A 53,235-nucleotide genomic window follows, 5' to 3' on the forward strand; every position below is an offset into this window, starting at 1 on the left:
GAGTTCGAGTGACGAAAGGGTGGGGGCGACGACGAGCTAAGATGTTCCGAGGTTTGGCTGGACACCCTAATGAGATGATGGAGATAAAGAGCGATCAGAGCGCTTGCTTTGGGGCACTTTTTTAGGTTCGCTAGCCGTGCAGACCAGATTAGAAGCTACGGCTTCTTTGTCTGCTCTTAGCCCAATTAGTGGTGCAAACTCTTCACTGCCTTCCTCAATATAGCTTTGGTTTGTTGTCGCGGACTTTTCTTTCTTTCGGCGTTCGTTGTTTGCTTTATTCTTTAAATTCTCAGGCCTAATATGCATGAGGTTGTGTCCTGAAGATAAGCGAAAAATAGCTGAGGATAATAATTATTGTGTGTATATGTGGGAATAAGAAAAGGCGAGGGGTTTAGTCAGCGCAAGAACAGTCACTGTGATGTGGTAAAGGGTTATAGAATACGTCACTGAGTTCTGCCTCTGCTTAAAGCCTCGGTATCGCCTTTACGGACATTCATGGACATTTTACGGACATTTGCCAACGCTATGATGAAATGAAGAACAGTTCTTCGAACAGTTCCTGCGATGCAAAGCTTTTGAAGCAGCGCGTGAGGAACTGTGGAACTGCTACCGCACGAACCGGCTGCCGGCCGACAGCGCCGGGACGCTCCTCGAGCAGTCCGGCCTAGCCTGCCGGCTGGTCTACGCGACGTAATAGTCCCTGTGGGCGGGGCCGGGTGACAAACTCTTTCGAGAGCACTTTCACAAGCGAACTGGGATGCATTACGTCCTTCTGTGTACATATGTAAATAGACACTACACACATCTGTGTGCAAATCTAAATAGTCCCCCTTATCATCTCCCCATCTCCCTGTCCTATACTCCGCCCTCATTCACTGATGGCCGCCGTTCAGGTGTCGGTCGCTCGAGCTGGACAGCGACAGCGCGGCCATCATTACTCATTTTCTTCTTCTGCTCAAATAAACAACCACTTCTACTACTCTGCGCGTGCTGTTATGCGGGGAAGCTTCTTTATTGTGTGGACTACTTAAGTACGGAATACTCGTGCTGCTCCACGCCTGAGTCTCTGATATTCAATCTCTCTTACGTACATCCACGCTAAGCTATTTTATGACATTCACTTGGAAGAAACTAACCCCAGTCAGCATTTATATGCTTCTTTCACGCAGTGTTTTGTTATAGCTGTGTACATCGTTCATAATGGAACGAAGGGTCTTGAAGAGGCGTATAGTTCCGCGAAAATAGTAAGGAGTGACGCTCTTCCGTGGGACCCTGCAAAGACATCTTTACGTCCTCGCGCCGGCCCACGCCACATAAAAGAAAAAAAAAACACATGTCGGAAATGCTCGCGAAAAACATAGCGCAAGCGTTCTTCAATTCGCGACATCGTTCCAAGGGCGCGCAAACCTCCGCACGAGTGGAAGGAAGCACACGGCGACAGCTCGTGGGAGTCGAGGAACGGATTCGTATGCGGCTGCTGCGCCGCTGAAGCTCGTCCTGCATGGATCAGATTTCAATAACGTGTGACGCCGAGGAAACGCTCTCGCCTTTTCCGTTTGAAGGGGGCAAATGCCTGGCATTCCGTCTACGCGGGGAAGTGGGTAAAAAAAAGGGAAAAAAAAAGAATGCGGGAAAGGAAGACGGCGGTTTCTTAAATTGCGCGCACGTGATGCGACACCGCAGTAGTTTGTTTTTGAAGGGGTGCGGCGGAGGGAGGGCGGACACAGTACGCCCACCCTTTGTGTATCGCGGTGCGTGCAAACTGTCTACAACGCCCCTGTTCGTTTTATAGTCGATGCACTGATCGTGTATACGGGCCTGCTAGCGGGAAAGAGACGCACCCGGAGAAACTGCCGTTACTTCTTTTTTTCCTCCGCTGTCGAGCCCATATCTCGGGCGACAGACACGCTGAGCGGTCGGCGGGGCGCCGAGTGGGACGGAGGGCTCCCTTGCCTCGAATCATTACACAACGTCCTCGACTGCCCCTCCACGTTCGAAATCATTTATTCGCCTCTGTGGTTTGATTCGCAACGAGAGCCGATGGCTTTAGTGCGGCCCGCTACCACCCTTCTCCCGTTTTCAGGCGATGTTTTTGTTGGCGTCGGAGCTATTTATTTTCCCGTTCGGCTCTTTGGAAACGGCTAAACGCGACCCTTTCAACAACGTTATCGTTTTCGAGCAGCTCGCACTAATGTGTATCTCTCTCTTTCTTCATTGTTTCTCTAGAGGGAAAGAAAACCTCAAAAACTGGACTTTTCTCTCATATTTTTTCCCTCCGCGCGCGATTCTACGTTGTGCAGTTTGTGCGCATATAGAAAAAGGCTGAGCCGGCACGTCAGGCGGCCCATTTGTAGCACGCGCATCGAATTCCTTTCTTATTCCGAAATTGGTGCGCGGCTTTGGAATCGCGTGGAAATTTCCATGAATTAAAGATCAAGTAGCAAAAAGTGCCGCCGTGCTTGTCAGTGTTATATACTGCGGAATTTGAGCCGCGCGGAAGCCGAATGGTTCTGAAAAATTAATTCCTTTTTCTCGTCTTTCGTGGCTGCAATATTAAACGCTCGGTTCATGCACGAGAAATTCAATGAAGGCTTCGCAAAAAAAAAAAAAAAACGCGTTTGATCTTGGCACGTGCTCTTCGCGTCTTCTTACTTTTGGCGAAAGTTTAAAGACAGTTTGAATCGGAAGTGATCGTCTGTCACGGATAACAAAGCGTGCGCAAGGCGGAAAGGCGTATTTCTACGATTTAATTTTCGCTTAGAAAAGTTTTGTTAGCAAGAGGTTGGGATGTACTTCGAGCTCTTCCGTAGCCCATAAGACATTGTTTTCTGTAGATATCCACTGGTGCTTAAAAGCGTAAGCTGAAATTGAGCATGCACGAGGTCGGAGGTCCTGACCTCCAAGGCTATCGGTGCAACATCTTTCGGGGCTGTAAAATAGATTAAAACTCACATAGAAAAATGCGCCGTTAGCCAGCGCCCTATCGAAAATAGTGTGGTAGAAAGTCTGACCCGCATGCAATGAATGGCGCTGTTTCCGATATCGCTCCCAGTGGAAAAGCCATTTAAGAGGTATAAATGGATTGGAAAAGTGACGAATATCATAAAACTGGCAGAGTCCTCGGTTCTCCGGACTCAATTACCGCGAAAAGCAGTCGTGACGCGTTATCTCCCGGTTGTTTTCATTTTCCGGTCCGCTTCCCCGCGCTCTTTACCGAAGCATTCGCTTCTGCGCTTTTTCCTTTCGGGATTTTGCCATTTAGGCATCAGATAAAACTTGCTTGTGTCAGCGTACGCGATTGTCGCAGTCGGCTATTGAGTTAATTGCTCAATGCAAAAATGTCAGACTTCCCACGGATCGGAAAACCCCGACTGTGAACATGTTACATTGTTTTTATTTGGGTTCAGCTCATAGAAACGCCCAACTGTTTGCTTTCTTCAAGGAGAGGGATGTTGTGTTCCAGGCACGTAGCCAGGATTTTTTTTTCGGGGGGGGGAGGGGGCGCCCAAGGCCTACTTGTTCGAAAGAAAGTATTTCCATGGCAAAAATAAAACAAAAGTTGCCCGGGAATATAGAAGGCCGGACGAATTTCGGGGGGGGGGGGGGGGGGCGGGCCCCCCGGCCCCCCCCCCCCCCCCGAGTGGCGGGTGCCCAGGTGGAGGATGCCCAGGTGGAGTGGCGAATGCCCAGGTGGAGTGGCGAATGCCCAGGTGGAGGGTGACTGATAGGGAACGCGATTGTTCTGGGAGCTGACCCTGGCGTCCATGAGACGCTCCAGCCGTTTTCGCACGCATACTTTATGTCGAGGCGGAAATGCGGAAATGCCGCGAGCGCAGTATGTTGTGGCATGTAAATCATGCTGCACATGAAATGCATGTCATGATTGTCATGTTACCACCTGTCATTTATGCTCGTCATACAGTCACGTCACGCAATACTAGTTTTGGCGTATGACAAGCTACCGAAACGGCCGCGAGCAGCGTAGCATGTAAATCATGCCCTACACGACCTGCATGTCATAATTGTCATGTTACCACCTGTCATTTATGTTCGTCATACAGTCATGTCATGCAATACCAATTTTCGTTTATATCAAGCTAGCGAAACGGCCGCGAGCGCACCATGAACATGGTATGTAAATCATGCGCTACACCACATGCATGTCATGATTGTCATGTTACCACCTATCATGTATGTCCGTCGTACATTAACGCCATGCAATACCAATTTTGGCGTATATCAAGCCATAGACGTGCGCTGGGCTCCCCTTCAGGGGGGGGGGGGGGGGGGCGAAGGTTCGTCGCAACGCCCCCTCCCAATTATGTCACTGTGTGGCGCTTACATTGCGCCCCCCCTCTTGTCGCAGCGCCCCCCCCCCCTATTATGTCAATGTGTGGGGCTGACTTTGCGCCCCCCCGCCCTCTTAGGTGAATAGGGGGGCGGCCGCCCCCCCTGCTCCCCCCAGGCGCACGCCTATGTATCAAGCTAACGATACGGCCGCGAGCGCACGATGAGCATGACATGTAAATCATGCCCTACACGACATTCATGTCATGATTTTCATGTTACCGTCGGTCATTTATATTCTTCATACAGTCACGTCACCAAATACCAGTTTTGGGGTATACCAAGCTAGCCAACTGGCCGCGAGCGCCCCATAAACGTGCCATATAAATCATGCTGCACATGAAAGGCACGTCATGATTGTCATATTACCACCTGTCATACGTGCTCGTCGTACAGTCACATCATGCAATGCCCATTTTGGTGTTTATCAAGCTAGCGAAACGGCAGCGAGTGCACCACGCGCGTGGTATGTAAATCATTTTCTACATGACATGCATGTCGTAATTTTTATGTTACCACCCGTGATGTATATTCTTCATACAGTCACGTCACGCAATACCAAATTCGGTGCATGTCAAGATAGCGAAACGGCCACAAGCGCACCATGAGCGTGGCATGTATGTCATAGCGTTCATGACACGCATGTCATGATTTCATGTTGCCACCTGTCATTTATGCTCGCCATACGGAAATGCTTCGTCGTACCAATTTTGGTATATATCCGTATAATGAAACGGTCGCGAGCGCCCCGTGACCATGTCATGTAAATCAGGCTGTACATGACATGCGTGGATTTGCACCATAGGACCTGTCACTTATGTTTGTCAGACAATCTTGTCACGCCATACCACTTTTGGTATATATCAAGTTAACGAAACGGCCGCAACAGCACCAAGTCCGTGACATGTAAATTATGCCGTTCATGACATGCATGTCATGATTTTCATGTTATGACCTATCATTTATGTTCGTCATACAGTCATGTTGTGCCATACCAATTTTGGTATACGTCCCATTAAAGAAATGGCCAGGAGAGCACAAAGTCGTAGATAGATAGATAGATAGATAGATAGATAGATAGATAGATAGATAGATAGATAGATAGATAGATAGATAGATAGATAGATAGATAGATAGATAGATAGATAGATAGATACGCTTAAAGTCGCAGAAGTTCGCCAAGAAATAATTCGCATTTAAAATATCAGAACAGGCCCTGCAAGATTTTAGAGACGCTGAATACGGAAAACGAGCAGCACGTGCTTGGCAAGCTGAAACTGGCAATTCCAGACACGGAAACGCGTGCGAAGATAACGAGCTAAAGTGAAGCTGATCGAAGCAGGCGCTCCATGCTGAATTAGTAAGTGCGATGCGCAAAGCGGAAGGCGATCCTTTGGCTGGGTATTCAATTTCTTCGACATCCTTGAGCTAGCTCCCTATAGATCGTCTTGGGGGGGGGGGGGGGGGGGGGGCGAAAACGATCTTATAGATCGTTTTAATCCTGCCTTATACTGGCACCGCGAGTATAGGGCAGGATTAAAATAAGAAGGGCGTACGTCATCACTGTTACTAAATGTAGTGCTGTTGTTAAAACCTTGGCGGCTATGGTGGGCACTGGGCACTGGTACATAAGCTTTCCTTTGCCCCGGGAGTCACCCTACCACCGCCTGAATTATGTCGGCCATCTTTCTTGATATAGATACATTCACACTGCCTTTATTCGCCCTGAAGACATTTCTAAACAGAACAACAGTTGCGTTGTTTTGATGCGGGTAGAAGAACGGAAACTTTATTGTCAAATCAATGAGATTTGAGTCCGGCGTCTTTTTAGTGGGCCTGGGCACCCACCGCGGACGCGGTTCCGAGACCTTGTCTCGAAGCGGCTTCCTCGGCACGCTGGACGGCCCAGAGTTGTGCTGTCAGGTTCGAGCTGAGCAGTGCGGTCTTCCAGCGCGAGCGGAGGCTGGCGGTGGAAGAGACGGATGAATCGGCACTGTTCGATTTGTCTATTAAGCCCTGACACTCCCACAACATGTGGCTAAGCGTGGCAACCTCGCCACACGAGCTGCATCTGTTTGTAGTGTAAATATCTGGATACATGGCGTGCATGAGTCTGGGGTTTCTGTACGAATCTGTTTGTAATTGTCTGTAGTGTACCGCTTGCGTCCTGTTTAGCCTATCGTGAGGGGATGGATATACGCGTCTCTGTAACTGGTAGTGTGTCGTGATATCGTGAAACCTGGTCATACGATCCTCCCACGCCCAGACGTTTGCCGTACCCCGCCGGGGCTCTTGTTCCTCCGGTGATGCTCGGTGAGTGAGGCCTCGAGCAACACGGTGAGCCGCTTCGTTTGGGGTGCTCAGTCCGGTGTGTGCCGGTATCCACAGCAAGTGCCTTCGGTTATCGAAGTCGACCTCTCCTGGATGTACGGGATGTCGCTGTAGTATGTGGCACGCCTCTTGCGAGATGCGCCCGTTCGCAAAATTGCGAATCGCTGTTTGCGAGTCACTGATCACGTACGTGGCCTTGGTCTGTGTGAGGGCCAGTGCTACAGCCGCTTCCTCTGCCGCTTCGGCGTGTGCAGTGTTCACGGTCACGCTCGTGAGGTATTTGCCTCGATGGCTGGTAACTGCCGCCACGAAACTCTTCCTGTCTGGATAACGGGCTGCATCTGTGAAAACCGCTTCCTTGTCGTTGGAGTAGCTTTGGTTCATGCTTTGTGCCCTGACTTTACGCCGTCCCGTGTGGTGCTGGGGGTGCATGTTGCGAGGCAATGGCGGAACGTATATTCGCTCGCGTACTGGTCTTGGAATTTCGACCTTGATGCATTGCTGCGTGTGGTATGTTATGCCGAGTGTTTCGAGCACGTGTCGGCCCGGGCGGGTCTTGGATAGGCGCTCGAGCTGGGACATTTGTTGCGCCTCCACGAGTTCCTCGAGCGTGTTATGCAAGCCTAGTTCTAGGAGTTTGCTGGTGCTAACTCCAGGCGCAAGTCCCAACGCAAATTTGTACGTCTTGCGTATGAGGGCGTTAAGCTTGTCCTTTTCCGCAACCTTCCATTTGTGAAACGGTGCCGTGTACGTTATTTGAGAAATGACGAAGGCTTGTATGAGTCGTATGACGCTGCCTTCGCGCATGCCCGCGTGTTTATTCGCGATGCGTCGGATGAGTTGCATCGCGCTGGTGACTTTTGCCGTTATCCTGCGCAGTGCTTCGCCGTTGCCGCCGTTCTGCTCTATCATCATCCCCAGTACCCGGATCTTATTTACCGTCGGGATGGGTGAGCCGTTTGATGCTGTAAACTGAGCGCATTTTTCGAAACGAGCTTTATCACGGTCTACTCGTTTTCGTTTAAGAATCTGATTTGTCTTTTTATGATTGTGGCTCGTATGCGCGTTCTAAGGTATCCGCCACACCACGTGTTATTGTTGCTATGAAGACAAACGAGGCTGGTAGCATCGTTGTTAGCGCGAGCTTCGATCGCGACGTTCCATGCACAGGCTGTCTGCCAATATCTCCTTCGACGTGGTCTCAAAAAAGCTCGTGCATGACACGATATTTACGAACTTCTTACATTACTCACCAGAGGCCATGCGTAACGACGGGAATGACGCACGCGCCGTACACGTATCATTTGCTGACTACTGAGATGAAGCCACAGGCTGAATCTAATTTAGACGCATCCATATACTATAGTCGTGTGGTCAATAGTCTCGTCGTTTGTCGGGGCCTGTCACATCTTTGTGCAAGGGGTTCAGTAGTGGCGAAGAAATTATGTCCTTTCTCGAACACTGCTTCGTCACTAGGTAAACAAGCAAGCAATACAAAAGAATACAAACAAAAAATTAAAGAAACGAGCCTGAACGTTTGCAGTCAAATGAAGCGCATAGGGGCATTCGACCCTATATCAGTGTACGGTCACACTCCAGCAGTCTTTTGCATTGTTTCTTGTAATGTAAAATCCTTGTAAGCAGTTTATTTTAATTACACCGAGTACGTCGCTTTGGAGAACATGAAGTTCTCTTGCACCCGGGTATGATCGTCAGTCACAGCGGTAATAGGCCAATATGACATAACTTATATCCTTCCGCTAGTGACATTCAGCCTGGATACCCGCTCAAAGTTTCGTAGGACAAATTTTTTTTATTCGAATATAATAGAGGAGGTATTACATTCTGTAACTCGAAGTTTCGAAATATTCATACGCTTCTTGTTTGAGATGCGGTAATAGGTACGTAATTCGATCTTACCTGTATGGAATGCCTATCCATTGTAAGAAGATACAGATTGTGAATGCACAGCAATGTTCGATGAATGCGCATTTGCACGCAGACACAAGACCGAAGATACACGTCTGATGGTTCAAGTTAGGCATATCAGTGGTATTGGAAATGCATACGGGAGCCAACCTTGGATTAACTTGCAGGAAGAAGAAATGAAATGCCTAAACAGTTATCTCTAACATAGACCCACATGTGTGCATGATTGAGGCGTGGCACTGCCATTCCTGATCATGTGCAGCAGGGGCGTAGCCAAGGGGGGGATTGGGGGGGTTCAAACCCCCCCCGAAATTTTTCAGTTTTGCTTGCGTATGTAGGCACGCACACATACAAACGCACGCACGAACATACATAAAGTATGGTTGGACCCCCCCCGAAAAAAATTTCTGGCTACGCCCCTGATGTGCAGGTTAGTTTTATCTCTGCCTTCTTTCCCTCCACAGTGCGCCGCTTCAATATGTAGTCGGCATTCGTGTTTTATAGTTCCCCTGTGTCCGTGTTTGCATGCCTTAGCTTCTTTCACGGCGAATCCCTACCAAATATAGCGGAACTTCCCGTCGTTTTAAGATAAATGTTCAGTTTACTACCCTACACATTTAGTCATTGCCATCTGGCATCCAAAGGTATTGGTGAATGACACAGTCCAACCCACAGTCGGCAGAAAGCGCTTAGTGAGAAGATTAAGGGGCTCCAATTAGAGGCTCGATATTTTGTGACTGAAACCAAATAAAAGAAAGAGGTTATGAAAAGAAAGAAGGCTCCCCTCACGAATCATAATCTTTTTTTTTATATGTCGCAATCCACTGGCTGGATTTCGGCAGCGGTTGCTGCATTTAATTAATTCGGAGCTCCCAACAACGGCGTTCCTAATAAACAGACCGCGGTTTCGCCACATTAATGCACCGCAAGTTATCTTTCTTAAACCAAAGAATACCTATTACGCGTTGCTATTGTCCTTAGGAGAAATACGTTCCACATTGTTAATTTTGAGCGGGAAATTCCAGTCTACCACTTGGACGCAACGACAGCTGGTGGGAGGACAAACGAGTAGAACGCCAGCGACATCTGTCGGTCGTATCCGAAGGCACTAGTGGCGTTGGCGCGAAAGCAAGTTGAGCGCATCATTCGTTCGGACAAAAAGCCATCGCCTGGTCGAGCAGCGTAATAACAATAGACAAAGCTTTTGTCATTAATTTGTCACTCAAATTTACCAAGCTTCTGCGACCTCGCACACTTGAAGAAATGCACAGAAATTTGAGGCAGAGTAGTAAAAAGCACAAAGAGCACAGTGCACAGTGCATATGTTTCGAGAGAACGCGTTTCTGGGAAAGAGCCAATGATGGTGTGACGTGGCCAAACAGGGGCAAAAAACGATGCACTTGGAATACTCTTTTACTTTGTAAAACGCAGCAATGCAAGCACAGTGCGTTTTAGTACATTATTTCAAAGTCATATCGTTAGACGGTAACAACTGCTAACCTAACAAGTCCCAACTTCTTTCCAATACCGCGCGAGTTTCCGGTGTACTTCCCAAGCCTCTTCTATTAAATCGCGTTAATGGTCGTATTCCTACACAACGGCATCACCAAGCAGTATCTGCCCAATAACAGCACAATCCACGTTAAGTGAACAAGCGGATGCAGAATAACCATAAAAACCTGCCCTCATTCATGCATGTAAACGCGCACAACGTATAAACTTGCCTACAAGAACGTTTTTGAAGAAAATTTTGCAGGAGGAAATTCCTTAAGAGATTCCAACTACTTCAGTGCTTCTATAAGCGCACTAGTAACTTGATTTATATTCCAGTTTCGTACGTTATTGTCAACTCGCCGAATGTTTTCTCTTCGCCTTAGCCCCCACCCACCCCCCTCCCTCCCTTGATGTGCCGTCCGGTCCCAGCCATGTAGGCTTCATGCAACCCGGCCCTCTGCCTCAAAAGGTTGCTGACCCCTGTTCTACACGATAACGAACGCTAACAAGAAAATGAAAGAAGTTGCGCCTGTGACACCTCAGAATAACGTTGCAGGGAAGTGCGAAAAGCATAGCGAATGCTAGGCGTCATTGGGAACAAAGCGCGTACTACGCACTAGAACAGTGGTTCTCAAATGGGGGGCCACGAAATCTACCCTCGGAAAAAGAAAAAAAAAAAAACGCGTTGTTTGGAGGCACACCATGTCCCGTGACAGTGGCCCCTTCTGAATTTTGTTATGCTTCACCGCATAACACCTTTGCATTGCGGCGGAGCTGACTTGTGTTTTCATATGAGATTGCTGTAAAGCTTTTGTTGCAGTTTTCTACGACATGTGCGCACAAGCATACTTTTTCTAGGCTTGCATATTTAAAGAGCAAACATAGCTAGAAACAGGTTGAATGTGGCTGCGGACCGCACGACTTATTGACAAGCTATTGAGATCGAATTGGCGTGGCACTTTAGTTTGACCATCCTTTGCCAGGGAGAAATAAAAGGTACATATTTTAAAGGGACCGACAACTCGACAGTACGTGTGATTAGATCCTGGTAGAAATGAAAAGATCGGTAAATATAGTGACAGATTTTAGCATCCTTTGGCGTTGTGAGTAGGATTTATGTTTTTAATTCGTGCTTAAAAGTAACAAAAACCGGTATGTCGCGCTGCCTACACTCTAAGAAAAAAAAAGAGTATGCGTGACTCTTTTCGGAGAGTTCGGACTTGCCACGTATAGGACTCTCTTTAAATAGTCACGGTGACTCTCTTGGTGGGTCAGGGTCGGCTCGCTCTAGGAGAGTCCCCTGACCCTCTAGGAAGAGTGGAAAGACTCTCATCCGGAGGATCACGTTATCACTTATAGGGAGTCAGACGACTCTTGCCGGTAACACTCCTACGGGGGTCAAGTGACCCACACCGAAGCGTCAAACGACTCCACGAGTATTTTAAGCTACTTATTTGACCCTTGCTCTACTTTTGCGCGATTACTGTTGAAAATAGTGGAGTATTCATTTTAAGCATGTCCAATAATACTTGCCGTTCTGCCCAGCGACTGCAAAAAGAGAATAGTTCAGTTTTAGCATTATTTCAATAAAACTCGTCAAAACAACACATATTTTCCATCAAAGTTATATAGGAAGCGCGAAAAGATGGTATTTGATTTCCAATTAAGAAGTTTGGGTATTCCTCATTTACATGCTTCTATGAGTATAGCTAACTAAAATGTGTGACTGTGATGTGCACAGTGTCATATGGTGCTAAATGAACAGCAGAAATCGCCATCATGTTTCCATATTTATTCCTTGTGATTAAGAATGAATCAAAAAGTGGTGACGGCTTGAGGCATCAGACTTGTGGCTTGCTAGGTTGTCGCTCCTGTCCAGCGTGAGCACCATGAAAAACGGTATCTGAAAAGCAGAACGTGATATTATGATGAGAAAATGAAATTGCAGTAATGGTTGGCAAAACCTACAAAATAAGTGGTTCACATAGACACAATGAAGGAACGAAAACAAATTTTCACGTAAAAGGAAGCGGGAACCTCGTCTCGCAATAGGCACTGGCTATACACCAATGAAAGCACTTTTTTTTTCTGAGAAATCGCTTCAAAATTTGGTTTCAGAATAAACACGGTTTTGCGCCGGCTTACCCCGACACCCAAACACATCCTCAGGCAGTCAGGCGCACGCCGTGAGCGGTTACCGACCGCATGTTTTACCAACGTAACCCATACTCAGATAAACACATGCGAATACGAGGGCCCGAACGACACCCAGCGCGTGCGGACGCCGTCTACGTCGAGATCAGACATGTCATATGCTAGAATTAGCACACATAACTCCCACAATCACGTACACTCACTTGATTCCGTTATAGCATCATCGCAGATGTTGGCAAACCATGAAAACAGCAAACAGAAACGAAGGAAAAAAGTGCACGGCGACGGCCGCAACGGGCGCCGTCGAAAGTCTAGCATTTTCGCCTTACCGGCGAGGCGTGTCCAACTTGAATAACTACCGCATACGTTCTGGAAGCCACCGTACTATATCTGCACATCAAGCTACCGTGTTTAAGCCAACAAAAACCATTATATATAGTGCGTCTGAGCGTTCTGTACACAGACGTTTTTTTTTTTTTTCCACGTTACCACGCGCGGAAGCACGCAGCACACTCAAGGTCGATGGAAATGTTATTATGAAGTAGACTAAAGTGCATCTCAAAACGACATCTTGCACCTTCAGTAGTGCAGACACGACGTGCGATCAGCAAGAAATGACCCTTGATAATTGTTTGCATCGCTCACTTTATGGGAGTTTGTACAGCAACGCGCATAACGGTGGCAACTCGTTAACCGACAGCTTTAGTTGGGCATCCGCAACAGCCCCGCGGACACGGGCTGCTGTTGGAAATGGCTGGCAGATAACTTCCGCAGAGCTGCTGCAGATGCCCAGCTAAAGCTGTATAATTAGTGCCTACGAAAGCAGTACACTCACCGTTAACTAGTGCCCGTTGTCCGTATCCGCAGCTCCATGAATATTACGCCCTCCAAGCGTCACTTCGTGCACGGAGCCGGCGTCAACACCACCGAAGACGCGCATGAACATGAAACTGATGAAACTTCAAGACACGCAACCGACGCAACCCGCACTGTCAACGCAACCACGCAACGCATTCCAATAGACGAGGAGACTGAGACCAGGGTTGCCGTTGGGTAGATTCGAAAAGGAGCCAGAATTCAAGATAAAAGTAGCCAAAGTAGCCACATCTTTTACCTTTATCGCCAAACTTGTAGCCAAATGGCAGAAAAGCGGTATTATGAAAAGAGTTTTTGTTATTGAACAAGAAATACCATTTTGTGCCAGCAATAAAATAGCATACGAACACAGTTTTTTTCTCCTCATGCTTGGTCTTCAAGCCATAAGCAAGTTGCAAATAAATGAACAATTACCTGCATTTGCCAGAGACAGAGTAAGATTGGAACATTCCAGCCAACCATTCAGTAGGAATATTAATCATAAAAGCAGGTCGTGCTTGAAGTCTGCGACTTCAAGCACGACCAGCTTCAAGAAGTAATATCTGCTCGAAGATGACCTGTCCAGCTTCATTTTGTATCGGATCTCTGTTTTTGTCAAGGTCACACGAGAACACACGCTGTGCGCGTATGCCAACATGCGCGCAATTTCGTCAGTTTTGATCTTAGGGAAAAGGCTTACCTAAATTTCATCTTTAATTTGTAAGTTATATGTCCAATTTCTTCATTTTTATTTAAATTCATAAAAACACCGAATTCTTCGCCGATCCTCCATTGTGGGTGTGAGACACTGACTATACTCGCCGACAACTTTTCTTGGCATTGAAGCGAAGGCTACAGAGCCACAATGCACATATCCTACCGCTAATGAATGTAGTCCCACAATTGCGTCCGTATTTTCTGCGTGAGATATATAAAATGCTCCTTCATTTTCTACATGTAGCTTTTTGTGACGGAACGCAGCGCACACAAGCGAGATATCTGCATTTCTTTTACTTTACACGCTGTCACTTCGCGTTTTTGCGTGCATGAAAAAGTCGCGCCTTTCACCCGTACCTTAGACGCTAAGCAGCGTTTGCGTCAAAGTGCAACGCTAGCCATCACACTCAACGGCGTTACGAGACGCGCGCCAAACCGGACTACTTCGCGTAGCAGTACATCTGCAGACGCTCCGCCCCCGTAGCTTTCCCTTCAGTGCCAAGAAAAGTTGTCACAAGAACTTCATCATTCCGTCTCGGCAAGCGCACCGCGCGTTGCGTTCAGGTGCCTCGATGAGCACCAGACTCATGGCGGGGCTAGGACACGCGCATACACTGGCTGACGCGTCAGAAAAGCTTGGAAACAAAGGGTACTCGTCAGGCTTGCTCGGTATTTTATCTGCAGATAATGAGAAAAAATGGCTACTGAATGCGCTAAAATAGAGGTTCAAAGTAGCCAGAAAGTAGCCATGGCGCCAACCTGAAATTTTTGTCGCCAGACTGGGTCGTAAAGTAGCCAATTTGGCGCAAAGTAGCCACCAACGGCAACCCTGACTGAGACTGACGACTGCGAGAAAAGGCGGAAGCGGCGGCGCGCCACCCCGGCGCCAACCGCGTCTCCGTCGGCGAGCAACGCGCCACAACGGCGCCAAAGGGCAAGCGCGCGACATGTATGGCGTATACGGCGGCTCTTTCGTGACGGAAGCCAATCGAAACGCGCTTCAGGGGCGTCCAGTGACTCCTTCCGAACTGCTAACTCTTTTTCTCTGCCTGTACCTTCCAAAAGGGGTCACATGGACGCCCGAAGAGCGTCACGGTTCCATGACCCTCTTTTGACTCTTCTTTTTCTTAGAGTGTAGCGGAAGAGCCTTGAAGCAGGATTATGAAGTCCGTCACTTTGCTGTACGTAGTCTGATGCTGTCATGCGCGCCATAATTGGTCCTCAAAGTTAGATTATTATCTGTTCCCGCTCTGTTCTGTGTTGCCTACGAGGTAAAAGGAGTTGCACGGTGAGAAGCGGCGCTGCCTTCGCGGCTGCCAGTGGCCCATGTAGAGCCGCGGCGCATGCGCGCGGAGTGCCTGCATGTGCAGTAAACCGCCGCGCTCGAACACGAACAGCTGTCGCGCGCACTGTTTGCAGCATGTGTTGCCAAGTGGGTATAAGACTTGATATTCGCCGCAGATAGAAAAATTCTGATTAAAAATGTTTCGGGGCGTTTTCCACGTTACCATTCCGTGGCTAGACACTCTGACCAGTTAGCCTTCCAATGCGCTAAAGAAACCAGGTACCCTAAAAATTGGTTGTCAGTCCCTTTAAGTGGCATGTTGTGTTAATTTATGACCCCCCTCCCCCCTCCCCATTTTCTCTCACTGCATGAGGTCCATCATCACTTCCATCGGTCCATAACAGGTGTCCCCGAAACATCCATGGCTCAGAACCACTGCTCTAGAGAGAATCAAGAATAGACTTGTGCAAAAATGATGGTTGATAAGGTGCCGAAAATGTCTTAAAATACAAAACAGTTTTTTTTTTTGAACAAGGAAACTGCAGTAGAATTTTTCTACATAATGACAGAGAAGTTGTGCATGTAACTTTTCTGCAATTTCACAAACAGACTGAGCTAGAGATAACACACGAAAAACCGAAAGAGTTTGTCAAAAAAAAATTGCCATTTTTTTCTGTTATTTTCAAAAGATTCTTTATGTAACCGAGTTCAAGATGAATTCCAACCAACTGGCCCAACTTCCCGTCTTGCTTACAGTATGTATGTCTTGTATTCCGTTAAATACGGGTACTTATTTCCTTCGAAGCTGCAGAAGCTGTACAACAATGTTTCTAGCACGTAACAGGATAGCACTTAGCAATCATACATGTTGGGAAAAAGTTGATTCTAAAGCATTCTCGTAAAATGCCGAAATGGTTATGCGACGTCGTGACCTAGAGATAAATTCGATGGCATTGTGTAACGATGATGTTATAATGGAAATCATAGCCTTGCTCATAGGTGACGGACAGGTCAAACCAATTTTTGTAAGGGCCGTAGCTTGACGCTTTGTTCTAAGAGGGCTTTTATTCTACCCGGTGTTCTTCTTTCACACTTTTGCAGCGGATAAATCGTGGCAGCAACCTTTTAGGCGAATTGATTTGATGCACAACGTCTATATAGCCCTAACGTAATTTTTCTGTTGAATACTAGATAAAGTCTAACAATGCTCTGTATATATTACAAAGTGGCTGGGATATTTACAGAAACAATTTTTTACTGGGTAAAATGGGCAAATTACATTATTACAAAAACCGGGTATACATTTCTCCTAATCCACGAAATTCCATCTAGGTAAAGCAGAAAATACCTATAAATTGTATGTTATTTAACATACAATTATTACAGTGTAGAGCAGTTATCTACGTTTGTTCTTGACCTGCCACGGTGGTCTAATGGTTATGGAGCTTGACTGCTGACCCGAAGGTCGCGGGATCAAATCCCGGCCGCAGCGGCCGCATTTCGAAGGAGGCAAAATGCTAGAGGCCCGTGTGCTTAGATTTAGGTGCACGTTAGTGAGCCCCAGGTGGTCGAAATTTCCGTAGCCCTCCACTATTGCGTCTCTCGTAATCATACCGTAGTTTAAAACTTAAAACGCCGGCAATTAATTATTACGTTGTTTCTTACCAAGGGCCGCATTTCGTTTGTGGTGTCTTGACTTCACTCTTGAGTCCGTGTTTACACGTCCAGTCTTTTAATACGAATACGTACCACGGTGCAAGAAATAATTTAGATGAGCGAACGCCAGGACTACCCGCTGCGCGACTAGGTTCTGCTTCGCAAGCAACCCGAGAGTTGGCGCTACCAACTTCTACCCTGTTAAGTTCCTCTCTCTTTCAAATACAGGGACCTTACGACCCGGTAAAGCGACCCGGTAGGCTGCCTTCACGACCGCGCGCATCGAGGCACTCTACGACCCGTTCAAGCGGACGCAACGTCACCGTGTGCACAGCGGCCGGAGCCTGCGTCTACTGTTGCCGCTCTTCCAATTAACCAGTCCGCATATAGCGAATATGACGAATGAAACGGTGTCTGAAGTATTTAGTACAAGAAATACACCCTCTTATTACGGTTCAGTCAACTTATACGGTCGCTGAGGTGAAGCACATCCATTTGTCAAACGTTCACTACCGCGGCGATTACATTTCGAAACGAGCGGAATACTGGAATATCCCGCTTCTTTTGATTTCTCGCGCACCTAAGAATCCGAAGTAATCAAAATTAATTTCCGCACACATGATCTGTCCTTTGTAGCACGCGGTCTTTTCGTGGTATCGCACGCCTCCATGCCTGAAGCCTTTCTTCGTTGGCTGGCGGCGTGAAAAGCGCGCACTTATTTTTGCAGGATTTGTAGGCACTGTTGCAAAGGGGCACAAAGCACTTGCCTATTCTTCCGCAGCGCCAGAACACTTAGCCACTATGACATTTTCAAAAACGAGCTCGAAAAGCAACGGCAGGAAAAAAAAAAGTGCATGCACTGCACGGTTAACGTAGCACGGGGACTGTGAAAGCCAAACCCCATATGCGCGAAAATGCACTGCACAGCGACGAGCGACGCTATGAGCGACGAAAGGGGGCCGTTCGCGCGACGTGTCGCGTGGTCGATATCGCGCGATAACTTGGTTTTCCAGGTTTGGAAACCGTCGCCCACGTGCCGGAGGTGCCTTGCGGAATTTACCAGCAGCCGGATGGATCGGTGGATGCTATGAGCGTACCCTTTATGACGGGGCAGTGACAAGTGTGCCACCAGGCTCGACAAATAAAAGAACTGTTTCCCTTTTTTCTTTTCTTTTATTTTTTTTAAATGTCGGCCTAATGCCTCTACTTGGCGCGCCGGTCCTCATTCCTGCGCGCCATCTCTCGGCACGCGGAAATCGAGAACTCTCTCCCCAACAAGCGCTCCCTCCGCGTCGTTCGCTCACCTATAGTGTTTCTTGCACCGTGATACGTACCAACCACAGAACACTTTACCAATTAGCTGAGCTCTTTGTTATTCTAAGCTTACCGAGGGCGCTTACTTCGTTTGGTAAGGTGGATAAAAAAAGTTTAAAAAAGAAGAGACTGTTTGCGCCGTATGCACGGTCTCGTTAGAAGGACGAGTCTCTACACAGAGGTTATATTGGTGGCAACAAGGCTTTGGTGTCCCCATCGATGCGGAGGAAAGCGTCGATAGTTCTCAATGTAAGTTTCCCGCCGCGCGGCCTTGTTCACGAGGTCTTTCGCGCTTATTCCCATTTGAGGTCACATTTTCTTGCGATTTATTTCATTCTTCATTCTTATTGCCTTTTGTTTACGCAATTGCTCGGTAAGCAGACCGCATTACTGATCAGTCAAGCGTGCCCTTTGATTAACTATCCAGCTGCGCACAACCTTGACGTCCTTGTCGCAAATTGAGCTCCGCCCGGGACGGCATATCTTATGAGGTTACTACGGCAAATTGTGCTACTTGCTTCCAATCAGGGGCGTAGCCAGAATTTTTTTTGTCGGGTGGGGGTTCAACCATACTTTATGTATGTTTCTCCGTGCGTTTGTATGTGTGCGTGCATACAGGTTGTCCCAGCTAAAAATATGCCGACGCACTCTGTGACGCCGCGACCAAGTGCATATTTTGCTCATTATTGCATGGAGTAAGTGACACAGTTTTTTGTGTTCTGCTTAATTGCTTAAATACACAAGATTAATTCATTACCTTTCGAAGCAACGAAGCCGGACGAAACATTCCAATAAGAAATGTAAAACATCCGATTAACCAGTTTCTTAGTTCCTATCTATTAAGTAATCAGTATTAAGTATTAGTGTTTTGCCGCTTACTAAAGATGCCCGCGAAATACAATAATATATACCACGTGACATGCCCGCTTACAGTGCTTCCTAACGTTCCGCATACAAACGATATGCTTCCCTCGTGGAGGTTCATGACAGCGATGAGCAGAAGCAGCGGCTGTCGCTTGTGCGGCGGCAAACAACAGGCGCATATCGCACAATCACGGCCATCGTCGCAGCCCTGTCGCATTTTAAGCGGCAGCACACTCGGCCAAATGCTATGAAACACTCAACGTTGGGGAGTATTGCAATCACGGCGTGCATAGTCGCGAGAGCGGGCATGTCACGTGGTACATTTTTTTTTTTTTGTATTTCGCGGGCATCTGTGGTAAGGGGAAAAACACTATAGCACTTAATATATATGAACACTGTCTAATCGGACGTTTTGCAAATTGGTTTACAACTTTCTCATTGGAATTTTTTTGCCTAGCTTGGTTGGTTCAAAAGTTCATTAATTGATCATGCATTTAAGGAGAACACAAGATATAGTCTGCTTTCATGGAATATTTAGCAACATGCATTTGGTCGCGTCGCCATAGAGTGCGTCGGCATATTTTTAAACTCTATCTCCAAAGTTAGCTGGCCGGGGCACCCTGTATACACACGCGCAAAATTGAAAAATTAGGGCAGCATCGCACTGGTGGTGCCAAGCCTGAAGGAACAGCGCATCTGGGCGGCCTTCCTTAACCTACCAGCCAAAGAGATAGCCACTTAAGCCAAGATATAGCGACATGAGCATACAGAGGGGCAGTCAAGCTTAGGAAAGCCAAGTTGAGTCTCTCTCTTTATTTCCTTCTCTCTCTCTCTCTCTGTCTATTTCTATCTCTTTCTTTCTGCCTGTTTCTACCTCTCTTTCATTCTTTCTCTCTGTCTTTTTCTCGTTCTCTTGCCCATAGCAATGCAGTCATATGGTTCCCATAAACGCGTGTTCTGCTGCCGTGATTGTATAGCCGAGTGGTTATGACACTCGCCTTCGGACCGTGCTACCTGTGTTCGAATCCCTCCTGGCCAAGAAATTTTATTTGTTTATTCTCCTCGCCCTCTCCGCTTTTCATCTCTCCTCCTCCTTTCCTTCCTCCTCACCACTTCGCCGAGCAGAGTTTTCATTTAATGCTCCCTTCCCTCCTCCTTCTCGGCTCCTTGAGTCAGCACTCCTCGTTTTACTGGGCATGGGGTAGGGGTTAGGCGAGGGGTTCAACCGCACCCCCGCGCCCCCCACCCCCAATCTTCCCCCCTGGTCACGCCAGTGATTTTAATAACTTTGTCGCATTCGTGGGCAATGACAAGCACGTTTGTTTATTTGTATACATGTGCATGTTTCCGCGTGTTCCTGTACCTTCTGCGGCTTCCATGACTTGTTCGTCATCCCGCAAGTATATGGCCGGTAATATATCTAAAGGAGAGAACGAGTGCTTTGCGTTATGAAATAAACAAAGGAATAGCGCAGCACTCTTGGGAGTTGCACCTGCCCTTCCCAATCTGCGCCTCGCTGGTTTGTTCCTGCTCAGAGGTAAGCAGCCGGACAACGTCGGTTGGACCGCCAACGGCACGGCGTATATATATCCCCGTTCAGTGTCAATACGAGCTCGCTCCGTACCGGGTATAATGTCAACAACTAGCCGAGACGCTCCCGAACGAACCAATTGAGATGGGCGTACGTGTATATAGGTCGCACGTGCCAACAGGATATGAGCTTACGCTGGACCGGCGTGCCAATTTTGTCCATCCCGAATGTTGAAACAATGTAATGATGTGCACTATGCAAACTTAGGAAGGACGGAACAAGCGGAAAGACAGGGAGGTTAGCCAGTTCTTAGACCGGCTGGCTACCCTGTGCTGAGGGAAGGGGTAAGGGGGATAAAAGATGATAGAAGAGAGATGTTACAAAAATAAGGGAGAGCAAGAAAAGAAAAAAAGAGAGAAAGAAAAGGAAAGGAGAATACGACACTGCTTAGAGTCTGTCTCTAAGGCCAGTTGTCCGCGAGAAGCGCAATAATGCTTTCAAAGCCTTCTGTGCTGACGACGGACTCGGTCAAGGCCCCAAAACCCTTTGTTCCGACAAAGCGCGATTATCAAGTTTATCTAGCGCGTACGCAAGTTCTTGTCTTGGCGCACTCGGGAGCAGTCTTGGCCATTATGAAAGTGCAAGCTCACAAAGAACCTACGCTCTCTTTTATACTCCACCGAGACACTCACCGACCTACTTCTTGCAAAACGGCTGGATTCCTGCGCTGAGCCTCACTCTCGCCCCTCCCTGACGCGCCTCTTATTGGTCCACTCTTTCCCTTCCTGGCGCGCCTCTCATTGGTTCACCCGTCAAGCTTCACTGAACCTCGCCACTCTATAGGCACTTCGCAGACCTTTCCTTCCAACGGAGCGTCACTCTCGCCACACAGCGATGCCACGTGATTAGCGCTATGCCATCGGTAGCTGAAGTAGGTGATATGGCGTCAGCATTCTCAGTTGGCTCGCACTCGCTGTTACAATTAGTTCTAGCGTTTTGAAATGTTTCTTCAATACGAGCCAGGAATTCCGGTATCGATCTATTTTTGGTAAGAATATGATAACCTAAATAAATATTTAGGGGCGGAAGTCACGAAAATTTTCGTTTGTAATTGCCCTTCACCCCTTGTCGGTCACTTATGGTCGGTCCAGCATCAGGACTGGGCATATATAATTTGCTCTTGCGAACAATTCTGATCACAAAAGTGTTACACTAGTATGACGGCGCTGGCTGACACACTCAGTGATAATCTCGTACACATATATGGTGATACCCAAGACAGACACGACATCGAAGCAGTAATTGCGTATTGCTTAGGAATCGAAATACGTTTAGAGTAATAGCGACTGCAGCGGGCTTAACACTGCACTCGCTGCGTTCAGTGCCTTCGCTGCATTGCACTGATCAATGACTGTGCTTCATCGGAACACTACACGTCTGCGCGATCTTTTCAGCAGAGGCGAAGCTGTGTCTATGGCCTACGCCGTGCATGTGTCAGCAGGCGGATTCGGTGGTCATCAACAAAAATAAGGTCAAACAGCTCGACGGTCATTAGTTTCGACGATCGATGGCACTGCGGGTGACAGTGCGTGGAATGGTGAATAGGCAATCCTGGGGCAGAGCTCGCTGGCTCGAATGAGCCGCTCGCTGATTAACCTGACACCGACGACCGTAGCTTCCAAATCGCCGCGCGTGTCAACTAAGGTGAAGCAGTGCGCGCGCGAAATGCCGCGTTAATGGTGTACTGGTGCCTTGCTCGCCCCAACAGCCCGCTAATGCGCATCATTAATTTCCCGAGCTTGTCCCAAACTTACTTCCGTCTTCCAGAAGCCAGAGTCCTTGTTGTTAGGTCAATTAAACAATCGGCAATAATTACGTACGGGCGAGACGGGTTGCTCATATAGAAGTGGCCAGCCGAACCCTGCATATACATGCGGAAGCTGGGTTCAAGCAGCTCAGAGGACATTGGCTTACTGCACACAGCCTTATTAGCTCGTCGTGGGGCGGTGCGCAAACCATACATACATGCCGAACGTAGCTTCACATACTTATACTATAATATACGCTGACGGCAAATTGGTTCGATGAGATATCAGTATGTGTAAATAATATGAGTAACTCTAAAAATGTGAACGGTTGCTCTGCATTTGTTCTTTATTCATATACTTTTGGACACGCAGAGTCGTGAACGTTATTATTATTATTACTGCTGATGGTAATAACGTTAGAACCGTAAGAAAGTTGGCGTTGAGCAACATATTTGGCTGACATTGGTTATGAATTTTTATGTTATTCACTAACAGAAAGGTGACCAAGAAGGCTTCATCTATAGGCTGTAATTGCCGAGCATGTTGTTGAGAAGGCAGGATTTCCCCATAATTTTCTCTAAGTAGCTCTCCATGTTCTCTGCGAATGCAGGCGATACGCAACAGAAAGACGCTCTCTGAAGGCGGCCTTGCACCTTCAACAGGACTCGTGTTTGCGGCACATTCTGGGCCCATGGCAAAGCAGCACCTGTGCGTTACGCGCAACGAAAGCGCTGCTGACTTTCTTGCGGGCCACAAGCCTGATCGAAACTTTGTAAACAGTGTAGTCTATGTATGTGTGTGTGGTTATCAGTGAATATGTCATAATCATCACCCAGCACCTGGAGTATAGCATGTCGGGCGAATAGCCAGGCAAACATCTCCAGCTTTTCATTAAAACATTTCTCTCTCTCTCTCTCTCTCCATGTTGTGTGGAAAACAGTGGGAGATGATCTCGCCGAACATTTTTGGCTCAAGATCGCTTTCTCACGAGGTTACAGCACTTTAACACGATTCGTCTGTTTTGTTCACGATGTCGCTTCTATTCTAAATCCGGGTGATCAAGTGGACGCCATTTTCATTGATTTCTCTAAAGCTTTTGACTCTGTGTTTCATTCCAAGCTACTGATAAAACTAAACTAAGTATAACTCTCGTTTGTTCGTTTTTTTTTTTCTTGGGTAGCCAGTCCTATTTATTATCGCTCACAATTCGTTTCTCCAAGTCAGCAGAATCATCTGCCGTTGGCGTCATGTCCGGTGCTCTTAAAGAATCCGTATTAGGCCCTTTATTATTTTTATTATATCTTAAAATTTTGCTCATAGAGCCTAATCTAAAATCGGACTTTACGCATGCAGAGACTGTGTTCCATATGAATTCATTAATTCCACTGATGATCATTACCGTCTTGCACAGTCTCTCATGTCTTTCTTAAACGTGGCCAATGAACATGAACTGTAGAGAAACGGTCCTGGTGTCATATGCTAACCGACGGAGCCCCTTCTTTTTTTAGTGCTTTCTGGATGGCATTCAAGGCTGGCTGAATCTCTTCACTGCCGGCGGCTCTTTCGCTTAGCTCCGTGCTGAAGTTTCTGGATTACGGCTTTGAATCGCGGCGTTTCATCGAAGGCGAACGGGTGCTTGCTGCAGATCACCCTATATTAATCGGTCTGGAAATTTCAGTGAAAAACAGCGGAAATAGTTGCACTGTGCGCAGAGCCGTCCAGCATGTTCAGAGAGCTGCATCAAATTTTTCTTTAATCATAAAGAGCATTTCAAGCGAGCCGGTGGTTGAAGACGAAGGGTGTTCTTGCGAGGCAGGTCTCTCCGAAAGGTACAGGCATTGTGTCGGGACAGCAGTCCTCTTAAGTCGTATTCTCACACACAAGAAATCTGAAATTTTAATTTTCCATTGCCCAATTTAACTTCATATATATCTTACAGACAAAAAAGACAAATATTTAAAAACGAGCCGTTTACATGAGAATGAGATGTGCATTTAATCCTTTGTGCGACAGCGGGACACATACATTTCATTTTTCCATCTGCAGGAAAAAAATTACTCCCACATCACCCGTTGCAATTAGCGCAACGCTAAGGCACTCATATCTTACCTAAGTCTTTGTAATCTCGAGGAAAACGTTTACCACGCTTTAGAAGGGCGGAAGTAGTGTTACAATGGCGTTGAATTTCGATCAATTTTTTTTTTATGATAACTTCTGAATTTTCCTCTTCTTCAGATAGAAAGAACTGTGGGGTTCGCTGTCTAACTCCAAAGAAATGGACCGCTCGTCGACGTCGGGACCACTCGAAAACAGTTTATTAGTAAAAAGATAACTTTCAAACATTACGGCGAAAGGGTAAAACATCAGTAAAAAACTTCCCGACAGTTTCCTCGTACGACTGCCACGCCGGTATACCGCTGACCCTGGCCCCGGCGGACCGCATGCCGCGCACACTTCACGACAGTTCGCCGGCAACTCCCCCTTGGCCGCTCGCCGTGCCTGTTTATGAAGCATGTCCATACCAAGGCGCATGCGCAGTGGCGCTCGCTGCTGGGTCTTATCACCGCCGGTGCGGACATGGGCGAGGGTGGTGATCGGGTGGTTATCGCCGATTCCCCACAGGACGTACTAATCGAAATGCCGTATAATTTCCTCTTTTTCTGGTTTTTCAGAGAGGCGATTTTAACTTCCAGTCATCACGTATTTTTGTAAATTTGCGCAATAACTTGACCTATAAATGCATTGAAACACAATCCCTTGTGAAATTGCCACGTTCATCACGAAGCGCAATTGCGGATATTGGTGCGTGGAAATATTTTTCTTTGTATAATATACCTCTTGAAAAGTAGGCACGTATTCAGGGACAAAAGCCATACTCGACAATTTCTACAGCCAAAGCAAGGAAAGGCAAATGGAGAAAAAAAAATGGTTGGTGCATGCGGTGAAGTAAGCTTTACAGGAACAGACCACAGCGCTATGAAGGCTCACAAGAGTCGCAGGTGAAGGTGGTGTTCTACTGCTGGTAGTGAGGTCCGCACAACTTTCCTCAGCACAACTTGAGAAGTGATACCGTGTGCCACTTGCTTCGGCCGTTTCATCCCAAATACCCGTTGATGAAATTGCGAGATGGAGCCTTCATGAGTCATGGGACAATGTTTTACCACTTTTTTAAAACACTGTCGTGAGTCAGTGGGACATATATGTCCTGCTTTTTTTCAGTAAACTACTGGCTTGATTTTCATGAAATTTGTTTTATACTAGTTCTTTGCAGTTTTTATGAATATACCACAGCCGATTTTTATATCATCGTGTCCAAAATATAGGCAAACCTAGAAAGAGTTAACGCCATGTCTGCCCGTTAAAAACATGAGAACTCGAGTACCTAATTGGAGCAAACTGTGTTCCTTTTTTCAATTATTCGCGTGGAGTTTCCAGAAATTAGCGATGGCTTATGTTGGGCAAGTTCATTTGCATAAATGTATAGCCTGGAAGCGAATCTACTGCAAAAGAATTCAATTGCATGCACAGTGTAGGAAAGGAAACTAGCGATACGGTGCGCCAACCGAATGCTCCAAAAGCTGGAACAAGCGCTAGCTGCGGCTGCTCCTAAATTTCTTGCGAGCAAATGAACTGCCAAAGTGCCGCGTTAAGTGAGAATGCAACATTATCTGCGTACACCGCAGAACGAAAGCAGGCAGGCATAAAGTACGAGTGGCCATCATAAATAAGCTTCGACCTACTACTACAGTGTATGCAAATACAAATACGTCGGTGAAAATATTCTTGCAGCTTAATTCGAGAATCACTAACACTAAGGCTGTTGCAGAAAAGAAACATAACCAAATATCGCGAACGTCACTAATTTATTAAAGAGCCTGCCTGAACGAAAGTACACAACTCTGGAAAGCCCGCATGATATTAAAAATAACACGCACACGCACGAATTAGTGGTCTATATGTACTCACCGGGGCGAAAGACGTCACGAGCGAAGTGTTTGAAACAAACCAATATAGTGCCTGTCACTTTGCTTCCCGATGCGCAAACTTCTGATCGCCGTCGCCCTCCGTTGCTTTTTTTTTTGGGGGGGGGGGGGGGGGGGGGGGGGGGGGGGGAGGGAATGACGAAAGGACGCGTTGCTGCCTTTCCAACGCGATGACACGCATTTCGGCGCACAACTGAAGTCTTTCGAGATTACTTCTTTTTTCCAGTATTATGCGCGATGGCATGGCAACAACTTGAGATGTATTCAGCAATTTCTCAGCGCTTTCTGCAGTCTTCTTATTCTTCTTTTTTTTTTTCTACTCATCACCCGATACTGGAACGGCCGGCCTTCCGAGTGACCTATCAATCCTTCGCATTTTCATTCAGACAACCTTAGACAGTTTACGTCCTCGATCAGCGAGATGGTCGCTACCTATTGATTATTTGCTTTCAAGGATTTTATAGGGCATCTGTCTGACCATTTTAGATTAGTTCACGGCCACAGTCTTTCCTTATTCTCATTGCATAGTAGCTACAGACTGTGCCATGGTTTCGTGCTGGCGGTGACGGCATGGTAGGAGCGTGATCTTTATGTCCGTACGTATGTCCCGTTTATTTCCCTATTTTAGTCAACCCGATGAGACAAGAGTAGAACGCGATGGCGTAATCAGGCCCCGTGCGCATGGCCTTCTCAATTGCTAGCCTGCTTTCGGTTCTCGGTGGATGCCTCAACCATGCCGCGAGAACACGAACGTCTGTGCGCGTAACATTGGCTGTTTCAAATTATCCTAGAATGACTACTGCAAGTGCAGTTGCGAAGTGACCACTACACCATAATTCTTCCCTTTGCGATTCAGCGAAGGGCCCACTAGGCGTCCGTTAGGCAACGCGCGAACCTACGCAGCGGCTCAATTTGGGGATGCTTTTGCTGCTGATGATGATGATTAAATATGTCAGAGCTTTGTAATGGGTGGGCCTTTCAAACACGTGCTCGTTGCGCAATTCACATGTTTTGACGCCTAGCGCGATTCTACGCTTCTGCCACGCAATATTACATGCGTTAAGGAGTCTCCTCCCGCTTCATGACGTTCATATAGTTTTTTCCCGTAGCAGTTTCAAGCAATGGCGTCGCTTTGTGGTAGGAAATCTGCTTGCCACGCCGAAGGCCTGGGCTCGATTCTTACTCAAACCGAAGTTTTTTTTTCATTGTTTATTTGATTTGCATATTTCTCGATTTTTCGCTCACGGACAACGCCGATTTTTCGCTCACAACCAACGACGCCGACACCGACACCGGAATTTCTCCGAAACGAGCTGTTTAACGCTATCGCGTTAAAATAATGAGTCCATTCCCATCACATCAGGTGGGAATAGATACCGAGGGTTGAGAAGAGACAGAGAAACAACTTTATTCACGTAAGGCTGCTTGGTTGCTATAGGTGAAGCCCCTCTTCCAAGGCCTCACTGCCCATTGCAGATCGCCAAGAATGGTCAAGTGTAGTTCGGTGAGTCGCGCCTCCCACCACCAAATGACGAGTCTGTCGTCAATTAGCGGTGAGGCGGCATCTGCCGGACGCTGCGTACGCTGATATATTATGTGTTCTATAGTGTCGGGGTGGATTAGCACCACGAACATTTGTCGCTCTGTCGTTCGGGAAAATTTTTGTGAAGTCTGTGCAAGTGTGGGTAGGTGTTGGTCTGTTCGGCGCCAGTTCCTCGTCTGTCGAGTTTGGAGTGTGCTGGGGCTTTGGCTCGCCTTTAACACAGCCGAGTGCGGCAGCGAGTCAGGTGTGGTAGTGAAAGCAAAAAGTTCGCAGGAATAAATGGAATCGGCTCGCTCAAGATAAGGTAAATTGGAGATCATTGGGAGAAGACTTCGCCCTGCAGTGGACATAGAATAAGGTGAGGAGGATGATGATGATGTGGCGGCGAGCAAGCCTTGTTCGTACTAATCGGGTACCAGCTAGAAGAGTCACTTTGCTACCATCTCATGCCGACAAGGAAACTGACCTATCTGCAAACCTGGGCAAACAGCGCTTCCTCCGCTACGCTGTTGTATTACCAGGCCTCGTTACACCACTTCACTTGTGTATACTTATTGCTGAAAGGAAATAATTAGAGTTACCTGTCGCACTTCTTGGCACTGCCAGCGAATCCTGCTTCCTGCCTAATGCATGCTTGTTTCTAAATGATCGTATAAAATCAGCAACCACCACAATTTCAATCACTCGTAACCAAATGGAAAACCTCCTTTTAATATAATCTTTCTCTGCATCATTCCTTTTGTCTATCTGATTGTCAGGTAGAGGAACAGTATGTAACGCACGAGTATATAGGGACAAGCACACACACTTTCTGGTGTAAAGTGCAGTTTCGAACCATGCACCGGCTACTGGTTCGCCGGAAAGGCCAACGGTGTCCGTAGTATTTACAGAGTTCTCCAAGAACGCATTACAACACGTAAGAAAACAGCAACAGCACACATAAGACAACACGAGGTACGCGCCACCACTGAATGCCCCGCTTCTGCTCCTTGAGAAATCGTTCCTGCGACTGCTCAAACCCTGTTTCGTGCAGCGAGCGGGCACTTGACTGCCAGTGGACTTGACTCACGCGGGAACACACCAAAATGACTCGTCTAGTAGATTATTCGCGCCGTGCACCTTTCGGAGCAAATCGGTGCCCGCTAGAGGTGCACAGAGTACGCCCGGTCACACGCCGTAGGAGTGCTTTGCGAGGCCGGCGCCACCTCGGAGGCCACGCTCTTTATTCCGTTTCGCCGTGGATCCGTGTTGAGCGGTTTCCACGTCGGCGTCAACTCCGACATCACAGGACCCGCCGATGCCGGTGGATGATGCGGTGACACTAACGGAGACGCCTCTTGCACGGTGAGCACGATTTCGGCGCTCCGCGTGTCACCGCCGCTGTTTTTGACCGGTGGCTGAGCAGCGGATGCAGATGGCTTCGCCTTGCTGTCGGCAGCTGGCGCCACCGGTGCTGCAGGCGCAGTTGCTGTTGGTGCTGCAGGCGCGGCGGCTGGCGGCGAAGCTGCGGTGTCCTTTTTCTTCTGAGATGCCTTCTTTTTCGTTGCGGCCTTCAGCTTTTCTTCGGTAACGCAACACGCGTAGATGAACACGAAGACACCGATAACAATAAACACGACAATAATGGCGATGACAAAAGCTGTCTCGCTGTCGACACCTTTTCGACCTGCAAAGAGCGTTGAAAAAGGCGTCAGCAAATCGTGTTCCAAATACGTACACTTTCTACAACCCATCATCATCTCACAACATTCAGTAACTAGGTGTTGCGTTTACACAACATATGCGTCACATCAACTCATCAGTCTATGACACGTGCGTTATGCATGAAACAGTGTCTGACCGCTGATTCAGAACGCGTTACTGGGCCTTTGTCCAAACGAAAAAAGTCATGAAGGCTTTATTGGAACTTTTCATTCACACGGAGTTAGATTCAAGGCTGTTAACGCCAATGGGCCTTTTTGGAAGCCAAGGTTGCAACCCTGCACTGGCGTAGAGAGGAGGAGGGGGGTTGACACCCCTTCCTCGAAATGTTTTCAATTTTAATAATAATAATTATTGGGTTTAACGTTCCAAACCCACGTTTGGTTATGAGCAGTGTTGTATGCGTTACCGAAAAAAAGTAACTAAATGCGTTACTCGTTACGCTAGCAAAAAAGGAACGCGTTACCGCCCTGCGTTACACATAAAAAAGTTAACGCGTTACCGTTACCGTTACCGAAAAAAAGTAACGGACGTTACTTCCGCCGTTACTCCATAATCAGAAATTTTATTCATTGCATCTTCGCTGCAGGCACCCCAATAAGAATTTTGTAAAGCCCAAATAATTTGCACAAATGTGCCGTTCCTTGGCAATACTGTATATAGTGGCCTGAAGTAGCCTGTACAGTTATATTTGATGGCTTCTAACCAGGGTGTCGGAACGGAACGAAAACCGAAAACGAAAAACGAAAAAAACGATATTTTGGACCGGAACGAAAACGTAACCGAAACTTTATCTGTTATTTCGTTCTGGAGTGAAAACGAAATTTTTTCAATCGTTTTTCGGTTCACGAGAAAACTTCGCAATCCGGAGCAACTGAGCTCGTGCGATGTGAGCATATCTCATGGTACGGTATTAGCGCGTACCTCAGGCAGGAATTCCGAAGCAAAGATATGTTGAAATTGTGCGAAAAACGAAAACAGTGACAACCAGAGATGTTTATATTAACGCAAGTGGATTTTTGCGCGCCTGTCACGCAGGCCAGCGTAGAGAGGGCATTGTCGGCGCTGAAGTTTGTTACAGCGAAAGCTGTTATGAGATCACAACAGCTGATTTTGGCGCCATTGTTGTCCACCACCGCCGGTGTCCGTGACCGCTATCGCGTGATATAAAAAAAATAAACGAGAAACAAATTTCTAGGATCGGATAGCATTTCAACTCGCGCCCTCTGCGTGGCAGTCGGGTCTTCTACCACAGTGCCACGCTAGTGCTTCTATGCTTGCGAGGAGCGCTTCACAAGCGTGAGTGCTGACGAGCAGTGCGGCCCAGTGTTCCGTATTCGATACAAAGGCACAAGGTGCCCGAGTGATGCACTGTTCCAATTAAGCAGGTCTAGAGGGACTTATTCCTGATTGACCAAATCTTATTTTTCTCCATATTCACAACCGCTTCAGACGTGGCAAAACTGCTTAGTCTTCTTTAATACTACTTTTGTCAGCATAAAAATAAGCTACGTCGTCATTTTAGCATTAACACATTTAAGCATAAACAATATTAAAACACCACCATTCGTTCAAACATGCTGACCATGCAAATACTATAGGTAGCGGGAAAACTGCCCCTATGGGAATCCGTAGGGTGGTTGTACTGCACGAGATATGTAACCAAGCTACTATCCCTCGACCTTGGTAACCCGTTTTGCGTACTCTTGCAGTTCTTAATGCATCTGATGACATCAGCTTTATGAGGCCTTCATTCTTAACTCAATAAAACTATCAAGATGCCTTTCTTACGTGGAAGAATTACATTGATGGAATTGAACTGCCGGGTCATTCCCGGAGTGCGAATGGGCTAAGTTTTTTCATTCCGAGGAATTGAAAGGAATCGAATTGCGGTAAGTTCTAATTCCCCGCAATGGAATTGAAATAGAATGGAGGCGCCCATTCCGCCACACTGCTTCCCACCCACTGCAGTGCTCAGCCATAATTCTTTATCATCATTAGTCACAGCGCAAAGTGCACATAATGCCTTACAGATGTGTAGCGTGTAACACGAGACTCCGAAAAATAAGGAAAATCGCAAAGTGGGAACTTCTCTAATTCAGAAGAATTGCGACGATTTATGGCGTAGTGGGTACCTTGCATGTGTACCTGTATTATTGCCCCAAGAGACTCTCCATCGGGCTCTACAAAGTCCGCTCTTCCAGCTTTCATTGTGACTGTGCTGCGTGTGTCGCGCAGGCCTGGCGATCTCTTTATCAGAACAGTGGTCTCGCACATCAGAGAGTACACTCAATGACGTGCTGCTTCTGAGATCGTGCTCACTCCCTTGACACAAAGCACTGAGCCCACTAAAAAATTCGTATTTGTCTTTTGAGAAAATAAATACTATGACTTTGAAATTATTACTGGTCTGTGTTAGTTGGTAGAAATTAGAAATTCGTGGTACAGTTACCTCCGCTCCTCTGAAGAACGTATTTTACCCTTGTCCCACTTTCCTAAGAGCAGGGCAAGTAACTACATCAAAATTCCAATGTTCGTTATGATTACCTTAACTTCAAATTTTTTCCATTAAAAAAACCGTTACGAACCGTTACGGAACCTTTTTTTTTTCGTTCCGGAACAGAAACGGAACGGAACTTTTTGCGGTGGAACGAAACTAAAACCGAAACGAAAAACATTTCGTTCCGACACCCTGCTTCTAACTCTGTGGCACATGGTAAGGCCATTTTTCTCAATGTAACATTAAATATAAGACGATCGATGTCACCATCAACGCTCTCCGCAAAGAAAACATCGCTGAACAAACTTGCAGTAATTATAACGGCGTGCTTCTACTAACAAAATTAATGCGCAAACTTGTAGCAACAAAAAATGCTTAAATGGCATAAATCCGGCAAAAAGTATTTGCGCGCAATTTTTTTTCCGTTTAACCTGCATAATTACTGCAAAAATTTGCGACTGTGTATGTCAAGCTGTTCAGGGTCAGCCTCGCTTCCTCAGGAATTCAATAGCCAGAAAGCTAGTCGCAGCTGCAGATAGCAAGACGCAAAACTAATTTTGGAAACGAAGTTCATAACAAGTGTCAAAGTATTACACGAACAACTTCCTACTGTAACTGCAACTCTCTGAATGTAAGAAGCAGTTGCATTTCAAAGCTGTCATCGGACAACTTGCCTCGTTTCTTGGTGAATACCTCCGCACAGGCTAAATAGGCACTCAACAGACACGCTTTGTGGTACTCCGGTATTCACTTTCAGAAAAAGCTGGTCAACGCGCGGGTTTACCTTGAACCCACTCAGCGCGATGTAATGATGCACCAAATGTACCGAGACAGTCGTTCATCTACAGTTGGCGATGTCGTTGAGAATGCATTTCCGAAGAAGTCATCGCTGAGCTAAGCCAGGCCGCTATACCCGAGTCTTGATCTCCGCAAGCCAAGAAAATCTCGACAGTTCGCTTTTGACGGTTACGAGGACCGCATTTCGCTTCGATTCATCGACGATCAACGACAACTTGAACCTCGATAGCACGGTAGCCGAAACTCACTGATCCATTTAAGGAATTTCGATAATTTGCTCCCGAATGCAATCTTCCTAGCGCAACAAAGGACCCCGTGCCTGGTCGCTTTGTCAACGGTGAGCGGGCCGACAGCAGTCCGCCACTGCGACGAAATAACATCGGGGAGAGCTCTGGGAAAGTAGCTCCTACGAGGCGGAAAAATTTTGGAGAAAATTCTTGAGATCATTGGAATAAAAAGTAACGAGTAACGTCACAGCTCGCGTTACCGAAAAATCGTAACGTAAGTACGTTACCCGTTACAGATCCGAAATAGTAACGAGTACGTTACTAAGTTACTGAAAAAAGTAACGCGTTACCGCCAACACTGGTTATGAGAGACGCAGTAATGGAGGGCTCCGGAAATTTAGACCACCTGGTGTTTTTAACGTGCATATATATATATGTATATATATATATATATATATATATATATATATATATATATATATATATATATATATATATATATATATATATATATATATATATATATATATATATATATATATATATATATATATATATATATATATATATATATATACCCCATAGCAATGGACGGGAGGATGACCGCCGCAGTAGCTCAGTCGTAGAGCATCGGACGCGTTATTCGAAGGTCGCAGGTTCGGTCCCTGCCGGCGGCAAGTTATCTTGTCGTCCACTTTACATATGTTTTCAAATGTTTTCATATGCACTCGTGCAGTGATGCAGGGACACTTGTTAGTGTTATTGCCCCCAATATAACATCGCCTGCTTTGATTTACCGCTCAATTTGTCATAGGATTGTCGTTTCTGACATTTATGTTCTTTCATTGGCTGCTGCTGATCATTGGCTTGTTTTCGGCCTCTGCAGCCTGAACACGACATGCGTCACGTCTGAAAACATTTAGATCTGTTCGACAACCATGTTCCTGTGCGGCTGTCACTGGTCACAGGAAACCTGTGAGGCCTTCCTGTGACTAGTGAGGCTGCCACTGATGTCATTGTCACCGCGGTTTAGTCATGAGGTGCAAGACGTAAGTACACCTTTCAAGCACGACATAGCATGTCAATAAGAACCTTTTCGCACAGAACGTTAATAGCTTTAACATCAGCGCCATAAAAGGGTGGACACGGTCGACTTCGATGGAAACTGGCGCCTTTGTCTGGTCACCACTGGAAGCCAGGGGGGTTTCAAACACCCCTCCGGAAATTTTGAAATTTAGCACGTATATATACACACGCACGCATACAAAAACACGTGCGAACATACATAGAGTATGGTTGGGCCCCTCCCCCCCCCCCCCCCCCCCCATCCCCTCCCCCCTGAAAAGATTTCTGGCTGTCCCGTCTTTGTTTTAAGGTTATGGCCACGTAGGTTTTTGAGGCTAATGACGGTTAAAAACCTGCCTTTACCCCTGGAAAGCCGGGGACCAAAGGCAGGCCGTTCATGGGAAGCACGTGGTCTCTTCATTTTCATTTTCGCATCCATTGCGATGCTTATTTTCTTTCGGACTCGGCCAAAGGGTGGGCACTGCAGTGAAACTTCGTTCCCTTTAATGGACAACCCTGCGCACGCCTACGGCTAGAGAGGTCAAGTGGCGCACGCGAAATCAACGAATGCCGAGGCTCTTGGTTAGTCTTCCACCGGCTACAAGTTGTTGTTTTTTTTCGTCTATTTGCTTTTTTTCTTTAATAATTATTGTACTTAAGTTCAGAAGGACGAATAACGCCCCATACGCTCGGGGATACGGAACATTACTAAACGCGCCAATCGTTCGATTCCTCTTCTTTCGTTTGAACTCAGTAATGGACACATGACCTCCTAGGACCAGTTGTCACCAGTTATTGTTGCTCCAAGCATGCAGTGGTCAACAGTGGTCGAACGAGGGACGTCTCAGAGGCTGAAGCCAATGTTTCCACTCGGGTATTTGTCTTCGTCAAGGCGAGGACGAATCCCCTTATCGAAAGGTTGGCACCCCTGTGTTGGACCACTGTTGACCAGTTCGTCTATAAATGGCTTTCCTTCGAACTACCACCTCATTTAGATTTGATCAGGCATGGGTGCTTTGTTTGGATATGCTGGACGTGGCGGCACGTGCAGCTTTGCCCTTGTTGCACGATCCGCAGACGCTATAGCCTTCACCGCGTCTTGTGCGCTCGTTAAATGCTCGTCAAACACATCGTTTGTATGTCTATTAAGCCTCGCTTCCCTCTACTTTCTCGTTAGCCTTAGCAAGGCAACTAATCGGTCTTCGAGATAAATTACAGTGCAACTACAGCCTTGTGCAATGCGCTCATGTGATGCTTGAAATCATGGGGTGAAAACCATCCAACGTGCTATCGGCGTCAAATGAAACCCGAACTGTGGCGAGCATTATCACCATGGACAGGCGCGCATATATGCGCAGTGCTGCCGAACCAGATGCGCGCGCCTGTCCATGGTGATGACTATACCTATGCGAATGCTTGCCGGTATTCGGGTTTCACTTGACGCCGATAGTACATACAGTATTTGACGCATGATTTCATGATCAGCTCTGCCGCCCGATTTCGGGTGACTCCGCGATGTGCATGGAACAGCTAACATAATATCTTAGCGTTTAAGCTAGCTGGCTCAGAGGCGTCTGTTCCGGGAGAGAAGAAAAAGGGGGGGGGTGTAGTTTGGAGCTTGGGGGAGGGGGGGTGTAGTCTGGAGTGTAGTTTGGCTGATTCCTACATATCACTTTGTTTTCTTTTTACATCGCTAACAAAATCTTTAAAAATCACCTTTGGCAGAAAAGACAGTTTCACTTCTTGAAGCAGATTGTTCCCAAAAGCACTCATTATTTGCGCGAGAAATCAAAACGAATATTTGAGTAGTTCGCACTGCATTGCTAATCAATCACTCTGCGAATTGCTCTACGACAAATACTGCAAATTACAATTGCGTTGCCAGTGACGTTGAAGGTATCCTTCAGTTGAGAAAAATTCAGATGATGACACGTACTAGGTTTCGACACGTACAAGAGTTTGCGACGAATGAGTTCTGAAGCTCGCGCTAGTTTTAAAACTCGCTCCGAGTGAAATCACTGACTTCATTGTGAAACCGCTACTTCAATTTGCGCGTTGCAAAATGTGCGCTAGCGTAATTAGTTAACAAGTTGATAAGTGAAATCTTCATAATTATTTAATTATGCATTTTGATTTCCACTTTAGTGATCCATCTTGGTGAGTTTGTTTGTGCCTGGTTCCACAGGTAATTATAAAATTATTCTAACACAGCAATAAGGAAGTCCGACGTAACTGGCGAAAAACAGTTGTGCACCTCTATATGACACTTCGATCACTTCATTACGCACTGAAGCTTCGCTCCCATTCGTGTGCATGATGGTAAAGAGCGTGTAATAACATTGCCTAAAGCTTGCCATTCGCTGCATCTTTCAAAATGTCAGAAAAAGAAAACTGTGACATCTTCTACGTGCTGAATTCTATATAGCAGCTTAGGTGAATCTGATTATATCATCGTGATTTCAATTGTGTTCAGGTGCTAGATGCTGCTCTTGTATGACACTGCTGGCGCAGCTTTTAGAACCATCTCATCGTCTTAGAACTATGCCTATCTGAATGGACAATCTCCAGCTATTAAAGGAATCGGTTTGGTTCGACATAATAATGCATTTTTAGAGCGTATATACGTCACTTTGGCGTGCTCAATTATTTCTATTTGTGTGCCATAATCATGCGTAATGAGATTATACATTTATGTCGCGACAGGGAGTTTATGAGATTTCTTGACGTCAGCGCGACAGGGAGGCGAAGGGGGCGCTGCTCAGCAAACGGTCTCTAACTATTTCCGGTTAACCAAACTGCGCGTGAGAGTTACAGACTGCTTGAATGAGATATATGAACAGTAGCTTGCACTTTATGATCGTTAGTGGCTTGATGTATACCACTACATTGGAAGCCGCCGCACACGGGAACGGTTGTGGAAGTATTGGCCTCGAGGAGTTGCGGAGTCGCCCTCTATCGGACCGCCTCGATTGCGTGCTAGGCAGGATACCGCCGGCGCGCTCCCCATTGGTTTTGCTGTCGGCGCTCTACAAAAACACCTCGCGGAAGCCCTCCAGGGCATTTCTGTAAGTACTTTCGAAATGAACTGTGTTCTTTACTGTCAAAATAATCATTTTCGACGAACTGAAAGCACAAGATAGTCTACAGTCGCTGTCTCTTGGCAGAAAACCGAGCACCCGCTTCACGCCGAGTTGGAGACCCCTGAACCGGCTTCTTGCGTGAAAGGTAGTCACTCGCTGAGTGCAAACTATGTGGAATATCTCGTTACAGTAGACTGTCTGTATAACCAAACGGAGCATAACAGAAAGAAGCCTCAAGCCAGCGATCGCACGGGTTCGCGACGACTGACGGTGCCTCTTCATGTATGAGCGTCTGCATGTATGTTCGTACTGATGGTTTCGCTTTTGCTACGAGCGCGTTTTGGCACCGCGCTGTGAACTTTAGGCCGCAAAATATGAGAATTTGTGAGTAAACAAACAACTACCGTTGCACGGACGCTATCAGAGTAGTTCAAAAACAATTTCCTTACAACTGCGGCTTCGGTGCGCATGGCAACTTTGTGATCTGCCGTCCCGACGATTCAGTGTTTTTTTTTCGGTCTAAATTCGTGTACATTTCAATGTCAATTGACAAGTTGTCTCGTAATGCGTATTGATCGGTCTTCTCAGCTGGCAAATGCCGCTGCTTCTGTTTCTTTATTCAGCGCATTCGTTTCGTTTGGTGGTCACACAAAACGTGAGCAAATGCGACGCCTTTTTTTAATGCTCCTTAATTATCGTTCCTTTTGCATTCCAGTGAACTTGCCGCTCTCTGTCATCAACAAATTCATAGACCAAAGCTTCACCACTTCGAGATTACTGGTGGAAGGAAAACCAGTCTACGAGACCGAGCATGTAGTAGCATGCGACGCCTAGGAAAAGAAAGAAAATACAGTAACGTTTGCCGGACTTGTTCTGCAAACGTCGGCTGTGAACTAGCACCCACATGAACTTGAAATAGCTGTGAATAAAGTAGAAGGTATGGCAGCAACCAGCAGCCGCAAAACAGGATAGTAATTATTTGGCGAGTACCCCAGCAATTTTGGCAGCAGTGTCGTGTCTAACGCGAACAGGGTGGCATCTTTCCCACGTAAATAAATGAGGCTCCAAGAAAATACATGGGGTTGGCCGGTGGGCCGATCACGGAGGCAATGCAAAATTTATGTAGCTTATGAAGCAATGCATGCCTCATCAAATGGGAAGGTTGCCTGTCGGCGTCCCGCGTCAGCGGCGTCAACACGAGTGATGCAAAAAATAATCGTCACGTGATGGTGTCACCATATGACGTCATCATGATGTCACAGATCGCCAAAATGTGTAGCGTCATTATGACGTCACATAATGTGACGTCACGATGACGTATTCACACGTCATGGTCGCTTTGCATTGCCTCCGTGATCGGTCACGGAGGCCGTGCAAAACCGCGTTAGGTGCACAACGCTTTTGGAGGGGGGCGCGGGAGAATCAGTACATCGACTGACAAGAAGATGGCTTTCGCCTTCTAGTCATCTTTAACGAATGCATAAGGGACCCTGTGCGTTTTTTAATTCAACGTATCTAAACAATGACTTGCGCATCTGCAGCCGATTTTGTGGACGCTGAGCACGGGGCCAACGATCATGAGGTCGCATTGGAGGATTCTGAGATGGAATCGCACGTGGTAAAAGGTAGCGCTTTTACCATCCTGTGGCAGATAAGCATCATTTGCCGGCGGGAAGCGCGCTCGAGCCATTGTCTCAGTGCGCGCTGTCTGCTACTCACCGAACATCGCAGGCCCGACGCAGTAACAAAAGTCTTCGTCGCGGAAGTGCTCGTTGCACACAAGACTCGTAGCGGATGGCTACTTGCCGGTTCTTAGCTTTACAACCCATGCTTCACGCTGTTTCTTGTCCCGCGGTTACCTGTGCAGGCTGACACTGGGCTCCTTTGCGTAAGCGCGGCACTGCGGCACCGAGCGGTAGAGCCCCATGTTCGTCGCCTTCGGAGGCAGCCACTCTATTACAATGGTTTCAATTGAGTAGAAAATGAGAGAAAATTTCCGAATTTGAACGGGCCGCAGCGCATGTGGGACTTGAAACTCGTTTTCAAAGCACGCGGCAGTGCGCCACAGGCAGCCGACGCGGCCGCTGAGACCACGTGATCCTGCCAAGCACGTCACGCCGACGGTGGCGCCGGCGTTTCCAGTGGTGGGCCTCGAGGCCAATACCCTCAGCAGTTTCTCGGTGTAACAGGCCTCGGAGACCGCGTGGGATAAGCCGCAAACGCCGCAGGGGAGAACAAACAACGAGGGTAGCCAACTCTAGACGGAATAACAGGGACGGCCTACGTCGCAGGCAAGAAGAATACCTGCGCTCAAAGTAATAAAAATAGAAGGGACTTAGCAAAGCCGAGACGACGTACAACGAGACACCGCACGCTTTGTTTCCTGGTTTCTTCTCTCGCGTCTTGCGTCATATATATATATATATATATATATATATATATATATATGTTGGAGACCTAACAACGCCAAGAAATTTAACTTTGTTTTATACATATTATTTTGTTATAGTAACTCGTCTTACACGTTACAGAGGGACGGATACACACGCACAGTTTTTCGTCGAGTCGGCATAGAAATGCTTACGCACCGAAAAAAAAAAAGTCTGTTGTGGTGGTTTCCGGGACGTTGTTTGTTGCTATGGTGACGCCGAACGATCGCTGGAAGGCGCTCGTCTTGCAATTAGACGTGAGAACGCAGGCGGTGCGCCTATGAGACAACATTTGCTCGCGCTATAGACTTCGCTTGGGAAACAAGCCTGCCTACCTGAGAACAACACATCCTGCTGAGCCGTGAAGGAAACAAACACAGGAAGTGTTGGCGATCGACGCAGACAATAAGGGTATCGCCTTCCCTGCTGTGGCCAACGCCATGCTGGCGCTGTTCCCGCCACTGGGGAGATCAGCCTCTCTGTGGGCCGGGGTGAACTGGGCACTGTATTTTGCGAGCAGCATTGAACCGCTGTCCCACAGAACCATCGCTTCCACAGAGTTTGAGCCTGAACCCGCCATGGTGGTCTAGTGGTTATGGTGCTTGACTGGTGGCCCGAAGGTCGCGGGATCAAATCCCGGCCGCATGTGATGGAGGCGAAATGCTAGAGGCCCGTGTGCTTAGGTCTATGTGCGCATTACACCCCTGGTTGTCGATATTTCCGGAGCCCTCTACTGCGGCGCCTCTCATAATCATATCGTGGTCTTGGGACTAAAACCCCAACAATCATCATTAGAGTTTGAGCCTGAACCACATACGTTAAAGCAGAACGATAGGCTAGTTGGTTTGGTTAATGTGACGTATTAGCGGCGCTGAAAGACGAAACTGCAGGCCACACAGAAGAAAGGACGGGCGCAATACTCTAACAAGAGTTACTGGACACAAACAGTGCCAATCAACAATTGTGCAGGAGCGATAACAAAAGAAAAAAAAAACTAAATTTTCTTGTTCTTTTGCTCGCCACTCATCGCGCAACCAAACCGCGCAACCTGTGACTGTAAGAAAATAGATTTCTCTTGAGGAGAGATAGAAGACCCCTCACGCAGTTTTCACATTCCTTCTGAATTAACAAGGCCTTCAGTATATTATTCTGCTCATTTTCGTATCATGTTTGCCGCTTGCGCGTGTGCTCCCAAAATGTGGCGTGCACATAGGCGTGCGCACGAGGGGGCAGGCCCCCTAATCACCGACCCGGGGGGGGGGGGGGGGGGCGCAAAGTCTGCCCCATATCCTTACTCAATCGGAGCTGTCGCGTCACTTTTTTTAAAAGAACAGGGTTATGACCACACAAGTTTTTGAGGATAATGGCGGCCGAAGGCCCCTTATGTTGAATTCGAATTGTTTACTTCCTATCATTATCCCGGAAAGCAGCGTACGAAAGACAGGCCATTGTAAGCAGCAAGTCATCGCTTCATTTTCATTTTTTTCATCCATTGTGAAGCATGTGTTTTGGACTCGACCACTAGTGGGGGGAAGGGGGGGTTGCTGTGAGCAGTCGTTGCCCCCCCCCCCCTTATGGCGAACACTGCGCACGCCTATGGCCGTGCATTCTGATCTTCCAGCGAGACGGCCATAGTACGAGTTCATGCCAGCGGCCGAACGCACTGGGCCATGAACGAGTCCCTATTTAAACCCTTATTGCACTTCGCCCGTTGTGGCTCTACTCTATAGTATAGTTGGTTTAAGTCTTGCCCAATAACTCAAAATGGGGCCGCACTCTTTAAACGAATAGCCATCTGTAACCATACCGTATACACCGATGTACCGCGGTGCGTGGTTTCTTTACGTACTCTACACAATGAAGCAGCAAACACTACCTAAGTGTATGAGATTCTTGATGGCGCCATGACACATTATACTTTTCTCGCGTCTCTATTTTGTCAACATGGTTAAACAGATTTTTCATTCTTGCTGTATCGTTCACTGTACAGACGGTATGGTAAAAGTAAATGTTCGCTTCAAAAGAGCGCGAATTCATATTCAATTTCCTTGTATTTACAGATGAAGAATCACCGCGTTCATATCGTTGGCGCCATTGCGCGCTCAGCTTTGGACGATGGCTGTTGTCTTTTAAATGCGAAGCATTTCTTAGCGAACTTCTGCGACTTTGAGCGTATCTATCTATCTATCTATCTATCTATCTAGCCGCCTACGACTTTGTGCTCTCCTGGCCGTTTCGTTAATCCGCTGTATACCAAAATTGGTGTGTCATAACATGGCCTTATTACGAACATAAATGACAGGTCATATCATGAAAATCATGACACGCATGTCTTGAACAGCATGATTTACATTCCACGGCCTTTGGGCTTCCTGGCCGTTCCGTTAATCGGATGTATACTAAAATTGGTGTGTCATAACATGGTCTTATTACGAACATAAATGACAGGTCATATCCTGATTAATGAGAACTAACAGACAATAACGCCAAGGAAATTACAGGGGGTGTTATCTGTAGTATTTAGAATATAAATGTGAAGAAAGTAAAGTGGACGAAAAGATGACTTGCCGCCGGCAGGGACCGAACCTGCGACCTTCGAATAACGCGTCCGATGCTCTACCACTGAGCTACGGCGGCGGTCATCCTCCCGTCCACTTTCTGGGGTATATATGTTGATTTAAACCTAGGAGTGTTAGTCAGCGCCAATCGCAGCCATGGCGGCGAGTGTGGAACACTCTTTTTTTGCCTGTTGGCGTCACGTAGCACGTGATCATTTTACGAGTTGGCAGCTGACCAATAATCCCTCGCGTTATTCGAAGGTCGCAGGTTCGGTCCCTGCCGGCGGCAAGTCATCTTTTCGTCCACTTTACTTTCTTCACATTTATATTCTAAATACTACAGATAACACCCCCTGTAATTTCCTTGGCGTTATTGTCTGTTAGTTCTCATTAATATTGTGTCTAACAAAGGTAAACGAGCCCTTGAAAAATCATGTGCTTTCCTTCATTCATAGCGAGGGTCTCGTCCTGGCAGACTTAGTGCCTTCGGGTAGTATGCGAGGGATTATTGGTCAGCTGCCAACTCGTAAAATGATCACGTGATACGTGACGCCAACAGGCAAAAAAAGAGTGTTCCACACTCGCCGCCATGGCTGCGATTGGCGCTGACTAACACTCCTAGGTTTAAATCAACATATATACCCCAGAAAGTGGACGGGAGGATGACCGCCGCCGTAGCTCAGTGGTAGAGCATCGGACGCGTTATTCGAAGGTCGCAGGTTCGGTCCCTGCCGGCGGCAAGTCATCTTTTCGTCCACTTTACTTTCTTCACATTTATATTCTAAATACTACAGATAACACCCCCTGTAATTTCCTTGGCGTTATTGTCTGTTAGTTCTCATTAATATTATGTCTAACAAAGGTAAACGAGCCCTTGAAAAATCATGTGCTTAGGTCATATCATGAAAATCATGACACGCATGTCATGAACAGCGTGATTTACATTCCATGGCCTTTGGGCTCTTGCGGCCGTTTCGTTAATTTCATATATTCCAAAATTGGTACGACGTGAAAACAGTGCATGACGAACATAATGACATGTCCTAACATGCAAATCATGACGGGCATGTCATGTGCAGCATGATTTACATGACATGGTTTTAAAGGGGTCATGAACCACTTTTCCAAGTAATGATCTAATGGCCTCAGTATCGGAGTGTACTGCCTCCCGAATCGATTGCCGCAAAAATTTGTCGAATCCGTCAAGAATCAGCGGAGTTACGGGGGTTTGGCGCACGCTCCCAGCGCTTTCTCTCTTTTCTCGTGCCGACGAGCGCACTGGAAGCTAGACAGGGAGGGATGGCATGGGGGAAAGAAGTTACGCCAGCGCGCGTCATGAAACGCGATCGCTCTCCCGCTGTGATTCGCTTGCGCGAATGCGGCGCCGGCAAGTGGCGGCATTCCGCGGCAAGAAGCGCATCTGATCCGAACGCCGCTCTCGATTTACGTCGGCTATCGGCCAATAAGCATGCTATGTCTTTGCGACGTACAGCGGACAGACGCCCCGCCCACCGACGAGAGTGAGAACCGGCCTCTGTTTGAAAAGAGGGTGCCTGGGGAAACGGCAACTTCGCGCTCCGCTTGTGGCCATTACGCGGCGCGCACGACTGTAATATTTGGCAGAGCAGTTCATAGCCGTGTCAGCTTTCCGCAGGATGTGTTTTTTCAATCAGCCCAAGGGGTGCTTCATGACCCCTTGAAGGGATACATACGAAAACTGGTATGACGAGACATTTCTGTATGACGAACATAACTGACACGTGGTAACCTGAAAATCATGATATGCATGTCATGTATGACATGATTTACATGCGACGCTCATGGCGCACTCGCGGCCGTTTCGCTAGATTCATATACACCAAAATTGGTATTGTGCGATGTGACTTTACGAAGAACATCAATAACAGGTGGTAGCATGAGAACCATGACACCCATGACATGTATGTCATGATTTACATGCCACGCTCATGGTGCATTCGCGTCCGTTTCGCTTGCGTGATATACACCAAAATTGGTGTTACGCGACACGACTGTATGACGAACGTATGTGAGACGTGGTAACATGAAAATCATGATATGCAAGTCATGTACGTCCTGATATACATGCCACGCTCATGATGCGCTAGCGGCAGTTTCGTTGGATTGATATACACCAAAATTGGTATTGCGCGATGTGACTGTTTGAAGAACATGAATGACAGTTGGTAAGATGAAAACCATGATATTCATGTCATGTATGTCATGATTTAATTGCCACGCTCATGATGCATTCGCGGCCGCTTCGCTAGCTCGATGTACACCAAAATTGGTATTGCGCAAAGCGACTGTATGACGAAGGTAAATGAGACGTGGTAACATGAAAATCATGACATACATGACATGCATGACATGATTTACATATCATGATCATGACGCACTCGTGCCATTTCGCTTGCTTGACATGCACCAAAATTGGTATTGCGCGACGCGACTGCATGACGAACGTAAATGAGAGGTGGTAACATGGAAATTGTGACATGCAGGTTATGTATGTCATGATTTACATGCCGCGCTCATTGTGCATTCCCGCGGCCGTTTCGCTAGCTTGGTATACACCAAAATTGGTATTGCGCGATGCCACTGTATGACGAACGTAAATGAAAGGTGGTAACATGATAATCATGACATGCATGAAATGTACGACATGATTTACATGCCATGCTTATGGCGCACTCGTGGCCGTTTCGCTAGATTGCTATGCACCAAAATTGGTATTGCGCGATGTTACTATATGAAGAACATGAATAACAGGTGGTAACATGAAAACTATGACATGCATGCCATGTATGTCATGACTTACATGCCACGCTCATGGTGCATTCGCGACCGTTTCGATAGCTTGATATACACCAAAACTGGTATTGCGCGATGTGACTGTATGATGAACATTAGTGACAGGTGGTAGCACGAAAAACCATAATATTCATGTCATGTATGGCATCATTTACATGCTCTACTCATGGTGAACTCGCGGCCATTTCGATCCTTTGATATACACTAAAATTGGTATTGCGCGATGTGACTCTATGACGAACATAAATGAGAGGTCTTAACATGCGAATCATGTTGTGCATGTCATGTACGGTATGATTTACATGCCACTGTCATGGTGCGCTTCCGGCCGTTTTGTTAACGTGATATATACCAAAATTGGTATGGCATGACACGAGTGCGTGATGAAAATAAACGTCAGGTCATGCATTTATATACCAGAATATGCGTTTCCTTGGCATGGTGTACACTAGATTGTGCATGCATGCGTGCATGGCAAACGTGCGATATATGGTGGACTAGACGGCATGGCATGAATGATTTCATTTGGCTCAAAGACAAACAAGGCGATGTATGCAGCTCTTTGCTGGCTGCTTCGCATTACATCGATTCCCACAGTGCGTGGGATCTGCCGATTTTTTTTTTTTTTTTTTCAGTTATTCCTTGTGGCAACCGGACTGAGCGACAGTATGTGCCAGATAATTTTCGTTATGTCGACGACTTCATGCAGTGCACATCAGCTCTTGACTTTCTTTGTAGTCTTTACATTCTCTGCACCTTTCCCTAGTGCATATGAGCCAACCGGGCTTATAACTGGTTAAGCTCCATGTTTTCGTTTAGCTTAGTCCCTCTTTCCTTGTGACAGCGCCCTAAACGGCTATGAAGACAGATCGAGTTGAATACGGTAGAATGAAACGCAAAGTATAGCACGAGAATATAAGGCACTGCCGTCATTCCGTGAACGTCTTTCCTCTCTATGTACACTTATCTAGTTTATACCAGAGCCACTGTTGTCGTCAGCGTTGTGTTTCGTGTACAAACGCAAAGGAAGTGTCCCGAACACAAGTGCTGCATAGCTCTTTCAAGGTTAGCACCAACGGACCACGCGCGTAGCTTCATATTTGTGAGATTTGTTCGCGTCCCTACGTAACAGCAAATGCTTGCATTGTGAAAAATGAGTGAAAAGGCCGCGAGAATTGTCCAAGGTAGACGGGAGGGCAAAGCAATGTTTTTCGTTTTCGTTGGGGGCGCAAGAGGCAGCAGAGCAGCATATAGCAACAAGGGGGCGATACGAGAGGCCGGAGGAAATACTGAGGGGTCGACTGTTTATCCTTCCACCCCTTCCTCGCTCCCTTTTATTTCTGCCCCTACTTTCACGGCCACGAGGCAGAAAAGAAACCTCCGCTTTTATGCCCCCTATGATAGCCGGCCTTCGTTGCTTGAAAACGTGCACGCGCTGCAGGCAGCGAGCAGGCAACGTTTACCCTGCATACGGCGCGTAAATTAGCTCACCCGAGCGAGTGTGCCGGTATACGTTGAAACGCATCGCCCCGCCACACCGTTCGTTAGCGGATTTCACGAGGCGAGCGCTTTCGGCAGCATACGCTCTCCCGGCGGATGTTTTCTGCCAGCTGAAAGTCGAGGTGTGCGACGGCGCAAGAGCGCCTGGGTGCCGGACGTACTACATCTCGCTCTCGGAGTCAGCAAGGTGTGTCGCCTGCGCGGGGTCCCCGGGCCACCAAAGTGATTGCGTCACACGTACGTGCGCACACGAAGCGGTGCGGTACGTGAGGCGCGATTTTCGAAGCCTCACATTGAGGCCTTCACTGCCAGCGCGTGTACAACGACGAGCTTGATTATAGTGAACGGAAGCTTGATTAGCTGCCCTTAGCAGCCTCTGTTGGTACGAGAGGATCAGAACAGCTGAAGGCTAACGAGGCTCAGTGTCCCGACACAAGGTAAGCAGCTTGGGAAGATCGAGAATGCAAGTTGCATTCTCCATCTTCTGCATGCTGCAAAATATATAGATTGCATGCTCGTGCAATACAGAGGCAACGGAATAACTCAAACAGTGATGCAGAGACACTTCGCTCATGCGAGCAGCTTCGATTTAACAAGTGGTTAATCATTGTCCTAGATACTACCAGGATGGCAATTTGGCAGTGAAGCATTACTGGGATGTTTATGCATGGAGCAATAAACCAAGAGAACGAGCATGAGTGCATGTGGGGGGATCTGGGAAACGCCGAGACGTCAGTTCAAGATCTCCGTACACATTCATGCTTCTATGCTCTCACCCAGGCACCCCATGCTAATAATTACTACATACGATGCGCCTGTCACGCTATCAATGAATAGCGAACACGTCAATGCTGTGTTTTCGTGCACTAGAACTGCTGCGTTGCAAATGCTACCATTTTGAGAGGGATGCTGAACGGATATGTTCAACACCTTGCTACGAAAGAATCATCGATTGTATAGGAATTGAAACGTACTATGAAGTTGACATTTCAAGGATCGATTATGTTCAGTTCAGGGCTGTCTAAACGGTGCCACAACGTCACGTCTCCCGGTTTCGCCCTTTCTCTCTGCTCCCCGTTGCGCTTCCCCCTTGTCATTGGTGCACCTACATCCTTATCGTACTACTTATGGACACTACTAATACTGCATTATTATGCAATAGAACTTGTACCTTGCAAACATAGCGCATTCCGTACAAAAGCTAACGAAGTGTTTTGCCAAGACCATATGTAAGGATGAGTTTGGAAGATTTTGCTCATTCAAAGCAGAAATTGCCACTCAGGCCAGGGCGTTCTGAACTTTATGCCACTACGACGGTTAGGCTGAAGTATGCTCGACTGCACTTGACAAGCCAATTTGAGGAGGAATGACAATGTAGAATGATTCGTATGTGATCCAATGCAAAGATTCGAATTTGTAGGCGCAAGGAAGACACGGACGAGAAGGGAGACACACACACAGGGCGCCACTGCCAACAATGTTTATTCCAAGAAAAACAGAGGCTATTTATGCACACAGTGTTGTCATGTTTCATTGCTGCGCAGTCGCATTGAGATATTGCAACTCTTTCTGAGATAAAGATACGGAGGCCACACTCACGCAACGATCACCGGCTTCAATAATCTTCTGTGCCTCAATTATCAATCTATTCCACTTGTCTCGACTTTTGGCAATCACGGAACATGCGCGAAAATCTGGTACACACTTGCAATCTCTGCAAGCCGGTGATCGTTGCGTGAGTGTGGCCTCCGTATCTTTATCTCAGAAAGAGTTGCAATATCTCAATGCGACTGCGCAGCAATGAAACATGACAACACTGTGTGCATAAATAGCCTCTGTTTTTCTTGGAATAAACATTGTTGGCAGTGGCGCCCTGTGTGTGTGTCTCCCTTCTCGTCCGTGTCTTCCTTGCGCCTACAAATTCGAATCATGCTTTACCAACACGCCCAGTTGCTCACCCTCACATCCAATGCAAAGATGCACCATAGCAACAGAGCACATACTTGTACCAATGCCTTAAGGTTGTACGGAAGTGCTTGCATCAACGTTGACTTTCACCGGAGCCGTGTTTCTATACGTGTTCTGCACTCGGGACTGCATTGCACAGTGCCACCGAACGGCTCGTGCAGTGCACGCTCTGCAGCAGCAGCCGAAGGTTCCTCACCTGGGTGCATGGTGGCTGAGTCCTGCGCCGGGGCGGCCACTCGGAGACCAGGCGTGCGGCGCGGCGCGCATGCTGCGTGTGCGACCGCGCCAAGCAGGGCTGCACTGCGTCCACGGTATCCCCGGTGTGACGCGTGCACTAGCCTAGGCGTGACGTCAGCGGATACGGGGGCGGCAACGATCCATGCCTGGTTTGCTTTCGGCAGCTCCGTTGTCAAAATTCCCGCACGCAGCGTGATGGCTTCCTCAGTCCTTCACCCGCTTTCGCTTCCGGCTCGTCCGTCGCGGCGCCGCTGGCGCACCGCGCTCACCTCCCTGGCGGCGGACAGACGACGGCGAGTAATGCGACGCTTGTCATTGAACGGGCCCACCTCGAAGTTCGCGGCCGCGCAGTCGGTGATGGTGCGCAGCAGCGCCGCTTCTAATGACAGCCCTGGGCCAGACGGTTCGGGGAAACCTCGGGCACTGACGTGGCCGGCCGTGGCCCCGCTCGGGGCCAGCCGGCGCCGCCGCGGGACCCTCCGTGCCCCGGCGTCATTAGCGGGGCGCATTCCACGCATTCTCGACCGCAATCGGCACGGAAGGGTGCATCGACAGCTGGGCTGGTTTCGGCCACCCCTTAGTCAACCTCCGCGCTGGCCCGGCGGGGACCACTGTCCGGTCACGCCCCGAAGGTCACTGAGACCCTTTCGAGAGCACATCACTCAGCCCAGAACAAAAAGGTTCAGAGACGACAGTGCGCGAGAGGTACAGGGGTCTCGACAATGGTGCTTGGCATCAGTTCTCCTGCAAAACTTAATGCGATTTGACCGTTATTCCAACGACCAGGTAGCTCTCAAGCATATTGCTCAAGTATACACTGATGACTTCTTCAAGGCGCATTATCTACTATTGCTACTTTTCTGCTGTAGTGGATATTGCATGTTTCTAATGTCTCTCGCCGGTACAAAGAAATTTGGGCTGTCATATTAGGCGCCCTCCTTGGAACGATAAGAAAATGGTGTGGAACCTTGATATAGGATGGAATGCATTGGCGTAACCAGAGGGGGGTTTGGGGGGTTCCAACCCCCTCCCCCCGCCCCCCTGTGTGTCTCGATATGGTTCCTTCCTTGAGACCAAAGTTGTCATCAGAACAATATCTATCTATCTATCTATCTATCTATCTATCTATCTATCTATCTATCTATCTATCTATCTATCTATCTATCTATCTATCTATCTATCTATCTATCTATCTATCTATCTATCTATCTATCTATCTATCTATCTATCTATCTATCTATCTATCTATCCTTGTGCGTCCCTCCATGACAGTGTTCTTTAATTTCTTTAATTAATTAAGCCTCAAGGAGTGACGATACAATGAAGCACTGCCTAGCTCAATGCATCTCTATATACAACCCACTTCTGCATACGAGACGCGCAATCTTTCCACTGCCATTAAGTATGCAGGAAGCCTATGTTATTAATAAAGGTTATCGCCAATGGCTAATGATAGCTTATGAAAAATGAAACGTTTAAAGTACGGAAGTCGCATTGAAAACAAAACCGTGCTCACCACAAATATCTTCCTACGCCTTCATCGAAATATACGACGTTTACTCTTTGTTCTATAATTTCTCTTAACCGCTTTGATTAGGCAAGCTTAACTGAAAATGTACTGAATTTTAATTCGTGTATAGCAGCGATGTCAAATTCACGCATCTGCGACCGATAATAGCAATCTCGGCGTTTCCCTCTGCAGATGCGAAGCGTTGGAGCCAGGTATTAATATACGCAGAGGAGGGGAAAAAAGATTGAACGGCCCATGACCGGCAACGTTGTGATTAGTGTAATTGCAGTTGCAGCTCCTTTCGACAATTTGCGGTGAAATGAGCAAAACGAAAAGAAAGCGCAGACGATGGAAGGTCGTCTTCGTAACTGCCGTAGATGTCCTCGGGTGCAGTGACATCCTCAGCCCCCCTGTGCGAATCTCCGCCCTTCCTTACCCTTCTACTCCATACCAGTAATCACGCCACCATCGGCATCACTCTTCTTTACTTCCTCGCGGGGAGTCCTTTAAAGTACCGTTAACCACTGGCATTGCCGACTCACGAGGATTCGGAATGTTCTAACCACGTCCATCATCAAGACAAGCTTATAGCATCGTGGGGAGGACAAAACGGTTATCCCAGTCGGCTGGCTCATTGATGAAAATGTCTCTCGTATACAACAAGGCCAGGGTAGTTTCCCGGAATCAAACAACGAATCGCCATTTTGCCGGCAGTGTACTCTCGCGCTCGTTCCACCGGTCTGCATTGTCTAGAAGCCTGGAGAGGGCAGACGCCCAAAGTAGTTCGCCTCCGCGGGGAAGGCCCCCGTAATGGTGTCTCGGCGGCGGGCGAGGCGGTTGGGACGACAAAATGCCCCTAATAACCACATATTTGCGCACGTTTCGATAAACGGTGGCTGCAGCTAGATATTTCCGAAAGCACAGGCTTGACTGATGCCGTTAGAAGAATGAGTGTGAATAAGGGAACATTCCACATTCAAAGGGCTGCCTTGACTCTACAATTACGCAGCCAGAGAGGCCTCGAATTACATACCTCTGAATACCGGCGGCTAACCGAAGAAAAATAATGTTACTCTTCTACGCCAAGCAAACTTAAGCTAACGTTACACATAGGTCAGAAAAGTAAAAAGATTTATGGAAACTGTCCATATTCTCATCGACTTCTAGATGCATACACTGACATTCTAGCAAGATACGTGCAATTCGTGGTAATATTGCGGGATATACGCAGGTCTTGTCATTCTTCTTTTACGGCCCTGTGTTCTCATAAAGTCTGTTTTATCCCGAGAAAAAGGTGTGTAAATTATCGCGAAGCATTTCCTTCTTGACGCATTTATTTCCTACTTTGGAGTTTTCCATTGCTATCTTATGTTTCATTTTCTCTAACCAGTGCTCGCACTCTGTGTAACCTGAAGTTCTATGCTCTTTTGTGTCTCACTGTCTGAAATGCTATTTTTATACGTAGTTAACGACCAGTTTTCTGGTTCTGGGAACATGAGTTTTTTTTTTTGATATACAACTGAACATTTTTTTTTGCACTCTCGCTGCTAATTGCGGTACTATATGTCAACGCTAAGCTAGCTGCGACGTCTGGTGTGCACGAGAGCATTTAGTCGCGGAAAAACACATGCTCACGAGCGGCTTCGGAGCTGAGGCTATGTCGATGACTGGTGGCTGCCAGGGAGGTAGCTAAACAATGCCTTTCATTAAAAAAAATTGAGCTCCGCCCCCCTCCCCTTTGCCCCTTTTCTCGTTTATTACATAAAGTGCTGTTCCTTCAAGTGAAGAGGACATTACAGTAGTTGCGATCTGACCGAATCTTCACTCTGCTCGGGTGAGAAAATAATTGTGGCTGCAATATATAAAATAAACGCTGCCTGTTTCCTCAGAGCGACAACATTGTGACGAGCACATCCATGCTATTGCGAGTAAAAGTATGTATGCCGACTGCGTTATTTCTCACATTTGCACTATGGTTCATGCGTGGGATTTGACTGCTTGTGTATGTGTTTTAGCCGGTTTATTGCATGCTTATTAGTTCACAAATTTCCTTCTTCTTTTGTTTTGCATTGCCTTGGTTTATTACAATTAATGTAAGTGTATAATTCATGTCATTAATGAAAGTGATAATTGCTTTCAGGTATTTTCTACCTAAAGTCATCATCATCCTAACTTCGAGCATGATCGTCTTCATCATTTCATTTGACTTTTTTGAAGAAAAGCATCATTATCATTATTTCGTTGTATTTATTTGTTTACTCACTCCCCCACCTCTGGTCACGTGACATGCGTGACTACTACTACTACTACCACCAGTGGCGTAGCCAGAGGGGGGGGGCACACCGGGCCCGTGCCCCCCCCCCCGATTTTTTTGCCATAGCATGCAGAGCATAAACTGACACTCGACCACATCTGCCTGCCCGGCCCTCACTACAAATCAAGGAGGTGCCCCCCCCTCCCTCCGGCGAAAAAATTTCTGCCTACGCCCCTGACTACTACTACTACTAGCCCTGATGCAAAATTGATATATTTCTCCGAATCCTGCTGATCCCGTCGGTTGAGTTCAAGACCATGCATCAACATGAGGCATGGGAAACCGTAGTAATTGTTATAATAAGCAGACGCATGCACCGCTCTGCATGTACAACTTGCTGGAGCTGCGTAAGTGCGGTAGCTGTGCTACGGGCGGCTGCCGCTTCTGAGCCACATCGCGGAGTGCCCAGGCGGTCGGCCGGCTGCAGCGCTAGCAGCGCCTCGGTGTAGCGGCACGTGCCGGAAACTGGCGCGGCGTTCGGTGTCACTGTTGCAGTTCCCGACGGCAGCTGCCTGTGCACGAACTCTCCTGCACAGCGCGCAGAGCGTCAAGATGATGTTTCCGTTCTCTGTTAGAATGACCGTGTTCTATTCTTTTTTTTTTCGAGGAAACGTTGTATGTATTTGTGCTGCTGATTGTAATTAATTGGCGACTTTGTTTGATTAATTGTTTGATTAACACTGTATCTTCTTTTCTTAGTCCTTT

The 53,235-nt window shown here is 47.2% G+C and overlaps 1 protein-coding gene across 1 annotated transcript; it reads right to left on the reverse strand.

The window, feature by feature from the left end:
* Positions 1–28,491: 28,491 nt before the first annotated feature.
* LOC119378913 (nematocyst expressed protein 3-like) lies at positions 28,492–48,912 on the reverse strand. The gene is made up of 2 exons (XM_037647985.1): positions 48,666–48,912; positions 28,492–29,477 (listed from the first exon to the last, which is right to left on the reverse strand). Exons 1-2 carry the CDS (start codon positions 48,673–48,675, stop codon positions 28,954–28,956), a joined length of 534 nt encoding a protein of 177 aa, XP_037503913.1. The 5' UTR covers positions 48,676–48,912; the 3' UTR covers positions 28,492–28,953.
* Positions 48,913–53,235: the final 4,323 nt, after the last annotated feature.

This window comes from Rhipicephalus sanguineus, chromosome 1 (assembly GCF_013339695.2).
Source record: "Rhipicephalus sanguineus isolate Rsan-2018 chromosome 1, BIME_Rsan_1.4, whole genome shotgun sequence".
Classification (NCBI taxonomy): domain Eukaryota; kingdom Metazoa; phylum Arthropoda; class Arachnida; order Ixodida; family Ixodidae; genus Rhipicephalus; species Rhipicephalus sanguineus.